Source organism: Myotis daubentonii, chromosome 6, assembly GCF_963259705.1.
Source record: "Myotis daubentonii chromosome 6, mMyoDau2.1, whole genome shotgun sequence".
Lineage (NCBI taxonomy): Eukaryota > Metazoa > Chordata > Mammalia > Chiroptera > Vespertilionidae > Myotis > Myotis daubentonii.
The window spans coordinates 99135060-99207148 of NC_081845.1; positions in this window are offsets into that span (position 1 = coordinate 99135060).

The window sequence follows — 72089 nt, forward strand, 5'->3', positions numbered from 1 at the left end:
TATACTTGTAAGAAAAGCTTGAAATAAACGTAAATGGATTCTTACTACATTTCCTGCCGGTTTTTAATCCCAGACTTTACCAGTGGAAAGCTGGTAAATGACCGGAAAACTGATAATATTTACAACTCCGGACACTTTAGGGAGCGTTTTCACTTGAATTTGCTTTCAAATGTTAGGAATTCATGTTTATACACCTCAAAATTTCTGTAGAAAGTCTGTAAGGAATCACTATACTGCCTATGTTTACAATTGAGGCCGAACTTCTCTGGCGTCTTTTGTGTGAATCAGTTAAAATCCTTACGGTTCCAGTACTTACTTGTTACAAAACTCTCTAATTGTGGTAAAACTCTTAAAATACGCAATTAGAGTTTCCTGAAATGATTATAATCTTGTAAGAAACCCTTGAAATAAAAGTAAATGGATTCGTACTACATTTCCTGCCGTTTTTTAATCCCAGATATTACCAGTGGAAAGCTGGTAAATGACCGGAAAACTGATAATATTTACAACTTCGGACACTTTAGGGAGCGTTTTCACTTGAATTTGCTTTCAAATGTTAGGAATTCATGTTTATACACCTCAAAATTTCTGTAGAAAGTCTGTAAGGAATCACTATACTGCCTATGTTTACAATTGAGGCCGAACTTCTCTGGCGTCTTTTGTGTGAATCAGTTAAAATCCTTACGGTTTCAGTACTTACTTGTTACAAAACTCTCTAATTGTGGTAAAACTCTTAAAATACGCAATTAGAGTTTCCAGAAATGATTATGTACTTGTAAGAAAAGCTTGAAATAAAAGTAAATGGATTCTTACTACATTTCCTGCCGTTTTTTAATCCCAGACATTACCAGTGGAAAGCTGGTAAATGACCTGAAAACTGATAATATTTACAACTCCGGACACTTTAGGAAGGGTTTTCACTTGAATTTGCTTTCAAATGTTAGGAATTCATGTTTATACAGCCCAAAATTTCTGTAGGAAGACTGTAAGTAAGGACTTCACTGCTAATGTTTACAATTGAGGCCGAACTTCTCAGGCGTCTTTTGTGTGAATCAGTTAAAATCCTTACGGTTCCAGTACTTACTTGTTACAAAACCCTCTAATTGTGGTAAAACTCTTAAAATACGCAATTAGAGTTTCCAGAAATGATTATCAACTTGTAAGAAAAGCTTGAAATAAACGTAAATGGATTCTTACTACATTTCCTGCCGGTTTTTAATCCCAGACATTACCAGTGGAAAGCTGGTAAATGACCGGAAAACTGATAATATTTACAACTCCGGACACTTTAGGGAGCGTTTTCACTTGAATTTGCTTTCAAATGTTAGGAATTCATGTTTATACACCTCAAAATTTCTGTAGAAAGTCTGTAAGGAATCACTATACTGCCCATGTTTACAATTGAGGCCGAACTTCTCTGGCGTCTTTTGTGTGAATCAGTTAAAATCCTTACGGTTCCAGTACTTACTTGTTACAAAACTCTCTAATTGTGGTAAAACTCTTAAAATAGGCAATTAGAGTTTCTAGAAATGATTATAAACTTGTAAGAAACCCTTGAAATAAAAGTAAATGGATTCGAACTACATTTCCTGCCGTTTTTTAATCCCAGACATTACCAGTGGAAAGCTGGTAAATGACCAGAAAACTGATAATATTTACAACTCCGGACACTTTAGGAAGCGTTTTCACTTGAATTTGCTTTCAAATGTTAGGAATTCATGTTTATACAGCCCAAAATTTCTGTAGGAAGACTGTAAGTAAGGACTTCACTGCTAATGTTTACAATTGAGGCTGAACTTCTCAGGCGACTTTTGTGTGAATCAGTTAAAATCCTTACGGTTCCAGTATTTACTTGTTACAAAACCCTCTAATTGTGGTAAAACTCTTAAAATACGCAATTAGAGTTTCCAGAAATGATTATATACTTGTAAGAAAAGCTTGAAATAAAAGTAAATGGATTCTTACTACATTTCCTGCCGGTTTTTAATCCCAGACTTTACCAGTGGAAAGCTGGTAAATGACCGGAAAACTGATAATATTTACAACTCCGGACACTTTAGGGAGCGTTTTCACTTGAATTTGCTTTCAAATGTTAGGAATTCATGTTTATACACCTCAAAATTTCTGTAGAAAGTCTGTAAGGAATCACTATACTGCCTATGTTTACAATTGAGGCCGAACTTCTCTGGCGTCTTTTGTGTGAATCAGTTAAAATCCTTACGGTTCCAGTACTTACTTGTTACAAAACGCTCTAATTGTGGTAAAACTCTTAAAATACGCAATTAGAGTTTCCAGAAATGATTATATACTTGTAAGAAAAGCTTGAAATAAAAGTAAATGGATTCTTACTACATTTCCTGCCGGTTTTTAATCCCAGACATTACCAGTGGAAAGCTGGTAAATGACCGGAAAACTGATAAAATTTAAAACTCCGGACACTTTAGGGAGCGTTTTCACTTGAATTTGCTTTCAAATGTTAGGAATTCATGTTTATACACCTCAAAATTTCTGTAGAAAGTCTGTAAGGAATCACTATACTGCCTATGTTTACAATTGAGGCCGAACTTCTCTGGCGTCTTTTGTGTGAATCAGTTAAAATCCTTACGGTTCCAGTACTTACTTGTTACAAAACTCTCTAATTGTGGTAAAACTCTTAAAATACGCAATTAGAGTTTCCAGAAATGATTATGTACTTGTAAGAAACGCTTGAAATAAAAGTAAATGGATTCTTACTACATTTCCTGCCGTTTTTTAATCCCAGACATTACCACTGGAAAGCTGGTAAATGACCAGAAAACTGATAATATTTACAACTCCGGACACTTTAGGAAGGGTTTTCACTTGAATTTGCTTTCAAATGTTAGGAATTCATGTTTATACAGCCCAAAATTTCTGTAGGAAGACTGTAAGTAAGGACTTCACTGCTAATGTTTACAATTGAGGCCGAACTTCTCAGGCGTCTTTTGTGTGAATCAGTTAAAATCCTTACGGTTGCAGTACTTACTTCTTACAAAACTCTCTAATTGTGGTAAAACTCTTAAAATACGCAATTAGAGTTTCCAGAAATGATTTTAAACTTATAAGAAACTCTTGAAATAAAAGTAAATGGATTCTTACTACATTTCCTGCGGGTTTTTAATCCCAGACATTACCAGTATAAAGTTGGTAAATGACTGGAAAACTGATAATATTTACAACTGCGGACACTTTAGGGAGCGTTTTCACTTGAATTTGCTTTCAAATGTTAGGAATTCATGTTTATACAGCTCAAAATTTCTGTCGAAAGTCTGTAAGTAAGGACTTCACTGCTAATGTTTACAATTGAGGCCGAACTTCTCTGGCGTCTTTTGTATGAATCAGTTAAAATCCTTACGGTTCCAGTACTTACTTGTTACAAAACTCTCTAATTGTGGTAAAACTCTTAAAATACGCAATTAGAGTTTCCAGAAATGATTATAAACTTGTAAGAAACCCTTGAAATAAAAGTAAATGGATTCGTACTACATTTCCTGCCGTTTTTTAATCCCAGATATTACCAGTGGAAGGCTGGTAAATGACCGGAAAACTGATAATATTTACAACTCCGGACACTTTAGGGAGCGTTTTCACTTGAATTTGCTTTCAAATGTTAGGAATTCATGTTTATACACCTCAAAATTTCTGTAGAAAGTCTGTAAGGAATCACTATACTGCCTATGTTTACAATTGAGGCCGAACTTCTCTGGCGTCTTTTGTGTGAATCAGTTAAAATCCTTACGGTTCCAGTACTTACTTGTTACAAAACTCTCTAATTGTGGTAAAACTCTTAAAATACGCAATTAGAGTTTCCAGAAATGATTATGTACTTGTAAGAAACGCTTGAAATAAAAGTAAATGGATTCTTACTACATTTCCTGCCGTTTTTTAATCCCAGACATTACCAGTGGAAAGCTGGCAAATGACCAGAAAACTGATAATATTTACAACTCCGGACATTTTAGGAAGGGTTTTCACTTGAATTTGCTTTCAAATGTTAGGAATTCATGTTTATACAGCCCAAAATTTCTGTAGGAAGACTGTAAGTAAGGACTTCACTGCTAATGTTTACAATTGAGGCCGAACTTCTCAGGCGTCTTTTGTGTGAATCAGTTAAAATCCTTACGGTTCCAGTACTTACTTGTTACAAAACTCTCTAATTGTGGTAAAACTCTTAAAATACGCAATTAGAGTTTCCAGAAATGATTATGTACTTGTAAGAAACGCTTGAAATAAAAGTAAATGGATTCTTACTACATTTCCTGCCGGTTTTTAATCCCAGACATTACCAGTGGAAAGCTGGTAAATGACCGGAAAACTGATAAAATTTAAAACTCCGGACACTTTAGGGAGCGTTTTCACTTGAATTTGCTTTCAAATGTTAGGAATTCATGTTTATACACCTCAAAATTTCTGTAGAAAGTCTGTAAGGAATCACTATACTGCCTATGTTTACAATTGAGGCCGAACTTCTCTGGCGTCTTTTGTGTGAATCAGTTAAAATCCTTACGGTTCCAGTACTTACTTGTTACAAAACTCTCTAATTGTGGTAAAACTCTTAAAATACGCAATTAGAGTTTCCAGAAATGATTATGTACTTGTAAGAAACGCTTGAAATAAAAGTAAATGGATTCTTACTACATTTCCTGCCGTTTTTTAATCCCAGACATTACCACTGGAAAGCTGGTAAATGACCAGAAAACTGATAATATTTACAACTCCGGACACTTTAGGAAGGGTTTTCACTTGAATTTGCTTTCAAATGTTAGGAATTCATGTTTATACAGCCCAAAATTTCTGTAGGAAGACTGTAAGTAAGGACTTCACTGCTAATGTTTACAATTGAGGCCGAACTTCTCAGGCGTCTTTTGTGTGAATCAGTTAAAATCCTTACGGTTGCAGTACTTACTTCTTACAAAACTCTCTAATTGTGGTAAAACTCTTAAAATACGCAATTAGAGTTTCCAGAAATGATTTTAAACTTATAAGAAACTCTTGAAATAAAAGTAAATGGATTCTTACTACATTTCCTGCGGGTTTTTAATCCCAGACATTACCAGTATAAAGTTGGTAAATGACTGGAAAACTGATAATATTTACAACTGCGGACACTTTAGGGAGCGTTTTCACTTGAATTTGCTTTCAAATGTTAGGAATTCATGTTTATACAGCTCAAAATTTCTGTCGAAAGTCTGTAAGTAAGGACTTCACTGCTAATGTTTACAATTGAGGCCGAACTTCTCTGGCGTCTTTTGTATGAATCAGTTAAAATCCTTACGGTTCCAGTACTTACTTGTTACAAAACTCTCTAATTGTGGTAAAACTCTTAAAATACGCAATTAGAGTTTCCAGAAATGATTATAAACTTGTAAGAAACCCTTGAAATAAAAGTAAATGGATTCGTACTACATTTCCTGCCGTTTTTTAATCCCAGATATTACCAGTGGAAGGCTGGTAAATGACCGGAAAACTGATAATATTTACAACTCCGGACACTTTAGGGAGCGTTTTCACTTGAATTTGCTTTCAAATGTTAGGAATTCATGTTTATACACCTCAAAATTTCTGTAGAAAGTCTGTAAGGAATCACTATACTGCCTATGTTTACAATTGAGGCCGAACTTCTCTGGCGTCTTTTGTGTGAATCAGTTAAAATCCTTACGGTTCCAGTACTTACTTGTTACAAAACTCTCTAATTGTGGTAAAACTCTTAAAATACGCAATTAGAGTTTCCAGAAATGATTATATACTTGTAAGAAACGCTTGAAATAAAAGTAAATGGATTCTTACTACATTTCCTGCCGGTTTTTAATCCCAGACATTACCAGTGGAAAGCTGGTAAATGACCGGAAAACTGATAATATTTACAACTCCGGACATTTTAGGAAGGGTTTTCACTTGAATTTGCTTTCAAATGTTAGGAATTCATGTTTATACACCTCAAAATTTCTGTAGAAAGTCTGTAAGGAATCACTATACTGCCTATGTTGACAATTGAGGCCGAACTTCTCTGGCGTCTTTTGTGTGAATCAGTTAAAATCCTTACGGTTCCAGGACTTACTTGTTACAAAACCCTCTAATTGTGGTAAAACTCTTAAAATACGCAATTAGAGTTTCCAGAAATGATTATATACTTGTAAGAAAAGCTTGAAATAAAAGTAAATGGATTCTTACTACATTTCCTGCCGGTTTTTAATCCCAGACATTACCAGTGGAAAGCTGGTAAATGACCAGAAAACTGATAATATTTACAACTCCGGACACTTTAGGAAGCGTTTTCACTTGAATTTGCTTTCAAATGTTAGGAATTCATGTTTATACAGCCCAAAATTTCTGTAGGAAGACTGTAAGTAAGGACTTCACTGCTAATGTTTACAATTGAGGCCGAACTTCTCAGGCGTCTTTTGTGTGAATCAGTTAAAATCCTTACGGTTCCAGTACTTACTTGTTACAAAACGCTCTAATTGTGGTAAAACTCTTAAAATACGCAATTAGAGTTTCCAGAAATGATTATATACTTGTAAGAAAAGCTTGAAATAAAAGTAAATGGATTCTTACTACATTTCCTGCCGGTTCTTAATCCCAGACATTACCAGTGGAAAGCTGGTAAATGACCGGAAAACTGATAAAATTTACAACTCCGGACACTTTAGGGAGCGTTTTCACTTGAATTTGCTTTCAAATGTTAGGAATTCATGTTTATACACCTCAAAATTTCTGTAGAAAGTCTGTAAGGAATCACTATACTGCCTATGTTTACAATTGAGGCCGAACTTCTCTGGCGTCTTTTGTGTGAATCAGTTAAAATCCTTACGGTTCCAGTACTTACTTGTTACAAAACTCTCTAATTGTGGTAAAACTCTTAAAATACGCAATTAGAGTTTCCAGAAATGATTATGTACTTGTAAGAAACGCTTGAAATAAAAGTAAATGGATTCTTACTACATTTCCTGCCGTTTTTTAATCCCAGACATTACCACTGGAAAGCTGGTAAATGACCAGAAAACTGATAATATTTACAACTCCGGACACTTTAGGAAGGGTTTTCACTTGAATTTGCTTTCAAATGTTAGGAATTCATGTTTATACAGCCCAAAATTTCTGTAGGAAGACTGTAAGTAAGGACTTCACTGCTAATGTTTACAATTGAGGCCGAACTTCTCAGGCGTCTTTTGTGTGAATCAGTTAAAATCCTTACGGTTGCAGTACTTACTTCTTACAAAACTCTCTAATTGTGGTAAAACTCTTAAAATACGCAATTAGAGTTTCCAGAAATGATTTTAAACTTATAAGAAACTCTTGAAATAAAAGTAAATGGATTCTTACTACATTTCCTTCGGGTTTTTAATCCCAGACATTACCAGTATAAAGTTGGTAAATGACTGGAAAACTGATAATATTTACAACTGCGGACACTTTAGGGAGCGTTTTCACTTGAATTTGCTTTCAAATGTTAGGAATTCATGTTTATACAGCTCAAAATTTCTGTCGAAAGTCTGTAAGTAAGGACTTCACTGCTAATGTTTACAATTGAGGCCGAACTTCTCTGGCGTCTTTTGTATGAATCAGTTAAAATCCTTACGGTTCCAGTACTTACTTGTTACAAAACTCTCTAATTGTGGTAAAACTCTTAAAATACGCAATTAGAGTTTCCAGAAATGATTTTAAACTTATAAGAAACCCTTGAAATAAAAGTAAATGGATTCTTACTACATTTCCTGCCGGTTTTTAATCCCAGACATTACCAGTATAAAGTTGGTAAATGACTAGAAAACTGATAATATTTACAACTGCGGACACTTTAGGGAGCGTTTTCATTGAATTTGCTTTCAAATGTTAGGAATTCATGTTTATACAGCTCAAAATTTCTGTAGAAAGTCTGTAAGTAAGGACTTCACTGCCTATGTTTACAATTGAGGCCGAACTTCTCTGGCGTCTTTTGTGTGAATCAGTTAAAATCCTTACGGTTCCAGTACTTACTTGTTACAAAACTCTCTAATTGTGGTAAAACTCTTACAATACGCAATTAGAGTTTCCAGAAATGATTATATACTTGTAAGAAAAGCTTGAAATAAAAGTAAATGGATTCTTACTACATTTCCTGCCGGTTTTTAATCCCAGACATTACCAGTGGAAAGCTGGTAAATGACCGGAAAACTGATAATATTTACAACTCCGGACATTTTAGGGAGCGTTTTCACTTGAATTTGCTTTCAAATGTTAGGAATTCATGTTTATACACCTCAAAATTTCTGTAGAAAGTCTGTAAGGAATCACTATACTGCCTATGTTGACAATTGAGGCCGAACTTCTCTGGCGTCTTTTGTGTGAATCAGTTAAAATCCTTACGGTTCCAGGACTTACTTGTTACAAAACCCTCTAATTGTGGTAAAACTCTTAAAATACGCAATTAGAGTTTCCAGAAATGATTATATACTTGTAAGAAAAGCTTGAAATAAAAGTAAATGGATTCTTACTACATTTCCTGCCGGTTTTTAATCCCAGACATTACCAGTGGAAAGCTGGTAAATGACCAGAAAACTGATAATATTTACAACTCCGGACACTTTAGGAAGCGTTTTCACTTGAATTTGCTTTCAAATGTTAGGAGTTCATGTTTATACAGCCCAAAATTTCTGTAGGAAGACTGTAAGTAAGGACTTCACTGCTAATGTTTACAATTGAGGCCGAACTTCTCAGGCGTCTTTTGTGTGAATCAGTTAAAATCCTTACGGTTCCAGTACTTACTTGTTACAAAACGCTCTAATTGTGGTAAAACTCTTAAAATACGCAATTAGAGTTTCCAGAAATGATTATATACTTGTAAGAAAAGCTTGAAATAAAAGTAAATGGATTCTTACTACATTTCCTGCCGGTTCTTAATCCCAGACATTACCAGTGGAAAGCTGGTAAATGACCGGAAAACTGATAAAATTTACAACTCCGGACACTTTAGGGAGCGTTTTCACTTGAATTTGCTTTCAAATGTTAGGAATTCATGTTTATACACCTCAAAATTTCTGTAGAAAGTCTGTAAGGAATCACTATACTGCCTATGTTTACAATTGAGGCCGAACTTCTCTGGCGTCTTTTGTGTGAATCAGTTAAAATCCTTACGGTTCCAGTACTTACTTGTTACAAAACTCTCTAATTGTGGTAAAACTCTTAAAATACGCAATTAGAGTTTCCAGAAATGATTTTAAACTTATAAGAAACCCTTGAAATAAAAGTAAATGGATTCTTACTACATTTCCTGCCGGTTTTTAATCCCAGACATTACCAGTATAAAGTTGGTAAATGACTAGAAAACTGATAATATTTACAACTGCGGACACTTTAGGGAGCGTTTTCATTGAATTTGCTTTCAAATGTTAGGAATTCATGTTTATACAGCTCAAAATTTCTGTAGAAAGTCTGTAAGTAAGGACTTCACTGCCTATGTTTACAATTGAGGCCGAACTTCTCTGGCGTCTTTTTTGTGAATCAGTTAAAATCCTTACGGTTCCAGTACTTACTTGTTACAAAACTCTCTAATTGTGGTAAAACTCTTACAATACGCAATTAGAGTTTCCAGAAATGATTATATACTTGTAAGAAAAGCTTGAAATAAAAGTAAATGGATTCTTACTACATTTCCTGCCGGTTTTTAATCCCAGACATTACCAGTGGAAAGCTGGTAAATGACCGGAAAACTGATAATATTTACAACTCCGGACATTTTAGGGAGCGTTTTCACTTGAATTTGCTTTCAAATGTTAGGAATTCATGTTTATACACCTCAAAATTTCTGTAGAAAGTCTGTAAGGAATCACTATACTGCCTATGTTGACAATTGAGGCCGAACTTCTCTGGCGTCTTTTGTGTGAATCAGTTAAAATCCTTACGGTTCCAGGACTTACTTGTTACAAAACCCTCTAATTGTGGTAAAACTCTTAAAATACGCAATTAGAGTTTCCAGAAATGATTATATACTTGTAAGAAAAGCTTGAAATAAAAGTAAATGGATTCTTACTACATTTCCTGCCGGTTTTTAATCCCAGACATTACCAGTGGAAAGCTGGTAAATGACCAGAAAACTGATAATATTTACAACTCCGGACACTTTAGGAAGCGTTTTCACTTGAATTTGCTTTCAAATGTTAGGAATTCATGTTTATACAGCCCAAAATTTCTGTAGGAAGACTGTAAGTAAGGACTTCACTGCTAATGTTTACAATTGAGGCCGAACTTCTCAGGCGTCTTTTGTGTGAATCAGTTAAAATCCTTACGGTTCCAGTACTTACTTGTTACAAAACGCTCTAATTGTGGTAAAACTCTTAAAATACGCAATTAGAGTTTCCAGAAATGATTATATACTTGTAAGAAAAGCTTGAAATAAAAGTAAATGGATTCTTACTACATTTCCTGCCGGTTCTTAATCCCAGACATTACCAGTGGAAAGCTGGTAAATGACCGGAAAACTGATAAAATTTACAACTCCGGACACTTTAGGGAGCGTTTTCACTTGAATTTGCTTTCAAATGTTAGGAATTCATGTTTATACACCTCAAAATTTCTGTAGAAAGTCTGTAAGGAATCACTATACTGCCTATGTTTACAATTGAGGCCGAACTTCTCTGGCGTCTTTTGTGTGAATCAGTTAAAATCCTTACGGTTCCAGTACTTACTTGTTACAAAACTCTCTAATTGTGGTAAAACTCTTAAAATACGCAATTAGAGTTTCCAGAAATGATTATGTACTTGTAAGAAACGCTTGAAATAAAAGTAAATGGATTCTTACTACATTTCCTGCCGTTTTTTAATCCCAGACATTACCACTGGAAAGCTGGTAAATGACCAGAAAACTGATAATATTTACAACTCCGGACACTTTAGGAAGGGTTTTCACTTGAATTTGCTTTCAAATGTTAGGAATTCATGTTTATACAGCCCAAAATTTCTGTAGGAAGACTGTAAGTAAGGACTTCACTGCTAATGTTTACAATTGAGGCCGAACTTCTCAGGCGTCTTTTGTGTGAATCAGTTAAAATCCTTACGGTTGCAGTACTTACTTCTTACAAAACTCTCTAATTGTGGTAAAACTCTTAAAATACGCAATTAGAGTTTCCAGAAATGATTTTAAACTTATAAGAAACTCTTGAAATAAAAGTAAATGGATTCTTACTACATTTCCTTCGGGTTTTTAATCCCAGACATTACCAGTATAAAGTTGGTAAATGACTGGAAAACTGATAATATTTACAACTGCGGACACTTTAGGGAGCGTTTTCACTTGAATTTGCTTTCAAATGTTAGGAATTCATGTTTATACAGCTCAAAATTTCTGTCGAAAGTCTGTAAGTAAGGACTTCACTGCTAATGTTTACAATTGAGGCCGAACTTCTCTGGCGTCTTTTGTATGAATCAGTTAAAATCCTTACGGTTCCAGTACTTACTTGTTACAAAACTCTCTAATTGTGGTAAAACTCTTAAAATACGCAATTAGAGTTTCCAGAAATGATTTTAAACTTATAAGAAACCCTTGAAATAAAAGTAAATGGATTCTTACTACATTTCCTGCCGGTTTTTAATCCCAGACATTACCAGTATAAAGTTGGTAAATGACTAGAAAACTGATAATATTTACAACTGCGGACACTTTAGGGAGCGTTTTCATTGAATTTGCTTTCAAATGTTAGGAATTCATGTTTATACAGCTCAAAATTTCTGTAGAAAGTCTGTAAGTAAGGACTTCACTGCCTATGTTTACAATTGAGGCCGAACTTCTCTGGCGTCTTTTGTGTGAATCAGTTAAAATCCTTACGGTTCCAGTACTTACTTGTTACAAAACTCTCTAATTGTGGTAAAACTCTTACAATACGCAATTAGAGTTTCCAGAAATGATTATATACTTGTAAGAAAAGCTTGAAATAAAAGTAAATGGATTCTTACTACATTTCCTGCCGGTTTTTAATCCCAGACATTACCAGTGGAAAGCTGGTAAATGACCGGAAAACTGATAATATTTACAACTCCGGACATTTTAGGGAGCGTTTTCACTTGAATTTGCTTTCAAATGTTAGGAATTCATGTTTATACACCTCAAAATTTCTGTAGAAAGTCTGTAAGGAATCACTATACTGCCTATGTTGACAATTGAGGCCGAACTTCTCTGGCGTCTTTTGTGTGAATCAGTTAAAATCCTTACGGTTCCAGGACTTACTTGTTACAAAACCCTCTAATTGTGGTAAAACTGTTAAAATACGCAATTAGAGTTTCCAGAAATGATTATATACTTGTAAGAAAAGCTTGAAATAAAAGTAAATGGATTCTTACTACATTTCCTGCCGGTTTTTAATCCCAGACATTACCAGTGGAAAGCTGGTAAATGACCAGAAAACTGATAATATTTACAACTCCGGACACTTTAGGAAGCGTTTTCACTTGAATTTGCTTTCAAATGTTAGGAATTCATGTTTATACAGCCCAAAATTTCTGTAGGAAGACTGTAAGTAAGGACTTCACTGCTAATGTTTACAATTGAGGCCGAACTTCTCAGGCGTCTTTTGTGTGAATCAGTTAAAATCCTTACGGTTCCAGTACTTACTTGTTACAAAACGCTCTAATTGTGGTAAAACTCTTAAAATACGCAATTAGAGTTTCCAGAAATGATTATATACTTGTAAGAAAAGCTTGAAATAAAAGTAAATGGATTCTTACTACATTTCCTGCCGGTTTTTAATCCCAGACATTACCAGTGGAAAGCTGGTAAATGACCGGAAAACTGATAAAATTTACAACTCCGGACACTTTAGGGAGCGTTTTCACTTGAATTTGCTTTCAAATGTTAGGATTTCATGTTTATACACCTCAAAATTTCTGTAGAAAGTCTGTAAGGAATCACTATACTGCCTATGTTTACAATTGAGGCCGAACTTCTCTGGCGTCTTTTGTGTGAATCAGTTAAAATCCTTACGGTTCCAGTACTTACTTGTTACAAAACTCTCTAATTGTGGTAAAACTCTTAAAATACGCAATTAGAGTTTCCAGAAATGATTATGTACTTGTAAGAAACGCTTGAAATAAAAGTAAATGGATTCTTACTACATTTCCTGCCGTTTTTTAATCCCAGACATTACCACTGGAAAGCTGGTAAATGACCAGAAAACTGATAATATTTACAACTCCGGACACTTTAGGAAGGGTTTTCACTTGAATTTGCTTTCAAATGTTAGGAATTCATGTTTATACAGCCCAAAATTTCTGTAGGAAGACTGTAAGTAAGGACTTCACTGCTAATGTTTACAATTGAGGCCGAACTTCTCAGGCGTCTTTTGTGTGAATCAGTTAAAATCCTTACGGTTGCAGTACTTACTTCTTACAAAACTCTCTAATTGTGGTAAAACTCTTAAAATACGCAATTAGAGTTTCCAGAAATGATTTTAAACTTATAAGAAACTCTTGAAATAAAAGTAAATGGATTCTTACTACATTTCCTGCGGGTTTTTAATCCCAGACATTACCAGTATAAAGTTGGTAAATGACTGGAAAACTGATAATATTTACAACTGCGGACACTTTAGGGAGCGTTTTCACTTGAATTTGCTTTCAAATGTTAGGAATTCATGTTTATACAGCTCAAAATTTCTGTCGAAAGTCTGTAAGTAAGGACTTCACTGCTAATGTTTACAATTGAGGCCGAACTTCTCTGGCGTCTTTTGTGTGAATCAGTTAAAATCCTTACGGTTCCAGTACTTACTTGTTACAAAACTCTCTAATTGTGGTAAAACTCTTAAAATACGCAATTAGAGTTTCCAGGAATGATTATAAACTTGTAAGAAACCCTTGAAATAAAAGTAAATGGATTCGTACTACATTTCCTGCCGTTTTTTAATCCCAGATATTACCAGTGGAAAGCTGGTAAATGACCGGAAAACTGATAATATTTACAACTCCGGACACTTTAGGGAGCGTTTTCACTTGAATTTGCTTTCAAATGTTAGGAATTCATGTTTATACACCTCAAAATTTCTGTAGAAAGTCTGTAAGGAATCACTATACTGCCTATGTTTACAATTGAGGCCGAACTTCTCTGGCGTCTTTTGTGTGAATCAGTTAAAATCCTTACGGTTCCAGTACTTACTTGTTACAAAACTCTCTAATTGTGGTAAAACTCTTAAAATACGCAATTAGAGTTTCCAGAAATGATTATGTACTTGTAAGAAACGCTTGAAATAAAAGTAAATGGATTCTTACTACATTTCCTGCCGTTTTTTAATCCCAGACATTACCACTGGAAAGCTGGTAAATGACCAGAAAACTGATAATATTTACAACTCCGGACACTTTAGGAAGGGTTTTCACTTGAATTTGCTTTCAAATGTTAGGAATTCATGTTTATACAGCCCAAAATTTCTGTAGGAAGACTGTAAGTAAGGACTTCACTGCTAATGTTTACAATTGAGGCCGAACTTCTCAGGCGTCTTTTGTGTGAATCAGTTAAAATCCTTACGGTTGCAGTACTTACTTCTTACAAAACTCTCTAATTGTGGTAAAACTCTTAAAATACGCAATTAGAGTTTCCAGAAATGATTTTAAACTTATAAGAAACTCTTGAAATAAAAGTAAATGGATTCTTACTACATTTCCTTCGGGTTTTTAATCCCAGACATTACCAGTATAAAGTTGGTAAATGACTGGAAAACTGATAATATTTAAAACTGCGGACACTTTAGGGAGCGTTTTCACTTGAATTTGCTTTCAAATGTTAGGAATTCATGTTTATACAGCTCAAAATTTCTGTCGAAAGTCTGTAAGTAAGGACTTCACTGCTAATGTTTACAATTGAGGCCGAACTTCTCTGGTGTCTTTTGTATGAATCAGTTAAAATCCTTACGGTTCCAGTACTTACTTGTTACAAAACTCTCTAATTGTGGTAAAACTCTTAAAATACGCAATTAGAGTTTCCAGAAATGATTTTAAACTTATAAGAAACCCTTGAAATAAAAGTAAATGGATTCTTACTACATTTCCTGCCGGTTTTTAATCCCAGACATTACCAGTATAAAGTTGGTAAATGACTAGAAAACTGATAATATTTACAACTGCGGACACTTTAGGGAGCGTTTTCATTGAATTTGCTTTCAAATGTTAGGAATTCATGTTTATACAGCTCAAAATTTCTGTAGAAAGTCTGTAAGTAAGGACTTCACTGCCTATGTTTACAATTGAGGCCGAACTTCTCTGGCGTCTTTTGTGTGAATCAGTTAAAATCCTTACGGTTCCAGTACTTACTTGTTACAAAACTCTCTAATTGTGGTAAAACTCTTACAATACGCAATTAGAGTTTCCAGAAATGATTATATACTTGTAAGAAAAGCTTGAAATAAAAGTAAATGGATTCTTACTACATTTCCTGCCGGTTTTTAATCCCAGACATTACCAGTGGAAAGCTGGTAAATGACCGGAAAACTGATAATATTTACAACTCCGGACATTTTAGGGAGCGTTTTCACTTGAATTTGCTTTCAAATGTTAGGAATTCATGTTTATACACCTCAAAATTTCTGTAGAAAGTCTGTAAGGAATCACTATACTGCCTATGTTGACAATTGAGGCCGAACTTCTCTGGCGTCTTTTGTGTGAATCAGTTAAAATCCTTACGGTTCCAGGACTTACTTGTTACAAAACCCTCTAATTGTGGTAAAACTGTTAAAATACGCAATTAGAGTTTCCAGAAATGATTATATACTTGTAAGAAAAGCTTGAAATAAAAGTAAATGGATTCTTACTACATTTCCTGCCGGTTTTTAATCCCAGACATTACCAGTGGAAAGCTGGTAAATGACCAGAAAACTGATAATATTTACAACTCCGGACACTTTAGGAAGCGTTTTCACTTGAATTTGCTTTCAAATGTTAGGAATTCATGTTTATACAGCCCAAAATTTCTGTAGGAAGACTGTAAGTAAGGACTTCACTGCTAATGTTTACAATTGAGGCCGAACTTCTCTGGCGTCTTTTGTGTGAATCAGTTAAAATCCTTACGGTTCCAGGACTTACTTGTTACAAAACTCTCTAATTGTGGTAAAACTCTTAAAATACACAATTAGAGTTTCCAGAAATGATTATAAACTTGTAAGAAACCCTTGAAATAAAAGTAAATGGATTCGAACTACATTTCCTGCCGTTTTTTAATCCCAGACATTACCAGTGGAAAGCTGGTAAATGACCAGAAAACTGATAATATTTACAACTCCGGACACTTTAGGAAGCGTTTTCACTTGAATTTGCTTTCAAATGTTAGGAATTCATGTTTATACAGCCCAAAATTTCTGTAGGAAGACTGTAAGTAAGGACTTCACTGCTAATGTTTACAATTGAGGCCGAACTTCTCAGGCGACTTTTGTGTGAATCAGTTAAAATCCTTACGGTTCCAGTACTTACTTGTTACAAAACCCTCTAATTGTGGTAAAACTCTTAAAATACGCAATTAGAGTTTCCAGAAATGATTATATACTTGTAAGGAAAGCTTGAAATAAAAGTAAATGGATTCTTACTACATTTCCTGCCGGTTTTTAATCCCAGAGATTACCAGTGGAAAGCTTGTAAATGACCGGAAAACTGATAATATTTAAAACTCCGGACACTTTAGGGAGCGTTTTCACTTGAATTTGCTTTCAAATGTTAGGAATTCATGTTTATACACCTCAAAATTTCTGTAGAAAGTCTGTAAGGAATCACTATACTGCCTATGTTTACAATTGAGGCCGAACTTCTCTGGCGTCTTTTGTGTGAATCAGTTAAAATCCTTACGGTTCCAGTACTTACTTGTTACAAAACTCTCTAATTGTGGTAAAACTCTTAAAATACGCAATTAGAGTTTCCAGAAATGATTATGTACTTGTAAGAAACGCTTGAAATAAAAGTAAATGGATTCTTACTACATTTCCTGCCGTTTTTTAATCCCAGACATTACCACTGGAAAGCTGGTAAATGACCAGAAAACTGATAATATTTACAACTCCGGACACTTTAGGAAGGGTTTTCACTTGAATTTGCTTTCAAATGTTAGGAATTCATGTTTATACAGCCCAAAATTTCTGTAGGAAGACTGTAAGTAAGGACTTCACTGCTAATGTTTACAATTGAGGCCGAACTTCTCAGGCGTCTTTTGTGTGAATCAGTTAAAATCCTTACGGTTGCAGTACTTACTTCTTACAAAACTCTCTAATTGTGGTAAAACTCTTAAAATACGCAATTAGAGTTTCCAGAAATGATTTTAAACTTATAAGAAACTCTTGAAATAAAAGTAAATGGATTCTTACTACATTTCCTGCGGGTTTTTAATCCCAGACATTACCAGTATAAAGTTGGTAAATGACTGGAAAACTGATAATATTTACAACTGCGGACACTTTAGGGAGCGTTTTCACTTGAATTTGCTTTCAAATGTTAGGAATTCATGTTTATACAGCTCAAAATTTCTGTCGAAAGTCTGTAAGTAAGGACTTCACTGCTAATGTTTACAATTGAGGCCGAACTTCTCTGGCGTCTTTTGTGTGAATCAGTTAAAATCCTTACGGTTCCAGTACTTACTTGTTACAAAACTCTCTAATTGTGGTAAAACTCTTAAAATACGCAATTAGAGTTTCCAGAAATGGTTATATACTTGTAAGAAACCCTTGAAATAAAAGTAAATGGATTCGTACTACATTTCCTGTCGTTTTTTATCCCAGATATTACCAGTGGAAAGCTCGTAAATGACCGGAAAACTGATAATATTTACAACTCCGGACACTTTAGGGAGCGTTTTCACTTGAATTTGCTTTCAAATGTTAGGAATTCATGTTTATACACCTCAAAATTTCTGTAGAAAGTCTGTAAGGAATCACTATACTGCCTATGTTTACAATTGAGGCCGAACTTCTCTGGCGTCTTTTGTGTGAATCAGTTAAAATCCTTACGGTTCCAGTACTTACTTGTTACAAAACTCTCTAATTGTGGTAAAACTCTTAAAATACGCAATTAGAGTTTCCAGAAATGATTATGTACTTGTAAGAAACGCTTGAAATAAAAGTAAATGGATTCTTACTACATTTCCTGCCGTTTTTTAATCCCAGACATTACCAGTGGAAAGCTGGCAAATGACCAGAAAACTGATAATATTTACAACTCCGGACATTTTAGGAAGGGTTTTCACTTGAATTTGCTTTCAAATGTTAGGAATTCATGTTTATACAGCCCAAAATTTCTGTAGGAAGACTGTAAGTAAGGACTTCACTGCTAATGTTTACAATTGAGGCCGAACTTCTCAGGCGTCTTTTGTGTGAATCAGTTAAAATCCTTACGGTTCCAGTACTTACTTGTTACAAAACTCTCTAATTGTGGTAAAACTCTTACAATACGCAATTAGAGTTTCCAGAAATGATTATATACTTGTAAGAAAAGCTTGAAATAAAAGTAAATGGATTCTTACTACATTTCCTGCCGGTTTTTAATCCCAGACATTACCAGTGGAAAGCTGGTAAATGACCGGAAAACTGATAATATTTACAACTCCGGACACTTTAGGGAGCGTTTTCACTTGAATTTGCTTTCAAATGTTAGGAATTCATGTTTATACACCTCAAAATTTCTGTAGAAAGTCTATAAGGAATCACTATACTGCCTATGTTGACAATTGAGGCCGAACTTCTCTGGCGTCTTTTGTGTGAATCAGTTAAAATCCTTACGGTTCCAGGACTTACTTGTTACAAAACCCTCTAATTGTGGTAAAACTCTTAAAATACGCAATTAGAGTTTCCAGAAATGATTATGTACTTGTAAGAAAAGCTTGAAATAAAAGTAAATGGATTCTTACTACATTTCCTGCCGGTTTTTAATCCCAGACATTACCAGTGGAAAGCTGGTAAATGACCAGAAAACTGATAATATTTACAACTCCGGACACTTTAGGAAGCGTTTTCACTTGAATTTGCTTTCAAATGTTAGGAATTCATGTTTATACAGCCCAAAATTTCTGTAGGAAGACTGTAAGTAAGGACTTCACTGCTAATGTTTACAATTGAGGCCGAACTTCTCAGGCGTCTTTTGTGTGAATCAGTTAAAATCCTTACGGTTCCAGTACTTACTTGTTACAAAACGCTCTAATTGTGGTAAAACTCTTAAAATACGCAATTAGAGTTTCCAGAAATGATTATGTACTTGTAAGAAACGCTTGAAATAAAAGTAAATGGATTCTTACTACATTTCCTGCCGGTTTTTAATCCCAGACATTACCAGTGGAAAGCTGGTAAATGACCGGAAAACTGATAATATTTACAACTCCGGACACTTTAGGGAGCGTTTTCACTTGAATTTGCTTTCAAATGTTAGGAATTCATGTTTATACACCTCAAAATTTCTGTAGAAAGTCTGTAAGGAATCACTATACTGCCTATGTTTACAATTGAGGCCGAACTTCTCTGGCGTCTTTTGTGTGAATCAGTTAAAATCCTTACGGTTCCAGTACTTACTTGTTACAAAACTCTCTAATTGTGGTAAAACTCTTAAAATACGCAATTAGAGTTTCCAGAAATGATTATGTACTTGTAAGAAACGCTTGAAATAAAAGTAAATGGATTCTTACTACATTTCCTGCCGTTTTTTAATCCCAGACATTAACACTGGAAGGCTGGTAAATGACCAGAAAACTGATAATATTTACAACTCCGGACACTTTAGGAAGGGTTTTCACTTGAATTTGCTTTCAAATGTTAGGAATTCATGTTTATACAGCCCAAAATTTCTGTAGGAAGACTGTAAGTAAGGACTTCACTGCTAATGTTTACAATTGAGGCCGAACTTCTCTGGCGTCTTTTGTGTGAATCAGTTAAAATCCTTACGGTTCCAGGACTTACTTGTTACAAATCTCTCTAATTGTGGTAAAACTCTTAAAATACACAATTAGAGTTTCCAGAAATGATTATAAACTTGTAAGAAACCCTTGAAATAAAAGTAAATGGATTCGAACTACATTTCCTGCCGTTTTTTAATCCCAGACATTACCAGTGGAAAGCTGGTAAATGACCAGAAAACTGATAATATTTACAACTCCGGACACTTTAGGAAGCGTTTTCACTTGAATTTGCTTTCAAATGTTAGGAATTCATGTTTATACAGCCCAAAATTTCTGTAGGAAGACTGTAAGTAAGGACTTCACTGCTAATGTTTACAATTGAGGCCGAACTTCTCAGGCGACTTTTGTGTGAATCAGTTAAAATCCTTACGGTTCCAGTACTTACTTGTTACAAAACCCTCTAATTGTGGTAAAACTCTTAAAATACGCAATTAGAGTTTCCAGAAATGATTATATACTTGTAAGGAAAGCTTGAAATAAAAGTAAATGGATTCTTACTACATTTCCTGCCGGTTTTTAATCCCAGACATTACCAGTGGAAAGCTTGTAAATGACCGGAAAACTGATAATATTTAAAACTCCGGACACTTTAGGGAGCGTTTTCACTTGAATTTGCTTTCAAATGTTAGGAATTCATGTTTATACACCTCAAAATTTCTGTAGAAAGTCTGTAAGGAATCACTATACTGCCTATGTTTACAATTGAGGCCGAACTTCTCTGGCGTCTTTTGTGTGAATCAGTTAAAATCCTTACGGTTCCAGTACTTACTTGTTACAAAACTCTCTAATTGTGGTAAAACTCTTAAAATACGCAATTAGAGTTTCCAGAAATGATTATGTACTTGTAAGAAACGCTTGAAATAAAAGTAAATGGATTCTTACTACATTTCCTGCCGTTTTTTAATCCCAGACATTACCACTGGAAAGCTGGTAAATGACCAGAAAACTGATAATATTTACAACTCCGGACACTTTAGGAAGGGTTTTCACTTGAATTTGCTTTCAAATGTTAGGAATTCATGTTTATACAGCCCAAAATTTCTGTAGGAAGACTGTAAGTAAGGACTTCACTGCTAATGTTTACAATTGAGGCCGAACTTCTCAGGCGTCTTTTGTGTGAATCAGTTAAAATCCTTCCGGTTGCAGTACTTACTTCTTACAAAACTCTCTAATTGTGGTAAAACTCTTAAAATACGCAATTAGAGTTTCCAGAAATGATTTTAAACTTATAAGAAACTCTTGAAATAAAAGTAAATGGATTCTTACTACATTTCCTGCGGGTTTTTAATCCCAGACATTACCAGTATAAAGTTGGTAAATGACTGGAAAACTGATAATATTTACAACTGCGGACACTTTAGGGAGCGTTTTCACTTGAATTTGCTTTCAAATGTTAGGAATTCATGTTTATACAGCTCAAAATTTCTGTCGAAAGTCTGTAAGTAAGGACTTCACTGCTAATGTTTACAATTGAGGCCGAACTTCTCTGGCGTCTTTTGTGTGAATCAGTTAAAATCCTTACGGTTCCAGTACTTACTTGTTACAAAACTCTCTAATTGTGGTAAAACTCTTAAAATACGCAATTAGAGTTTCCAGAAATGGTTATATACTTGTAAGAAACCCTTGAAATAAAAGTAAATGGATTCGTACTACATTTCCTGTCGTTTTTTATCCCAGATATTACCAGTGGAAAGCTCGTAAATGACCGGAAAACTGATAATATTTACAACTCCGGACACTTTAGGGAGCGTTTTCACTTGAATTTGCTTTCAAATGTTAGGAATTCATGTTTATACACCTCAAAATTTCTGTAGAAAGTCTGTAAGGAATCACTATACTGCCTATGTTTACAATTGAGGCCGAACTTCTCTGGCGTCTTTTGAGTGAATCAGTTAAAATCCTTACGGTTCCAGTACTTACTTGTTACAAAACTCTCTAATTGTGGTAAAACTCTTAAAATACGCAATTAGAGTTTCCAGAAATGATTATGTACTTGTAAGAAACGCTTGAAATAAAAGTAAATGGATTCAAACTACATTTCCTGCCGTTTTTTAATCCCAGACATTACCAGTGGAAAGCTGGCAAATGACCAGAAAACTGATAATATTTACAACTCCGGACATTTTAGGAAGGGTTTTCACTTGAATTTGCTTTCAAATGTTAGGAATTCATGTTTATACAGCCCAAAATTTCTGTAGGAAGACTGTAAGTAAGGACTTCACTGCTAATGTTTACAATTGAGGCCGAACTTCTCAGGCGTCTTTTGTGTGAATCAGTTAAAATCCTTACGGTTCCAGTACTTACTTGTTACAAAACTCTCTAATTGTGGTAAAACTCTTACAATACGCAATTAGAGTTTCCAGAAATGATTATATACTTGTAAGAAAAGCTTGAAATAAAAGTAAATGGATTCTTACTACATTTCCTGCCGGTTTTTAATTCCAGACATTACCAGTGGAAAGCTGGTAAATGACCGGAAAACTGATAATATTTACAACTCCGGACACTTTAGGGAGCGTTTTCACTTGAATTTGCTTTCAAATGTTAGGAATTCATGTTTATACACCTCAAAATTTCTGTAGAAAGTCTATAAGGAATCACTATACTGCCTATGTTGACAATTGAGGCCGAACTTCTCTGGCGTCTTTTGTGTGAATCAGTTAAAATCCTTACGGTTCCAGGACTTACTTGTTACAAAACCCTCTAATTGTGGTAAAACTCTTAAAATACGCAATTAGAGTTTCCAGAAATGATTATGTACTTGTAAGAAAAGCTTGAAATAAAAGTAAATGGATTCTTACTACATTTCCTGCCGGTTTTTAATCCCAGACATTACCAGTGGAAAGCTGGTAAATGACCAGAAAACTGATAATATTTACAACTCCGGACACTTTAGGAAGCGTTTTCACTTGAATTTGCTTTCAAATGTTAGGAATTCATGTTTATACAGCCCTAAATTTCTGTAGGAAGACTGTAAGTAAGGACTTCACTGCTAATGTTTACAATTGAGGCCGAACTTCTCAGGCGTCTTTTGTGTGAATCAGTTAAAATCCTTACGGTTCCAGTACTTACTTGTTACAAAACGCTCTAATTGTGGTAAAACTCTTAAAATACGCAATTAGAGTTTCCAGAAATGATTATATACTTGTAAGAAAAGCTTGAAATAAAAGTAAATGGATTCTTACTACATTTCCTGCCGGTTTTTAATCCCAGACATTACCAGTGGAAAGCTGGTAAATGACCGGAAAACTGATAATATTTACAACTCCGGACACTTTAGGGAGCGTTTTCACTTGAATTTGCTTTCAAATGTTAGGAATTCATGTTTATACACCTCAAAATTTCTGTAGAAAGTCTGTAAGGAATCACTATACTGCCTATGTTGACAATTGAGGCCGAACTTCTCTGGCGTCTTTTGTGTGAATCAGTTAAAATCCTTACGGTTCCAGGACTTACTTGTTACAAAACCCTCTAATTGTGGTAAAACTCTTAAAATACGCAATTAGAGTTTCCAGAAATGATTATGTACTTGTAAGAAAAGCTTGAAATAAAAGTAAATGGATTCTTACTACATTTCCTGCCGGTTTTTAATCCCAGACATTACCAGTGGAAAGCTGGTAAATGACCAGAAAACTGATAATATTTACAACTCCGGACACTTTAGGAAGCGTTTTCACTTGAATTTGCTTTCAAATGTTAGGAATTCATGTTTATACAGCCCAAAATTTCTGTAGGAAGACTGTAAGTAAGGACTTCACTGCTAATGTTTACAATTGAGGCCGAACTTCTCAGGCGTCTTTTGTGTGAATCAGTTAAAATCCTTACGGTTCCAGTACTTACTTGTTACAAAACTCTCTAATTGTGGTAAAACTCTTACAATACGCAATTAGAGTTTCCAGAAATGATTATATACTTGTAAGAAAAGCTTGAAATAAAAGTAAATGGATTCTTACTACATTTCCTGCCGGTTTTTAATCCCAGACATTACCAGTGGAAAGCTGGTAAATGACCGGAAAACTGATAATATTTACAACTCCGGACACTTTAGGGAGCGTTTTCACTTGAATTTGCTTTCAAATGTTAGGAATTCATGTTTATACACCTCAAAATTTCTGTAGAAAGTCTATAAGGAATCACTATACTGCCTATGTTGACAATTGAGGCCGAACTTCTCTGGCGTCTTTTGTGTGAATCAGTTAAAATCCTTACGGTTCCAGGACTTACTTGTTACAAAACCCTCTAATTGTGGTAAAACTCTTAAAATACGCAATTAGAGTTTCCAGAAATGATTATGTACTTGTAAGAAAAGCTTGAAATAAAAGTAAATGGATTCTTACTACATTTCCTGCCGGTTTTTAATCCCAGACATTACCAGTGGAAAGCTGGTAAATGACCAGAAAACTGATAATATTTACAACTCCGGACACTTTAGGAAGCGTTTTCACTTGAATTTGCTTTCAAATGTTAGGAATTCATGTTTATACAGCCCAAAATTTCTGTAGGAAGACTGTAAGTAAGGACTTCACTGCTAATGTTTACAATTGAGGCCGAACTTCTCAGGCGTCTTTTGTGTGAATCAGTTAAAATCCTTACGGTTCCAGTACTTACTTGTTACAAAACGCTCTAATTGTGGTAAAACTCTTAAAATACGCAATTAGAGTTTCCAGAAATGATTATATACTTGTAAGAAAAGCTTGAAATAAAAGTAAATGGATTCTTACTACATTTCCTGCCGGTTTTTAATCCCAGACATTACCAGTGGAAAGCTGGTAAATGACCGGAAAACTGATAATATTTACAACTCCGGACACTTTAGGGAGCGTTTTCACTTGAATTTGCTTTCAAATGTTAGGAATTCATGTTTATACACCTCAAAATTTCTGTAGAAAGTCTGTAAGGAATCACTATACTGCCTATGTTTACAATTGAGGCCGAACTTCTCTGGCGTCTTTTGTGTGAATCAGTTAAAATCCTTACGGTTCCAGTACTTACTTGTTACAAAACTCTCTAATTGTGGTAAAACTCTTAAAATACGCAATTAGAGTTTCCAGAAATGATTATGTACTTGTAAGAAACGCTTGAAATAAAAGTAAATGGATTCTTACTACATTTCCTGCCGTTTTTTAATCCCAGACATTAACACTGGAAGGCTGGTAAATGACCAGAAAACTGATAATATTTACAACTCCGGACACTTTAGGAAGGGTTTTCACTTGAATTTGCTTTCAAATGTTAGGAATTCATGTTTATACAGCCCAAAATTTCTGTAGGAAGACTGTAAGTAAGGACTTCACTGCTAATGTTTACAATTGAGGCCGAACTTCTCAGGCGTCTTTTGTGTGAATAAGTTAAAATCCTTACGGTTCCAGTACTTACTTGTTACAAAACTCTCTAATTGTGGTAAAACTCTTAAAATACGCAATTAGAGTTTCCAGAAATGATTTTAAACTTATAAGAAACTCTTGAAATAAAAGTAAATGGATTCTTACTACATTTCCTGCGGGTTTTTAATCCCAGACATTACCAGTATAAAGTTGGTAAATGACTGGAAAACTGATAATATTTACAACTGCGGACACTTTAGGGAGCGTTTTCACTTGAATTTGCTTTCAAACGTTAGGAATTCATGTTTATACAGCTCAAAATTTCTGTCGAAAGTCTGTAAGTAAGGACTTCACTGCTAATGTTTACAATTGAGGCCGAACTTCTCTGGCGTCTTTTGTGTGAATCAGTTAAAATCCTTACGGTTCCAGTACTTACTTGTTACAAAACTCTCTAATTGTGGTAAAACTCTTAAAATACGCAATTAGAGTTTCCAGAAATGATTATGTACTTGTAAGAAACGCTTGAAATAAAAGTAAATGGATTCTTACTACATTTCCTGCCGTTTTTTAATCCCAGACATTACCAGTGGAAAGCTGGCAAATGACCAGAAAACTGATAATATTTACAACTCCGGACATTTTAGGAAGGGTTTTCACTTGAATTTGCTTACAAATGTTAGGAATTCATGTTTATACAGCCCAAAATTTCTGTAGGAAGACTGTAAGTAAGGACTTCACTGCTAATGTTTACAATTGAGGCCGAACTTCTCAGGCGTCTTTTGTGTGAATCAGTTAAAATCCTTACGGTTCCAGTACTTACTTGTTACAAAACTCTCTAATTGTGGTAAAAATCTTAAAATATGCAATTAGAGTTTCCAGAAATGATTTTAAACTTATAAGAAACCCTTGAAATAAAAGTAAATGGATTCTTACAACATTTCCTGCCGGTTTTTAATCCCAGACATTACCAGTATAAAGTTGGTAAATGACTAGAAAACTGGTAATATTTACAACGCGGACACTTTAGGGAGCGTTTTCACTTGAATTTGCTTTCAAATGTTAGGAATTCATGTTTATACAGCTCAAAATTTCTGTAGAAAGTCTGTAAGTAAGGACTTCACTGCTAATGTTTACAATTGAGGCCGAACTTCTCTGGCGTCTTTTGTGTGAATCAGTTAAAATCCTTACGGTTCCAGTACATACTTGTTACAAAACTCTCTAATTGTGGTAAAACTCTTAAAATACGCAATTAGAGTTTCCAGAAATGATTATATACTTGTAAGAAAAGCTTGAAATAAAAGTAAATGGATTCTTACTACATTTCCTGCCGGTTTTTAATCCCAGACATTACCAGTGGAAAGCTGGTAAATGACCGGAAAACTGATAATATTTACAACTCCGGACACTTTAGGGAGCGTTTTCACTTGAATTTGCTTTCAAATGTTAGGAATTCATGTTTATACACCTCAAAATTTCTGTAGAAAGTCTGTAAGGAATCACTATACTGCCTATGTTGACAATTGAGGCCGAACTTCTCTGGCGTCTTTTGTGTGAATCAGTTAAAATCCTTACGGTTCCAGGACTTACTTGTTACAAAACCCTCTAATTGTGGTAAAACTCTTAAAATACGCAATTAGAGTTTGCAGAAATGATTATATACTTGTAAGAAAAGCTTGAAATAAAAGTAAATGGATTCTTACTACATTTCCTGCCGGTTTTTAATCCCAGACATTACCAGTGGAAAGCTGGTAAATGACCGGAAAACTGATAATATTTACAACTCCGGACACTTTAGGGAGCGTTTTCACTTGAATTTGCTTTCAAATGTTAGGAATTCATGTTTATACACCTCAAAATTTCTGTAGAAAGTCTGTAAGGAATCACTATACTGCCTATGTTTACAATTGAGGCCGAACTTCTCTGGCGTCTTTTGTGTGAATCAGTTAAAATCCTTACGGTTCCAGTACTTACTTGTTACAAAACTCTCTAATTGTGGTAAAACTCTTAAAATACGCAATTAGAGTTTCGAGAAATGATTATGTACTTGTAAGAAACGCTTGAAATAAAAGTAAATGGATTCTTACTACATTTCCTGCCGTTTTTTAATCCCAGACATTACCACTGGAAAGCTGGTAAATGACCAGAAAACTGATAATATTTACAACTCCGGACACTTTAGGAAGGGTTTTCACTTGAATTTGCTTTCAAATGTTAGGAATTCATGTTTATACAGCCCAAAATTTCTGTAGGAAGACTGTAATTAAGGACTTCACTGCTAATGTTTACAATTGAGGCCGAACTTCTCAGGCGTCTTTTGTGTGAATAAGTTAAAATCCTTACGGTTCCAGTACTTACTTGTTACAAAACTCTCTAATTGTGGTAAAACTCTTAAAATACGCAATTAGAGTTTCCAGAAATGATTTTAAACTTATAAGAAACTCTTGAAATAAAAGTAAATGGATTCTTACTACATTTCCTGCGGGTTTTTAATCCCAGACATTACCAGTATAAAGTTGGTAAATGACTGGAAAACTGATAATATTTACAACTGCGGACACTTTAGGGAGCGTTTTCACTTGAATTTGCTTTCAAACGTTAGGAATTCATGTTTATACAGCTCAAAATTTCTGTCGAAAGTCTGTAAGTAAGGACTTCACTGCTAATGTTTACAATTGAGGCCGAACTTCTCTGGCGTCTTTTGTGTGAATCAGTTAAAATCCTTACGGTTCCAGTACTTACTTGTTACAAAACTCTCTAATTGTGGTAAAACTCTTAAAATACGCAATTAGAGTTTCCAGAAATGATTATGTACTTGTAAGAAACGCTTGAAATAAAAGTAAATGGATTCTTACTACATTTCCTGCCGTTTTTTAATCCCAGACATTACCAGTGGAAAGCTGGCAAATGACCAGAAAACTGATAATATTTACAACTCCGGACATTTTAGGAAGGGTTTTCACTTGAATTTGCTTACAAATGTTAGGAATTCATGTTTATACAGCCCAAAATTTCTGTAGGAAGACTGTAAGTAAGGACTTCACTGCTAATGTTTACAATTGAGGCCGAACTTCTCAGGCGTCTTTTGTGTGAATCAGTTAAAATCCTTACGGTTCCAGTACTTACTTGTTACAAAACTCTCTAATTGTGGTAAAAATCTTAAAATATGCAATTAGAGTTTCCAGAAATGATTTTTAACTTATAAGAAACCCTTGAAATAAAAGTAAATGGATTCTTACAACATTTCCTGCCGGTTTTTAATCCCAGACATTACCAGTATAAAGTTGGTAAATGACTAGAAAACTGGTAATATTTACAACGCGGACACTTTAGGGAGCGTTTTCACTTGAATTTGCTTTCAAATGTTAGGAATTCATGTTTATACAGCTCAAAATTTCTGTAGAAAGTCTGTAAGTAAGGACTTCACTGCTAATGTTTACAATTGAGGCCGAACTTCTCTGGCGTCTTTTGTGTGAATCAGTTAAAATCCTTACGGTTCCAGTACTTACTTGTTACAAAACTCTCTAATTGTGGTAAAACTCTTAAAATACGCAATTAGAGTTTCCAGAAATGATTATATACTTGTAAGAAAAGCTTGAAATAAAAGTAAATGGATTCTTACTACATTTCCTGCCGGTTTTTAATCCCAGACATTACCAGTGGAAAGCTGGTAAATGACCGGAAAACTGATAATATTTACAACTCCGGACACTTTAGGGAGCGTTTTCACATGAATTTGCTTTCAAATGTTAGGAATTCATGTTTATACACCTCAAAATTTCTGAAGAAAGTCTGTAAGGAATCACTATACTGCCTATGTTGACAATTGAGGCCGAACTTCTCTGGCGTCTTTTGTGTGAATCAGTTAAAATCCTTACGGTTCCAGGACTTACTTGTTACAAAACCCTCTAATTGTGGTAAAACTCTTAAAATACGCAATTAGAGTTTCCAGAAATGATTATATACTTGTAAGAAAAGCTTGAAATAAAAGTAAATGGATTCTTACTACATTTCCTGCCGGTTTTTAATCCCAGACATTACCAGTGGAAAGCTGGTAAATGAGCAGAAAACTGATAATATTTACAACTCCGGACACTTTAGGAAGCGTTTTCACTTGAATTTGCTTTCAAATGTTAGGAATTCATGTTTATACAGCCCAAAATTTCTGTAGGAAGACTGTAGGTAAGGACTTCACTGCTAATGTTTACAATTGAGGTCGAACTTCTCAGGCGTCTTTTGTGTGAATCAGTTAAAATCCTTACGGTTCCAGTACTTACTTGTTACAAAACGCTCTAATTGTGGTAAAACTCTTAAAATACGCAATTAGAGTTTGCAGAAATGATTATATACTTGTAAGAAAAGCTTGAAATAAAAGTAAATGGATTCTTACTACATTTCCTGCCGGTTTTTAATCCCAGACATTACCAGTGGAAAGCTGGTAAATGACCGGAAAACTGATAATATTTACAACTCCGGACACTTTAGGGAGCGTTTTCACTTGAATTTGCTTTCAAATGTTAGGAATTCATGTTTATACACCTCAAAATTTCTGTAGAAAGTCTGTAAGGAATCACTATACTGCCTATGTTTACAATTGAGGCCGAACTTCTCTGGCGTCTTTTGTGTGAATCAGTTAAAATCCTTACGGTTCCAGTACTTACTTGTTACAAAACTCTCTAATTGTGGTAAAACTCTTAAAATACGCAATTAGAGTTTCGAGAAATGATTATGTACTTGTAAGAAACGCTTGAAATAAAAGTAAATGGATTCTTACTACATTTCCTGCCGTTTTTTAATCCCAGACATTACCACTGGAAAGCTGGTAAATGACCAGAAAACTGATAATATTTACAACTCCGGACACTTTAGGAAGGGTTTTCACTTGAATTTGCTTTCAAATGTTAGGAATTCATGTTTATACAGCCCAAAATTTCTGTAGGAAGACTGTAAGTAAGGACTTCACTGCTAATGTTTACAATTGAGGCCGAACTTCTCAGGCGTCTTTTGTGTGAATCAGTTAAAATCCTTACGGTTGCAGTACTTACTTCTTACAAAACTCTCTAATTGTGGTAAAACTCTTAAAATACGCAATTAGAGTTTCCAGAAATGATTTTAAACTTATAAGAAACTCTTGAAATAAAAGTAAATGGATTCTTACTACATTTCCTGCGGGTTTTTAATCCCAGACATTACCAGTATAAAGTTGGTAAATGACTGGAAAACTGATAATATTTACAACTGCGGACACTTTAGGGAGCGTTTATACTTGAATTTGCTTTCAAATGTTAGGAATTCATGTTTATACAGCTCAAAATTTCTGTCGAAAGTCTGTAAGTAAGGACTTCACTGCTAATGTTTACAATTGAGGCCGAACTTCTCTGGCGTCTTTTGTGTGAATCAGTTAAAATCCTTACGGTTCCAGTACTTACTTGTTACAAAACTCTCTAATTGTGGTAAAACTCTTAAAATACGCAATTAGAGTTTCCAGAAATGATTATAAACTTGTAAGAAACCCTTGAAATAAAAGTAAATGGATTCGTACTACATTTCCTGCCGTTTTTTAATCCCAGATATTACCAGTGGAAAGCTGGTAAATGACCGGAAAACTGATAATATTTACAACTCCGGACACTTTAGGGAGCGTTTTCACTTGAATTTGCTTTCAAATGTTAGGAATTCATGTTTATACAGCCCAAAATTTCTGTAGGAAGACTGTAAGTAAGGACTTCACTGCTAATGTTTACAATTGAGGCCGAACTTCTCAGGCGTCTTTTGTGTGAATCAGTTAAAATCCTTACGGTTGCAGTACTTACTTCTTACAAAACTCTCTAATTGTGGTAAAACTCTTAAAATACGCAATTAGAGTTTCCAGAAATGATTATGTACTTGTAAGAAACGCTTGAAATAAAAGTAAATGGATTCTTACTACATTTCCTGCCGGTTTTTAATCCCAGACATTACCAGTGGAAAGCTGGTAAATGACCGGAAAACTGATAATATTTACAACTCCGGACACTTTAGGGAGCGTTTTCACTTGAATTTGCTTTCAAATGTTAGGAATTCATGTTTATACACCTCAAAATTTCTGTAGAAAGTCTGTAAGGAATCACTATACTGCCTATGTTTACAATTGAGGCCGAACTTCTCTGGCGTCTTTTGTGTGAATCAGTTAAAATCCTTACGGTTCCAGTACTTACTTGTTACAAAACTCTCTAATTGTGGTAAAACTCTTAAAATACGCAATTAGAGTTTCCAGAAATGATTATGTACTTGTAAGAAACGCTTGAAATAAAAGTAAATGGATTCTTACTACATTTCCTGCCGTTTTTTAATCCCAGACATTAACACTGGAAGGCTGGTAAATGACCAGAAAACTGATAATATTTACAACTCCGGACACTTTAGGAAGGGTTTTCACTTGAATTTGCTTTCAAATGTTAGGAATTCATGTTTATACAGCCCAAAATTTCTGTAGGAAGACTGTAAGTAAGGACTTCACTGCTAATGTTTACAATTGAGGCCGAACTTCTCAGGCGTCTTTTGTGTGAATAAGTTAAAATCCTTACAGTTCCAGTACTTACTTGTTACAAAACTCTCTAATTGTGGTAAAACTCTTAAAATACGCAATTAGAGTTTCCAGAAATGATTTTAAACTTATAAGAAACTCTTGAAATAAAAGTAAATGGATTCTTACTACATTTCCTGCGGGTTTTTAATCCCAGACATTACCAGTATAAAGTTGGTAAATGACTGGAAAACTGATAATATTTACAACTGCGGACACTTTAGGGAGCGTTTATACTTGAATTTGCTTTCAAATGTTAGGAATTCATGTTTATACAGCTCAAAATTTCTGTCGAAAGTCTGTAAGTAAGGACTTCACTGCTAATGTTTACAATTGAGGCCGAACTTCTCTGGCGTCTTTTGTGTGAATCAGTTAAAATCCTTACGGTTCCAGTACTTACTTGTTACAAAACTCTCTAATTGTGGTAAAACTCTTAAAATACGCAATTAGAGTTTCCAGAAATGATTATGTACTTGTAAGAAACGCTTGAAATAAAAGTAAATGGATTCTTACTACATTTCCTGCCGTTTTTTAATCCCAGACATTACCAGTGGAAAGCTGGCAAATGACCAGAAAACTGATAATATTTACAACTCCGGACACTTTAGGAAGGGTTTTCACTTGAATTTGCTTACAAATGTTAGGAATTCATGTTTATACAGCCCAAAATTTCTGTAGGAAGACTGTAAGTAAGGACTTCACTGCTAATGTTTACAATTGAGGCCGAACTTCTCAGGCGTCTTTTGTGTGAATCAGTTAAAATCCTTACGGTTCCAGTACTTACTTGTTACAAAACTCTCTAATTGTGGTAAAAATCTTAAAATATGCAATTAGAGTTTCCAGAAATGATTTTAAACTTATAAGAAACCCTTGAAATAAAAGTAAATGGATTCTTACAACATTTCCTGCCGGTTTTTAATCCCAGACATTACCAGTATAAAGTTGGTAAATGACTAGAAAACTGGTAATATTTACAACGCGGACACTTTAGGGAGCGTTTTCACTTGAATTTGCTTTCAAATGTTAGGAATTCATGTTTATACAGCTCAAAATTTCTGTAGAAAGTCTGTAAGTAAGGACTTCACTGCTAATGTTTACAATTGAGGCCGAACTTCTCTGGCGTCTTTTGTGTGAATCAGTTAAAATCCTTACGGTTCCAGTACTTACTTGTTACAAAACTCTCTAATTGTGGTAAAACTCTTAAAATACGCAATTAGAGTTTCCAGAAATGATTATATACTTGTAAGAAAAGCTTGAAATAAAAGTAAATGCATTCTTACTACATTTCCTGCCGGTTTTTAATCCCAGACATTACCAGTGGAAAGCTGGTAAATGACCGGAAAACTGATAATATTTACAACTCCGGACACTTTAGGGAGCGTTTTCACTTGAATTTGCTTTCAAATGTTAGGAATTCATGTTTATACACCTCAAAATTTCTGTAGAAAGTCTGTAAGGAATCACTATACTGCCTATGTTGACAATTGAGGCCGAACTTCTCTGGCGTCTTTTGTGTGAATCAGTTAAAATCCTTACGGTTCCAGGACTTACTTGTTACAAAACCCTCTAATTGTGGTAAAACTCTTAAAATACGCAATTAGAGTTTCCAGAAATGATTATATACTTGTAAGAAAAGCTTGAAATAAAAGTAAATGGATTCTTACTACATTTCCTGCCGGTTTTTAATCCCAGACATTACCAGTGGAAAGCTGGTAAATGAGCAGAAAACTGATAATATTTACAACTCCGGACACTTTAGGAAGCGTTTTCACTTGAATTTGCTTTCAAATGTTAGGAATTCATGTTTATACAGCCCAAAATTTCTGTAGGAAGACTGTAGGTAAGGACTTCACTGCTAATGTTTACAATTGAGGTCGAACTTCTCAGGCGTCTTTTGTGTGAATCAGTTAAAATCCTTACGGTTCCAGTACTTACTTGTTACAAAACGCTCTAATTGTGGTAAAACTCTTAAAATACGCAATTAGAGTTTGCAGAAATGATTATATACTTGTAAGAAAAGCTTGAAATAAAAGTAAATGGATTCTTACTACATTTCCTGCCGGTTTTTAATCCCAGACATTACCAGTGGAAAGCTGGTAAATGACCGGAAAACTGATAATATTTACAACTCCGGACACTTTAGGGAGCGTTTTCACTTGAATTTGCTTTCAAATGTTAGGAATTCATGTTTATACACCTCAAAATTTCTGTAGAAAGTCTGTAAGGAATCACTATACTGCCTATGTTTACAATTGAGGCCGAACTTCTCTGGCGTCTTTTGTGTGAATCAGTTAAAATCCTTACGGTTCCAGTACTTACTTGTTACAAAACTCTCTAATTGTGGTAAAACTCTTAAAATACGCAATTAGAGTTTCGAGAAATGATTATGTACTTGTAAGAAACGCTTGAAATAAAAGTAAATGGATTCTTACTACATTTCCTGCCGTTTTTTAATCCCAGACATTACCACTGGAAAGCTGGTAAATGACCAGAAAACTGATAATATTTACAACTCCGGACACTTTAGGAAGGGTTTTCACTTGAATTTGCTTTCAAATGTTAGGAATTCATGTTTATACAGCCCAAAATTTCTGTAGGAAGACTGTAAGTAAGGACTTCACTGCTAATGTTTACAATTGAGGCCGAACTTCTCAGGCGTCTTTTGTGTGAATCAGTTAAAATCCTTACGGTTGCAGTACTTACTTCTTACAAAACTCTCTAATTGTGGTAAAACTCTTAAAATACGCAATTAGAGTTTCCAGAAATGATTTTAAACTTATAAGAAACTCTTGAAATAAAAGTAAATGGATTCTTACTACATTTCCTGCGGGTTTTTAATCCCAGACATTACCAGTATAAAGTTGGTAAATGACTGGAAAACTGATAATATTTACAACTGCGGACACTTTAGGGAGCGTTTTCACTTGAATTTGCTTTCAAATGTTAGGAATTCATGTTTATACAGCTCAAAATTTCTGTCGAAAGTCTGTAAGTAAGGACTTCACTGCTAATGTTTACAATTGAGGCCGAACTTCTCTGGCGTCTTTTGTGTGAATCAGTTAAAATCCTTACGGTTCCAGTACTTACTTGTTACAAAACTCTCTAATTGTGGTAAAACTCTTAAAATACGCAATTAGAGTTTCCAGAAATGATTATAAACTTGTAAGAAACCCTTGAAATAAAAGTAAATGGATTCGTACTACATTTCCTGCCGTTTTTTAATCCCAGATATTACCAGTGGAAAGCTGGTAAATGACCGGAAAACTGATAATATTTACAACTCCGGACACTTTAGGGAGCGTTTTCACTTGAATTTGCTTTCAAATGTTAGGAATTCATGTTTATACAGCCCAAAATTTCTGTAGGAAGACTGTAAGTAAGGACTTCACTGCTAATGTTTACAATTGAGGCCGAACTTCTCAGGCGTCTTTTGTGTGAATCAGTTAAAATCCTTACGGTTGCAGTACTTACTTCTTACAAAACTCTCTAATTGTGGTAAAACTCTTAAAATACGCAATTAGAGTTTCCAGAAATGATTATGTACTTGTAAGAAACGCTTGAAATAAAAGTAAATGGATTCTTACTACATTTCCTGCCGGTTTTTAATCCCAGACATTACCAGTGGAAAGCTGGTAAATGACCGGAAAACTGATAATATTTACAACTCCGGACACTTTAGGGAGCGTTTTCACTTGAATTTGCTTTCAAATGTTAGGAATTCATGTTTATACACCTCAAAATTTCTGTAGAAAGTCTGTAAGGAATCACTATACTGCCTATGTTTACAATTGAGGCCGAACTTCTCTGGCGTCTTTTGTGTGAATCAGTTAAAATCCTTACGGTTCCAGTACTTACTTATTACAAAACTCTCTAATTGTGGTAAAACTCTTAAAATACGCAATTAGAGTTTCCAGAAATGATTATGTACTTGTAAGAAACGCTTGAAATAAAAGTAAATGGATTCTTACTACATTTCCTGCCGTTTTTTAATCCCAGACATTAACACTGGAAGGCTGGTAAATGACCAGAAAACTGATAATATTTACAACTCCGGACACTTTAGGAAGGGTTTTCACTTGAATTTGCTTTCAAATGTTAGGAATTCATGTTTATACAGCCCAAAATTTCTGTAGGAAGACTGTAAGTAAGGACTTCACTGCTAATGTTTACAATTGAGGCCGAACTTCTCAGGCGTCTTTTGTGTGAATAAGTTAAAATCCTTACAGTTCCAGTACTTACTTGTTACAAAACTCTCTAATTGTGGTAAAACTCTTAAAATACGCAATTAGAGTTTCCAGAAATGATTTTAAACTTATAAGAAACTCTTGAAATAAAAGTAAATGGATTCTTACTACATTTCCTGCGGGTTTTTAATCCCAGACATTACCAGTATAAAGTTGGTAAATGACTGGAAAACTGATAATATTTACAACTGCGGACACTTTAGGGAGCGTTTATACTTGAATTTGCTTTCAAATGTTAGGAATTCATGTTTATACAGCTCAAAATTTCTGTCGAAAGTCTGTAAGTAAGGACTTCACTGCTAATGTTTACAATTGAGGCCGAACTTCTCTGGCGTCTTTTGTGTGAATCAGTTAAAATCCTTACGGTTCCAGTACTTACTTGTTACAAAACTCTCTAATTGTGGTAAAACTCTTAAAATACGCAATTAGAGTTTCCAGAAATGATTATGTACTTGTAAGAAACGCTTGAAATAAAAGTAAATGGATTCTTACTACATTTCCTGCCGTTTTTTAATCCCAGACATTACCAGTGGAAAGCTGGCAAATGACCAGAAAACTGATAATATTTACAACTCCGGACATTTTAGGAAGGGTTTTCACTTGAATTTGCTTTCAAATGTTAGGAATTCATGTTTATACAGCCCAAAATTTCTGTAGGAAGACTGTAAGTAAGGACTTCACTGCTAATGTTTACAATTGAGGCCGAACTTCTCAGGCGTCTTTTGTGTGAATCAGTTAAAATCCTTACGGTTCCAGTACTTACTTGTTACAAAACTCTCTAATTGTGGTAAAACTCTTAAAATACGCAATTAGAGTTTCCAGAAATGATTATATACTTGTAAGAAAAGCTTGAAATAAAAGTAAATGGATTCTTACTACATTTCCTGCGGGTTTTTAATCCCAGACATTACCAGTGGAAAGCTGGTAAATGACCGGAAAACTGATAATATTTACAACTCCGGACACTTTAGGGAGCGTTTTCACTTGAATTTGCTTTCAAATGTTAGAAATTCATGTTTATACACCTCAAAATTTCTGTAGAAAGTCTGTAAGGAATCACTATACTGCCTATGTTTACAATTGAGGCCGAACCTCTCTGGCGTCTTTTGTGTGAATCAGTTAAAATCCATAAGGTTCCAGTACTTACTTGTTACAAAACTCTCTAATTGTGGTAAAACTCTTAAAATACGCAATTAGAGTTTCCAGAAATGATTTTAAACTTATAACAAAACCCTTGAAATAAAAGTAAATGGATTCTTACTACATTTCCTGCGGGTTTTTAATCCCAGACATTACCAGTATAAAGTTGGTAAATGACTGGAAAACTGATCATATTTACAACTGCGGACACTTTAGGGAGCGTTTTCACTTGAATTTGCTTTCAAATGTTAGGAATTCATGTTTATACAGCTCAAAATTTCTGTCGAAAGTCTGTAAGTAAGGACTTCACTGCTAATGTTTACAATTGAGGCCGAACTTCTCTGGCGTCTTTTGTGTGAATCAGTTAAAATCCTTACGGTTCCAGTACTTACTTGTTACAAAACTCTCTAATTGTGGTAAAACTCTTAAAATACGCAATTAGAGTTTCCAGAAATGATTATATACTTGTAAGAAAAGCTTGAAATAAAAGTAAATGGATTCTTACTACATTTCCTGCCGGTTTTTAATCCCAGACATTACCAGTGGAAAGCTGGTAAATGACCGGAAAACTGATAATATTTACAACTCCGGACACTTTAGGGAGCGTTTTCACTTGAATTTGCTTTCAAATGTTAGGAATTCATGTTTATACACCTCAAAATTTCTGTAGAAAGTCTGTAAGGAATCACTATACTGCCTATGTTGACAATTGAGGCCGAACTTCTCTGGCGTCTTTTGTGTGAATCAGTTAAAATCCTTACGGTTCCAGGACTTACTTGTTACAAAACTCTCTAATTGTGGTAAAACTCTTAAAATACACAATTAGAGTTTCCAGAAATGATTATAAACTTGTAAGAAACCCTGGAAATAAAAGTAAATGGATTCGAACTACATTTCCTGCCCTTTTTTAATCCCAGACATTACCAGTGGAAAGCTGGTAAATGACCAGAAAACTGATAATATTTACAACTCCGGACACTTTAGGAAGCGTTTTCACTTGAATTTGCTTTCAAATGTTAGGAATTCATGTTTATACAGCCCAAAATTTCTGTAGGAAGACTGTAATTAAGGACTTCACTGCTAATGTTTACAATTGAGGCCGAACTTCTCTGGCGTCTTTTGTGTGAATCAGTTAAAATCCTTACGGTTCCAGTACTTACTTGTTACAAAATCCTCTAATTGTGGCAAAACTCTTAAAATACGCAATTAGAGTTTCCAGAAATGATTGTATACTTGTAAGAAAAGCTTGAAATAAAAGTAAATGGATTCTTACTACATTTCCTGCCGGTTTTTAATCCCAGACATTACCAGTGGAAAGCTGGTAAATGACCGGAAAACTGATAATATTTACAACTCCGGACACTTTAGGGAGCGTTTTCACTTGAATTTGCTTTCAAATGTTAGGAATTCATGTTTATACACCTCAAAATTTCTGTAGAAAGTCTGTAAGGAATCACTATACTGCCTATGTTTACAATTGAGGCCGAACTTCTCTGGCGTCTTTTGTGTGAATCAGTTAAAATCCTTACGGTTCCAGTACTTACTTGTTAGAAAACTCTCTAATTGTGGTAAAACTCTTAAAATACGCAATTAGAGTTTCCAGAAATGATTATGTACTTGTAAGAAACGCTTGAAATAAAAGTAAATGGATTCAAACTACATTTCCTGCCGTTTTTTAATCCCAGACATTACCACTGGAAAGCTGGTAAATGACCAGAAAACTGATAATATTTACAACTCCGGACACTTTAGGAAGGGTTTTCACTTGAATTTGCTTTCAAATGTTAGGAATTCATGTTTATACAGCCCAAAATTTCTGTAGGAAGACTGTAAGTAAGGACTTCACTGCTAATATTTACAATTGAGGCCGAACTTCTCAGGCGTCTTTTGTGTGAATCAGTTAAAATCCTTACGGTTGCAGTACTTACTTGTTACAAAACTCTCTAATTGTGGTAAAACTCTTAAAATACGCAATTAGAGTTTCCAGAAATGATTATGTACTTGTAAGAAACGCTTGAAATAAAAGTAAATGGATTCTTACTACATTTCCTGCCGGTTTTTAATCCCAGACATTACCAGTGGAAAGCTGGTAAATGACCAGAAAACTGATAATATTTACAACTCCGGACACTTTAGGAAGCGTTTTCACTTGAATTTGCTTTCAAATGTTAGGAATTCATGTTTATACAGCCCAAAATTTCTGTAGGAAGACTGTAAGTAAGGACTTCACTGCTAATGTTTACAATTGAGGCCGAACTTCTCAGGCGTCTTTTGTGTGAATCAGTTAAAATCCTTACGGTTTCAGTACTTACTTGTTACAAAACTCTCTAATTGTGGTAAAACTCTTAAAATACGCAATTAGAGTTTCCAGAAATGATTATAAACTTGTAAGAAACCCTTGAAATAAAAGTAAATGGATTCGTACTACATTTCCTGCCGTTTTTTAATCCCAGATATTACCAGTTGAAAGCTGGTAAATGACTAGAAAACTGATAATATTTACAACTCCGGGCACTTTAGGGAGCGTTTTCACTTAAATTTGTTATCAAGTGTTAGGAATTCATGTTTATACAGCCCAAAATTTCTGTAGGAAGACTGTAAGTAAGGACTTCACTGCTAATGTTTACAATTGAGGCCGAACTTCTAAGGCGTCTTTTGTGTGAATCAGTTAAAATCCTTACGGTTCCAGTACTTACTTGTTACAAAACCCTCTAATTGTGGTAAAACTCTTAAAATACGCAATTAGAGTTTCCAGAAATGATTATATACTTGTAAGAAAAGCTTGAAATAAAAGTAAATGGATTCTTACTACATTTCCTGCCGGTTTTTAATCCCAGACATTACCAGTGGAAAGCTGGTAAATGACCAGAAAACTGATAATATTTACAACTCCGGACACTTTAGGAAGCGTTTTCACTTGAATTTGCTTTCAAATGTTAGGAATTCATGTTTATACAGCCCAAAATTTCTGTAGGAAGACTGTAGGTAAGGACTTCACTGCTAATGTTTACAATTGAGGCCGAACTTCTCAGGCGTCTTTTGTGTGAATCAGTTAAAATCCTTACGGTTGCAGTACTTAGTTCTTACAAAACTCTCTAATTGTGGTAAAAATCTTAAAATACGCAATTAGAGTTTCCAGAAATGATTTTAAACTTATAAGAAACTCTTGAAATAAAAGTAAATGGATTCTTACTACATTTCCTGCGGGTTTTTAATCCCAGACATTACCAGTATAAAGTTGGTAAATGACTGGAAAACTGATAATATTTACAACTGCGGACACTTTAGGGAGCGTTTTCACTTGAATTTGCTTTCAAATGTTAGGAATTCATGTTTATACAGCTCAAAATTTCTGTCGAAAGTCTGTAAGTAAGGACTTCACTGCTAATGTTTACAATTGAGGCCGAACTTCTCTGGCGTCTTTTGTGTGAATCAGTTAAAATCCTTACGGTTCCAGTACTTACTTGTTACAAAACTCTCTAATTGTGGTAAAACTCTTAAAATACGCAATTAGAGTTTCCAGAAATGATTATAAACTTGTAAGAAACCCTTGAAATAAAAGTAAATGGATTCGTACTACATTTCCTGCCGTTTTTTAATCCCAGATATTACCAGTGGAAAGCTGGTAAATGACCGGAAAACTGATAATATTTACAATCCGGACACTTTAGGGAGCGTTTTCACTTGAATTTGCTTTCAAATGTTAGGAATTCATGTTTATACACCTCAAAATTTCTGTAGAAAGTCTGTAAGTAAGGACTTCACTGCTAATGTTTACAATTGAGGCCGAACTTCTCTGGCGTCTTTTGTGTGACTCAGTTAAAATCTTTACGGTTCCAGTACTTGCTTGTTACAAAACTCTCTAATTGTGGTAAAACTCTTAAAATACGCAATTAGAGTTTCCAGAAATGATTATATACTTGTAAGAAAAGCTTGAAATAAAAGTAAATGGATTCTTACTACATTTCCTGCCGGTTTTTAATCCCAGACATTACCAGTGGAAAGCTGGTAAATGACAGGAAAACTGATAATATTTACAACTCCGGACACTTTAGGGAGCGTTTTCACTTGAATTTGGTTTCAAATGTTAGGAATTCATGATTATACACCTCAAAATTTCTGTACAAAGTCTGTAAGGAATCACTATACTGCCTATGTTGACAATTGAGGCCGAACTTCTCTGGCGTCTTTTGTGTGAATCAGTTAAAATCCTTACGGTTCCAGGACTTACTTGTTACAAAACCCTCTAATTGTGGTAAAACTCTTAAAATACGCAATTAGAGTTTCCAGAAATGATTATATACTTGTAAGAAAAGCTTGAAATAAAAGTAAATGGATTCTTACTACATTTCCTGCCGGTTTTTAATCCCAGACATTACCAGTGGAAAGCTGGTAAATGACCAGATAACTGATAATATTTACAACTCCGGACACTTTAGGAAGCGTTTTCACTTGAATTTGCTTTCAAATGTTAGGAATTCATGTTTATACAGCCCAAAATTTCTGTAGGAAGACTGTAAGTAAGGACTTCACTGCTAATGTTTACAATTGAGGCCGAACTTCTCAGGCGTCTTTTGTGTGAATCAGTTAAAATCCTTACGGTTCCAGTACTTACTTGTTACAAAACGCTCTAATTGTGGTAAAACTCTTAAAATACGCAATTAGAGTTTCCAGAAATGATTATATACTTGTAAGAAAAGCTTGAAATAAAAGTAAATGGATTCTTACTACATTTCCTGCCGGTTTTTAATCCCAGACATTACCAGTGGATAGCTGGTAAATGACCGGAAAACTGATAATATTTACAACTCCGGACACTTTAGGGAGCGTTTTCACTTGAATTTGCTTTCAAATGTTAGGAATTCATGTTTATACACCTCAAAATTTCTGTAGAAAGTCTGTAAGGAATGACTATACTGCCTATGTTTACAATTGAGGCCGAACTTCTCTGGCGTCTTTTGTGTGAATCAGTTAAAATCCTTACGGTTCCAGTACTTACTTGTTACAAAACTCTCTAATTGTGGTAAAACTCTTAAAATACGCAATTAGAGTTTCCAGAAATGATTTTAAACTTATAAGAAACCCTTGAAATAAAAGTAAATGGATTCTTACTACATTTCCTGCGGGTTTTTAATCCCAGACATTACCAGTATAAAGTTGGTAAATGACTGGAAAACTGATAATATTTACAACTCCGGACACTTTAGGGAGCGTTTTCACTTGAATTTGCTTTCAAATGTTAGGAATTCATGTTTATACACCTCAAAATTTCTGTAGAAAGTCTGTAAGGAATCACTATACTGCCTATGTTGACAATTGAGGCCGAACTTCTCTGGCGTCTTTTGTGTGAATCAGTTAAAATCCTTACGGTTCCAGGACTTACTTGTTACAAAACTCTCTAGTTGTGGTAAAACTCTTAAAATACACAATTAGAGTTTCCAGAAATGATTATAAACTTGTAAGAAACCCTGGAAATAAAAGTAAATGGATTCGAACTACATTTCCTGCCCTTTTTTAATCCCAGACATTACCAGTGGAAAGCTGGTAAATGTCCAGAAAACTGATAATATTTACAACTCCGGACACTTTAGGAAGCGTTTTCACTTGAATTTGCTTTCAAATGTTAGGAATTCATGTTTATACAGCCCAAAATTTCTGTAGGAAGACTGTAATTAAGGACTTCACTGCTAATGTTTACAATTGAGGCCGAACTTCTCTGGCGTCTTTTGTGTGAATCAGTTAAAATCCTTACGGTTCCAGTACTTACTTGTTACAAAATCCTCTATTTGTGGCAAAACTCTTAAAATACGCAATTTGAGTTTCCAGAAATGATTGTATACTTGTAAGAAAAGCTTGAAATAAAAGTAAATGGATTCTTACTACATTTCCTGCCGGTTTTTAATCCCAGACATTACCAGTGGAAAGCTGGTAAATGACCGGAAAACTGATAATATTTACAACTCCGGACACTTTAGGGAGCGTTTTCACTTGAATTTGCTTTCAAATGTTAGGAATTCATGTTTATACACCTCAAAATTTCTGTAGAAAGTCTGTAAGGAATCACTATACTGCCTATGTTTACAATTGAGGCCGAACTTCTCTGGCGTCTTTTGTGTGAATCAGTTAAAATCCTTACGGTTCCAGTACTTACTTGTTACAAAACTCTCTAATTGTGGTAAAACTCTTAAAATACGCAATTAGAGTTTCCAGAAATGATTATGTACTTGTAAGAAACGCTTGAAATAAAAGTAAATGGATTCAAACTACATTTCCTGCCGTTTTTTAATCCCAGACATTACCACTGGAAAGCTGGTAAATGACCAGAAAACTGATAATATTTACAACTCCGGACACTTTAGGAAGGGTTTTCACTTGAATTTGCTTTCAAATGTTAGGAATTCATGTTTATACAGCCCAAAATTTCTGTAGGAAGACTGTAAGTAAGGACTTCATTGCTAATGTTTACAATTGAGGCTGAACTTCTCAGGCGTCTTTTGTGTGAATCAGTTAAAATCCTTACGGTTGCAGTACTTACTTGTTACAAAACTCTCTAATTGTGGTAAAACTCTTAAAATACGCAATTAGAGTTTCCAGAAATGATTATGTACTTGTAAGAAACGCTTGAAATAAAAGTAAATGGATTCTTACTACATTTCCTGCCGGTTTTTAATCCCAGACATTACCAGTGGAAAGCTGGTAAATGACCAGAAAACTGATAATATTTACAACTCCGGACACTTTAGGAAGGGTTTTCACTTGAATTTGCTTTCAAATGTTAGGAATTCATGTTTATACAGCCCAAAATTTCTGTAGGAAGACTGTAAGTAAGGACTTCACTGCTAATGTTTACAATTGAGGCCGAACTTCTCAGGCGTCTTTTGTGTGAATCAGTTAAAATCCTTACGGTTCCAGTACTTACTTGTTACAAAACTCTCTAATTGTGGTAAAACTCTTAAAATACGCAATTAGAGTTTCCAGAAATGATTATAAACTTGTAAGAAACCCTTGAAATAAAAGTAAATGGATTCGTACTACATTTCCTGCCGTTTTTTAATCCCAGATATTACCAGTGGAAAGCTGGTAAATGACTAGAAAACTGATAATATTTACAACTCCGGGCACTTTAGGGAGCGTTTTCACTTAAATTTGTTATCAAGTGTTAGGAATTCATGTTTATACAGCCCAAAATTTCTGTAGGAAGACTGTAAGTAAGGACTTCACTGCTAATGTTTACAATTGAGGCCGAACTTCTAAGGCGTCTTTTGTGTGAATCAGTTAAAATCCTTACGGTTCCAGTACTTACTTGTTACAAAACCCTCTAATTGTGGTAAAACTCTTAAAATACGCAATTAGAGTTTCCAGAAATGATTATATACTTGTAAGAAAAGCTTGAAATAAAAGTAAATGGATTCTTACTACATTTCCTGCCGGTTTTTAATCCCAGACATTACCAGTGGAAAGCTGGTAAATGACCAGAAAACTGATAATATTTACAACTCCGGACACTTTAGGAAGCGTTTTCACTTGAATTTGCTTTCAAATGTTAGGAATTCATGTTTATACAGCCCAAAATTTCTGTAGGAAGACTGTAAGTAAGGACTTCACTGCTAATGTTTACAATTGAGGCCGAACTTCTCAGGCGTCTTTTGTGTGAATCAGTTAAAATCCTTACGGTTCCAGTACTTACTTGTTACAAAACGCTCTAATTGTGGTAAAACTCTTAAAATACGCAATTAGAGTTTCCAGAAATGATTATATACTTGTAAGAAAAGCTTGAAATAAAAGTAAATGGATTCTTACTACATTTCCTGCCGGTTTTTAATCCCAGACATTACCAGTGGATAGCTGGTAAATGACCGGAAAACTGATAATATTTACAACTCCGGACACTTTAGGGAGCGTTTTCACTTGAATTTGCTTTCAAATGTTAGGAATTCATGTTTATACACCTCAAAATTTCTGTAGAAAGTCTGTAAGGAATGAGTATACTGCCTATGTTTACAATTGAGGCCGAACTTCTCTGGCGTCTTTTGTGTGAATCAGTTAAAATCCTTACGGTTCCAGGACTTACTTGTTACAAAACTCTCTAATTGTGGTAAAACTCTTAAAATACGCAATTAGAGTTTCCAGAAATGATTATATACTTGTAAGAAAAGCTTGAAATAAAAGTAAATGGATTCGTACTACATTTCCTGCCGGTTTTTAATCCCAGACATTACCAGTGGAAATCTGGTAAATGACCGGAAAACTGATAATATTTACAACTCCGGACACTTTAGGGAGCGTTTTCACTTGAATTTGCTTTCAAATGTTAGGAATTCATGTTTATACACCTCAAAATTTCTGTAGAAAGTCTGTAAGGAATCACTATCCTGCCTATGTTGACAATTGAGGCCGAACTTCTCTAGCGTCTTTTGTGTGAATCAGTTAAAATCCTTACGGTTCCAGGACTTACTTGTTACAAAACTCTCTAATTGTGGTAAAACTCTTAAAATACACAATTAGAGTTTCCAGAAATGATTATAAACTTGTAAGAAACCCTGGAAATAAAAGTAAATGGATTCGAACTACATTTCCTGCCCTTTTTTAATCCCAGACATTACCAGTGGAAAGCTGGTAAATGTCCAGAAAACTGATAATATTTACAACTCCGGACACTTTAGGAAGCGTTTTCACTTGAATTTGCTTTCAAATGTTAGGAATTCATGTTTATACAGCCCAAAATTTCTGTAGGAAGACTGTAAATAAGGACTTCACTGCTAATGTTTACAATTGAGGCCGAACTTCTCTGGCGTCTTTTGTGTGAATCAGTTAAAATCCTTACGGTTCCAGTACTTACTTGTTACAAAATCCTCTATTTGTGGCAAAACTCTTAAAATACGCAATTAGAGTTTCCAGAAATGATTGTATACTTGTAAGAAAAGCTTGAAATAAAAGTAAATGGATTCTTACTACATTTCCTGCCGGTTTTTAATCCCAGACATTACCAGTGGAAAGCAGGTAAATGACCGGAAAACTGATAATATTTACAACTCCGGAAACTTTAGGGAGCGTTTTCACTTGAATTTGCTTTCAAATGTTAGGAATTCATGTTTATACACCTCAAAATTTCTGTAGAAAGTCTGTAAGGAATCACTATACTGCCTATGTTGACAATTGAGGCCGAACTTCTCTGGCGTCTTTTGTGTGAATCAGTTAAAATCCTTACGGTTCCAGGACTTACTTGTTACAAAACTCTCTAATTGTGGTAAAACTCTTAAAATACACAATTAGAGTTTCCAGAAATGATTATAAACTTGTAAGAAACCCTGGAAATAAAAGTAAATGGATTCGAACTACATTTCCTGCCCTTTTTTAATCCCAGACATTACCAGTGGAAAGCTGGTAAATGTCCAGAAAACTGATAATATTTACAACTCCGGACACTTTAGGAAGCGTTTTCACTTGAATTTGCTTTCAAATGTTAGGAATTCATGTTTATACAGCCCAAAATTTCTGTAGGAAGACTGTAATTAAGGACTTCACTGCTAATGTTTACAATTGAGGCCGAACTTCTCTGGCGTCTTTTGTGTGAATCAGTTAAAATCCTTACGGTTCCAGTACTTACTTGTTACAAAATCCTCTATTTGTGGCAAAACTCTTAAAATACGCAATTAGAGTTTCCAGAAATGATTATGTACTTGTAAGAAACGCTTGAAATAAAAGTAAATGGATTCTTACTACATTTCCTGCCGGTTTTTAATCCCAGACATTACCAGTGGAAAGCTGGTAAATGACCAGAAAACTGATAATATTTACAACTCCGGACACTTTAGGAAGCGTTTTCACTTGAATTTGCTTTCAAATGTTAGGAATTCATGTTTATACAGCCCAAAATTTCTGTAGGAAGACTGTAAGTAAGGACTTCACTGCCTATGTTTACAATTGAGGCCGAACTTCTCTGGCGTCTTTTGTGTGAATCAGTTAAAATCCTTACGGTTCCAGTACTTACTTGTTACAAAACTCTCTAATTGTGGTAAAACTCTTAAAATACGCAATTAGAGTTTCCAGAAATGATTATAAACTTGTAAGAAACCCTTGAAATAAAAGTAAATGGATTCGTACTACATTTCCTGCCGTTTTTTAATCCCAGATATTACCAGTGGAAAGCTGGTAAATGACTAGAAAACTGATAATATTTACAACTCCGGGCACTTTAGGGAGCGTTTTCACTTAAATTTGTTATCAAGTGTTAGGAATTCATGTTTATACAGCCCAAAATTTCTGTAGGAAGACTGTAAGTAAGGACTTCACTGCTAATGTTTACAATTGAGGCCGAACTTCTAAGGCGTCTTTTGTGTGAATCAGTTTAAATCCTTACGGTTCCAGTACTTACTTGTTACAAAACGCTCTAATTGTGGTAAAACTCTTAAAATACGCAATTAAAGTTTCCAGAAATGATTATATACTTGTAAGAAAAGCTTGAAATAAAAGTAAATGGATTCGTACTACATTTCCTGCTGGTTTTTAATCCCAGACATTACCAGTGGAAAGCTGGTAAATGACCGGAAAACTGATAATATTTACAACTCCGGACACTTTAGGGAGCGTTTTCACTTGAATTTGCTTTCAAATGTTAGGAATTCATGTTTATACACCTCAAAATTTCTGTAGAAAGTCTGTAAGGAATCACTATACTGCCTATGTTGACAATTGAGGCCGAACTTCTCTGGCGTCTTTTGTGTGAATCAGTTAAAATCCTTACGGTTCCAGGACTTACTTGTTACAAAACTCTCTAATTGTGGTAAAACTCTTAAAATACACAATTAGAGTTTCCAGAAATGATTATAAACTTGTAAGAAACCCTGGAAATAAAAGTAAATGGATTCGAACTACATTTCCTGCCCTTTTTTAATCCCAGACATTACCAGTGGAAAGCTGGTAAATGACCAGAAAACTGATAATATTTACAACTCCGGACACTTTAGGAAGCGTTTTCACTTGAATTTGCTTTCAAATGTTAGGAATTCATGTTTATACAGCCCAAAATTTCTGTAGGAAGACTGTAATTAAGGACTTCACTGCTAATGTTTACAATTGAGGCCGAACTTCTCTGGCGTCTTTTGTGTGAATCAGTTAAAATCCTTACGGTTCCAGTACTTACTTGTTACAAAATCCTCTAATTGTGGCAAAACTCTTAAAATACGCAATTAGAGTTTCCAGAAATGATTGTATACTTGTAAGAAAAGCTTGAAATAAAAGTAAATGGATTCTTACTACATTTCCTGCCGGTTTTTAATCCCAGACATTACCAGTGGAAAGCTGGTAAATGACCGGAAAACTGATAATATTTACAACTCCGGACACTTTAGGGAGCGTTTTCACTTGAATTTGCTTTCAAATGTTAGGAATTCATGTTTATACACCTCAAAATTTCTGTAGAAAGTCTGTAAGGAATCACTATACTGCCTATGTTTACAATTGAGGCCGAACTTCTCTGGCGTCTTTTGTGTGAATCAGTTAAAATCCTTACGGTTCCAGTACTTACTTGTTACAAAACTCTCTAATTGTGGTAAAACTCTTAAAATAGGCAACTAGAGTTTCCAGAAATGATTATAAACTTGTAAGAAACCCTTGAAATAAAAGTAAATGGATTCGAACTACATTTCCTGTCGTTTTTTAATCCCAGACATTACCAGTGGAAAGCTGGTAAATGACCAGAAAACTGATAATATTTACAACTCCGGACACTTTAGGAAGCGTTTTCACTTGAATTTGCTTTCAAATGTTAGGAATTCATGTTTATAAAGCCCAAAATTTCTGTAGGAAGACTGTAAGTAAGGACTTCACTGCTAATGTTTACAATTGAGGGCGAACTTCTCAGGCGACTTTTGTGTGAATCAGTTAAAATCCTTACGGTTCCAGTACTTACTTGTTACAAAACCCTCTAATTGTGGTAAAACTCTTAAAATACGCAATTAGAGTTTCCAGAAATGATTATATACTTGTAAGAAAAGCTTGAAATAAAAGTAAATGGATTCTTACTACATTTCCTGCCATTTTTTAATCCCAGACATTACCAGTGGAAAGCTGGTAAATGACCGGAAAACTGATAATATTTACAACTCCGGACACTTTAGGGAGCGTTTTCACTTGAATTTGCTTTCAAATGTTAGGAATTCATGTTTATACACCTCAAAATTTCTGTAGAAAGTCTGTAAGGAATCACTATACTGCCTATGTTTACAATTGAGGCCGAACTTCTCTGGCGTCTTTTGTGTGAATCAGTTAAAATCCTTACGGTTCCAGTACTTACTTGTTACAAAACTCTCTAATTGTGGTAAAACTCTTAAAATACGCAATTGGAGTTTCCAGAAATGATTATGTACTTGTAAGAAACGCTTGAAATAAAAGTAAATGGATTCTTACTACATTTCCTGCCGTTTTTTAATCCAGACATTACCACTGGAAAGCTGGTAAATGACCAGAAAACTGATAATATTTACAACTCCGGACACTTTAGGAAGGGTTTTCACTTGAATTTGCTTTCAAATGTTAGGAATTCATGTTTATACAGCCCAAAATTTCTGTAGGAAGACTGTAAGTAAGGACTTCACTGCTAATGTTTACAATTGAGGCCGAACTTCTCAGGCGTCTTTTGTGTGAATCAGTTAAAATCCTTACGGTTCCAGTACTTACTTGTTACAAAACCCTCTAATTGTGGTAAAACTCTTAAAATACGCAATTAGAGTTTCCAGAAATGATTATATACTTGTAAGAAAAGCTTGAAATAAAAGTAAATGGATTCTTACTACATTTCCTGCCGGTTTTTAATCCCAGACATTACCAGTGGAAAGCTGGTAAATGACCGGAAAACTGATAATATTTACAACTCCGGACACTTTAGGGAGCGTTTTCACTTGAATTTGCTTTCAAATGTTAGGAATTCATGTTTATACACCTCAAAATTTCTGTAGAAAGTCTGTAAGGAATCACTATACTGCCTATGTTTACAATTGAGGCCGAACTTCTCTGGCGTCTTTTGTCTGAATCAGTTAAAATCCTTACGGTTCCAGTACTTACTTGTTACAAAACTCTCTAATTGTGGTAAAACTCTTAAAATACGCAATTAGAGTTTCCAGAAATGATTATAAACTTGTAAGAAACCCTTGAAATAAAAGTAAATGGATTCGAACTACATTTCCTGTCGTTTTTTAATCCCAGACATTACCAGTGGAAAGCTAGTAAATGACCAGAAAACTGATAATATTTACAACTCCGGACACTTTAGGAAGCGTTTTCACTTGAATTTGCTTTCAAATGTTAGGAGTTCATGTTTATACAGCCCAAAATTTCTGTAGGAAGACTGTAAGTAAGGACTTCACTGCTAATGTTTACAATTGAGGCCGAACTTCTCAGGCGTCTTTTGTGTGAATCAGTTAAAATCCTTACGGTTCCAGTACTTACTTGTTACAAAACTCTCTAATTGTGGTAAAACTCTTAAAATACGCAATTAGAGTTTCCAGAAATGATTATATACTTGTAAGAAAAGCTTGAAATAAAAGTAAATGGATTCTTACTACATTTCCTGCCGGTTTTTAATCCCAGACATTACCAGTGGAAAGCTGGTAAATGACCTGAAAACTGACAATATTTACAACTCCGGACACTTTAGGGAGCGTTTTCACTTGAATTTGCTTTCAAATGTTAGGAATTCATGTTTATACACCTCAAAATTTCTGTAGAAAGTCTGTAAGGAATCACTATACTGCCTATGTTTACAATTGAGGCCGAACTTCTCTGGCGTCTTTTGTGTGAATCAGTTAAAATCCTTACGGTTCCAGGACTTACTTGTTACAAAACTCTCTAATTGTGGTAAAACTCTTAAAATAGGCAATTAGAGTTTCCAGAAATGATTATAAACTTGTAGGAAACCCTTGAAATAAAAGTAAATGGATTCGAACTACATTTCCTGTCGTTTTTTAATCCCAGACATTACCAGTGGAAAGCTGGTAAATGACCGGAAAACTGATAATATTTACAACTCCGGACACTTTAGGGAGCGTTTTCACTTGAATTTGCTTTCAAATGTTAGGAATTCATGTTTATACACCTCAAAATTTCTGTAGAAAGTCTGTAAGGAATCACTATACTGCCTATGTTTACAATTGAGGCCGAAATTCTCTGGCGTCTTTTGTGTGAATCAGTTAAAATCCTTACGGTTCCAGTACTTACTTGTTACAAAACTCTCTAATTGTGGTAAAACTCTTAAAATACGCAATTGGAGTTTCCAGAAATGATTATGTACTTGTAAGAAACGCTTGAAATAAAAGTAAATGGATTCTTACTACATTTCCTGCCGTTTTTTAATCCAGACATTACCAGTGGAAAGCTGGTAAATGACCAGAAAACTGATAATATTTACAACTCCGGACACTTTAGGAAGGGTTTTCACTTGAATTTGCTTTCAAATGTTAGGAATTCATGTTTATACAGCCCAAAATTTCTGTAGGAAGACTGTAAGTAAGGACTTCACTGCTAATGTTTACAATTGAGGCCGAACTTCTCAGGCGTCTTTTGTGTGAATCAGTTAAAATCCTTACGGTTGCAGTACTTACTTGTTACAAAACTCTCTAATTGTGGTAAAACTCTTAAAATACGCAATTAGAGTTTCCAGAAATGATTATGTACTTGTAAGAAACGCTTGAAATAAAAGTAAATGGATTCTTACTACATTTCCTGCCGTTTTTTAATCCCAGACATTACCAGTGGAAAGCTGGTAAATGACCAGAAAACTGATAATATTTACAACTCCGGACACTTTAGGAAGGGTTTTCACTTGAATTTGCTTTCAAATGTTAGGAATTCATGTTTATACAGCCCAAAATTTCTGTAGGAAGACTGTAAGTAAGGACTTCACTGCTAATGTTTACAATTGAGGCCGAACTTCTCAGGCGTCTTTTGTGTGAATCAGTTAAAATCCTTACGGTTCCAGTACTTACTTGTTACAAAACTCTCTAATTGTGGTAAAACTCTTAAAATAGGCAATTAGAGTTTCCAGAAATGATTATAAACTTGTAAGAAACCCTTGAAATAAAAGTAAATGGATTCGAACTACATTTCTTGTCGTTTTTTAATCCCAGACATTACCAGTGGAAAGCTAGTAAATGACCAGAAAACTGATAATATTTACAACTCCGGACACTTTAGGAAGCGTTTTCACTTGAATTTGCTTTCAAATGTTAGGAATTCATGTTTATACAGCCCAAAATTTCTGTAGGAAGACTGTAAGTAAGGACTTCACTGCTAATGTTTACAATTGAGGCCGAACTTCTCAGGCGTCTTTTGTGTGAATCAGTTAAAATCCTTACGGTTGCAGTACTTACTTCTTACAAAACTCTCTAATTGTGGTAAAACTCTTAAAATACGCAATTAGAGTTTCCAGAAATGATTTTAAACTTATAAGAAACTCGTGAAATAAAAGTAAATGGATTCGAACTACATTTCCTGCCCTTTTTTAATCCCAGACATTACCAGTGGAAATCTGGTAAATGTCCAGAAAACTGATAATATTTACAACTCCGGACACTTTAGGGAGCGTTTTCACTTGAATTTGCTTTCAAATGTTAGGAATTCATGTTTATACACCTCAAAATTTCTGTAGAAAGTCTGTAAGGAATCACTATACTGCCTATGTTGACAATTGAGGCCGAACTTCTCTAGCGTCTTTTGTGTGAATCAGTTAAAATCCTTACGGTTCCAGGACTTACTTGTTACAAAACTCTCTAATTGTGGTAAAACTCTTAAAATACACAATTAGAGTTTCCAGAAATGATTATAAACTTGTAAGAAACCCTGGAAATAAAAGTAAATGGATTCGAACTACATTTCCTGCCCTTTTTTAATCCCAGACATTACCAGTGGAAAGCTGGTAAATGTCCAGAAAACTGATAATATTTACAACTCCGGACACTTTAGGAAGCGTTTTCACTTGAATTTGCTTTCAAATGTTAGGAATTCATGTTTATACAGCCCAAAATTTCTGTAGGAAGACTGTAATTAAGGACTTCACTGCTAATGTTTACAATTGAGGCCGAACTTCTCTGGCGTCTTTTGTGTGAATCAGTTAAAATCCTTACGGTTCCAGTACTTACTTGTTACAAAATCCTCTATTTGTGGCAAAACTCTTAAAATACGCAATTAGAGTTTCCAGAAATGATTGTATACTTGTAAGAAAAGCTTGAAATAAAAGTAAATGGATTCTTACTACATTTCCTGCCGGTTTTTAATCCCAGACATTACCAGTGGAAAGCAGGTAAATGACCGGAAAACTGATAATATTTACAACTCCGGACACTTTAGGGAGCGTTTTCACTTGAATTTGCTTTCAAATGTTAGGAATTCATGTTTATACACCTCAAAATTTCTGTAGAAAGTCTGTAAGGAATCACTATACTGCCTATGTTGACAATTGAGGCCGAACTTCTCTGGCGTCTTTTGTGTGAATCAGTTAAAATCCTTACGGTTCCAGGACTTACTTGTTACAAAACTCTCTAATTGTGGTAAAACTCTTAAAATACACAATTAGAGTTTCCAGAAATGATTATAAACTTGCAAGAAACCCTGGAAATAAAAGTAAATGGATTCGAACTACATTTCCTGCCCTTTTTTAATCCCAGACATTACCAGTGGAAAGCTGGTAAATGTCCAGAAAACTGATAATATTTACAACTCCGGACACTTTAGGAAGCGTTTTCACTTGAATTTGCTTTCAAATGTTAGGAATTCATGTTTATACAGCCCAAAATTTCTGTAGGAAGACTGTAATTAAGGACTTCACTGCTAATGTTTACAATTGAGGCCGAACTTCTCTGGCGTCTTTTGTGTGAATCAGTTAAAATCCTTACGGTTCCAGTACTTACTTGTTACAAAATCCTCTATTTGTGGCAAAACTCTTAAAATACGCAATTAGAGTTTCCAGAAATGATTATGTACTTGTAAGAAACGCTTGAAATAAAAGTAAATGGATTCTTACTACATTTCCTGCCGTTTTTTAATCCAGACATTACCAGTGGAAAGCTGGTAAATGACCAGAAAACTGATAATATTTACAACTCCGGACACTTTAGGGAGCGTTTTCACTTGAATTTGCTTTCAAATGTTAGGAATTCATGTTTATACAGCCCAAAATTTCTGTAGGAAGACTGTAAGTAAGGACTTCACTGCTAATGTTTACAATTGAGGCCGAACTTCTCAGGCGTCTTTTGTGTGAATCAGTTAAAATCCTTACGGTTGCAGTACTTACTTGTTACAAAACTCTCTAATTGTGGTAAAACTCTTAAAATACGCAATTAGAGTTTCCAGAAATGATTATGTACTTGTAAGAAACGCTTGAAATAAAAGTAAATGGATTCTTACTACATTTCCTGCCGTTTTTTAATCCCAGACATTACCAGTGGAAAGCTGGTAAATGACCAGAAAACTGATAATATTTACAACTCCGGACACTTTAGGAAGGGTTTTCACTTGAATTTGCTTTCAAATGTTAGGAATTCATGTTTATACAGCCCAAAATTTCTGTAGGAAGACTGTAAGTAAGGACTTCACTGCTAATGTTTACAATTGAGGCCGAACTTCTCAGGCGTCTTTTGTGTGAATCAGTTAAAATCCTTACGGTTCCAGTACTTACTTGTTACAAAACTCTCTAATTGTGGTAAAACTCTTAAAATAGGCAATTAGAGTTTCCAGAAATGATTATAAACTTGTAAGAAACCCTTGAAATAAAAGTAAATGGATTCGAACTACATTTCCTGTCGTTTTTTAATCCCAGACATTACCAGTGGAAAGCTAGTAAATGACCAGAAAACTGATAATATTTACAACTCCGGACACTTTAGGAAGCGTTTTCACTTGAATTTGCTTTCAAATGTTAGGAATTCATGTTTATACAGCCCAAAATTTCTGTAGGAAGACTGTAAGTAAGGACTTCACTGCTAATGTTTACAATTGAGGCCGAACTTCTCAGGCGTCTTTTGTGTGAATCAGTTAAAATCCTTACGGTTGCAGTACTTACTTCTTACAAAACTCTCTAATTGTGGTAAAACTCTTAAAATACGCAATTAGAGTTTCCAGAAATGATTTTAAACTTATAAGAAACTCGTGAAATAAAAGTAAATGGATTCGAACTACATTTCCTGCCCTTTTTTAATCCCAGACATTACCAGTGGAAATCTGGTAAATGTCCAGAAAACTGATAATATTTACAACTCCGGACACTTTAGGGAGCGTTTTCACTTGAATTTGCTTTCAAATGTTAGGAATTCATGTTTATACACCTCAAAATTTCTGTAGAAAGTCTGTAAGGAATCACTATACTGCCTATGTTGACAATTGAGGCCGAACTTCTCTAGCGTCTTTTGTGTGAATCAGTTAAAATCCTTACGGTTCCAGGACTTACTTGTTACAAAACTCTCTAATTGTGGTAAAACTCTTAAAATACACAATTAGAGTTTCCAGAAATGATTATAAACTTGTAAGAAACCCTGGAAATAAAAGTAAATGGATTCGAACTACATTTCCTGCCCTTTTTTAATCCCAGACATTACCAGTGGAAAGCTGGTAAATGTCCAGAAAACTGATAATATTTACAACTCCGGACACTTTAGGAAGCGTTTTCACTTGAATTTGCTTTCAAATGTTAGGAATTCATGTTTATACAGCCCAAAATTTCTGTAGGAAGACTGTAATTAAGGACTTCACTGCTAATGTTTACAATTGAGGCCGAACTTCTCTGGCGTCTTTTGTGTGAATCAGTTAAAATCCTTACGGTTCCAGTACTTACTTGTTACAAAATCCTCTATTTGTGGCAAAACTCTTAAAATACGCAATTAGAATTTCCAGAAATGATTGCATACTTGTAAGAAAAGCTTGAAATAAAAGTAAATGGATTCTTACTACATTTCCTGCCGGTTTTTAATCCCAGACATTACCAGTGGAAAGCAGGTAAATGACCGGAAAACTGATAATATTTACAACTCCGGACACTTTAGGGAGCGTTTTCACTTGAATTTGCTTTCAAATGTTAGGAATTCATGTTTATACACCTCAAAATTTCTGTAGAAAGTCTGTAAGGAATCACTATACTGCCTATGTTGACAATTGAGGCCGAACTTCTCTGGCGTCTTTTGTGTGAATCAGTTAAAATCCTTACGGTTCCAGGACTTACTTGTTACAAAACTCTCTAATTGTGGTAAAACTCTTAAAATACACAATTAGAGTTTCCAGAAATGATTATAAACTTGTAAGAAACCCTGGAAATAAAAGTAAATGGATTCGAACTACATTTCCTGCCCTTTTTTAATCCCAGACATTACCAGTGGAAAGCTGGTAAATGTCCAGAAAACTGATAATATTTACAACTCCGGACACTTTAGGAAGCGTTTTCACTTGAATTTGCTTTCAAATGTTAGGAATTCATGTTTATACAGCCCAAAATTTCTGTAGGAAGACTGTAAGTAAGGACTTCACTGCTAATGTTTACAATTGAGGCCGAACTTCTCAGGCGTCTTTTGTGTGAATCAGTTAAAATCCTTACGGTTCCAGTACTTACTTGTTACAAAACTCTCTAATTGTGGTAAAACTCTTAAAATAGGCAATTAGAGTTTCCAGAAATGATTATAAACTTGTAAGAAACCCTTGAAATAAAAGTAAATGGATTCGAACTACATTTCTTGTCGTTTTTTAATCCCAGACATTACCAGTGGAAAGCTAGTAAATGACCAGAAAACTGATAATATTTACAACTCCGGACACTTTAGGAAGCGTTTTCACTTGAATTTGCTTTCAAATGTTAGGAATTCATGTTTATACAGCCCAAAATTTCTGTAGGAAGACTGTAAGTAAGGACTTCACTGCTAATGTTTACAATTGAGGCCGAACTTCTCAGGCGTCTTTTGTGTGAATCAGTTAAAATCCTTACGGTTGCAGTACTTACTTCTTACAAAACTCTCTAATTGTGGTAAAACTCTTAAAATACGCAATTAGAGTTTCCAGAAATGATTTTAAACTTATAAGAAACTCGTGAAATAAAAGTAAATGGATTCGAACTACATTTCCTGCCCTTTTTTAATCCCAGACATTACCAGTGGAAATCTGGTAAATGTCCAGAAAACTGATAATATTTACAACTCCGGACACTTTAGGGAGCGTTTTCACTTGAATTTGCTTTCAAATGTTAGGAATTCATGTTTATACACCTCAAAATTTCTGTAGAAAGTCTGTAAGGAATCACTATACTGCCTATGTTGACAATTGAGGCCGAACTTCTCTAGCGTCTTTTGTGTGAATCAGTTAAAATCCTTACGGTTCCAGGACTTACTTGTTACAAAACTCTCTAATTGTGGTAAAACTCTTAAAATACACAATTAGAGTTTCCAGAAATGATTATAAACTTGTAAGAAACCCTGGAAATAAAAGTAAATGGATTCGAACTACATTTCCTGCCCTTTTTTAATCCCAGACATTACCAGTGGAAAGCTGGTAAATGTCCAGAAAACTGATAATATTTACAACTCCGGACACTTTAGGAAGCGTTTTCACTTGAATTTGCTTTCAAATGTTAGGAATTCATGTTTATACAGCCCAAAATTTCTGTAGGAAGACTGTAATTAAGGACTTCACTGCTAATGTTTACAATTGAGGCCGAACTTCTCTGGCGTCTTTTGTGTGAATCAGTTAAAATCCTTACGGTTCCAGTACTTACTTGTTACAAAATCCTCTATTTGTGGCAAAACTCTTAAAATACGCAATTAGAGTTTCCAGAAATGATTGTATACTTGTAAGAAAAGCTTGAAATAAAAGTAAATGGATTCTTACTACATTTCCTGCCGGTTTTTAATCCCAGACATTACCAGTGGAAAGCAGGTAAATGACCGGAAAACTGATAATATTTACAACTCCGGACACTTTAGGGAGCGTTTTCACTTGAATTTGCTTTCAAATGTTAGGAATTCATGTTTATACACCTCAAAATTTCTGTAGAAAGTCTGTAAGGAATCACTATACTGCCTATGTTGACAATTGAGGCCGAACTTCTCTGGCGTCTTTTGTGTGAATCAGTTAAAATCCTTACGGTTCCAGGACTTACTTGTTACAAAACTCTCTAATTGTGGTAAAACTCTTAAAATACACAATTAGAGTTTCCAGAAATGATTATAAACTTGCAAGAAACCCTGGAAATAAAAGTAAATGGATTCGAACTACATTTCCTGCCCTTTTTTAATCCCAGACATTACCAGTGGAAAGCTGGTAAATGTCCAGAAAACTGATAATATTTACAACTCCGGACACTTTAGGAAGCGTTTTCACTTGAATTTGCTTTCAAATGTTAGGAATTCATGTTTATACAGCCCAAAATTTCTGTAGGAAGACTGTAATTAAGGACTTCACTGCTAATGTTTACAATTGAGGCCGAACTTCTCTGGCGTCTTTTGTGTGAATCAGTTAAAATCCTTACGGTTCCAGTACTTACTTGTTACAAAATCCTCTATTTGTGGCAAAACTCTTAAAATACGCAATTAGAGTTTCCAGAAATGATTATGTACTTGTAAGAAACGCTTGAAATAAAAGTAAATGGATTCTTACTACATTTCCTGCCGTTTTTTAATCCAGACATTACCAGTGGAAAGCTGGTAAATGACCAGAAAACTGATAATATTTACAACTCCGGACACTTTAGGGAGCGTTTTCACTTGAATTTGCTTTCAAATGTTAGGAATTCATGTTTATACAGCCCAAAATTTCTGTAGGAAGACTGTAAGTAAGGACTTCACTGCTAATGTTTACAATTGAGGCCGAACTTCTCAGGCGTCTTTTGTGTGAATCAGTTAAAATCCTTACGGTTGCAGTACTTACTTGTTACAAAACTCTCTAATTGTGGTAAAACTCTTAAAATACGCAATTAGAGTTTCCAGAAATGATTATGTACTTGTAAGAAACGCTTGAAATAAAAGTAAATGGATTCTTACTACATTTCCTGCCGTTTTTTAATCCCAGACATTACCAGTGGAAAGCTGGTAAATGACCAGAAAACTGATAATATTTACAACTCCGGACACTTTAGGAAGGGTTTTCACTTGAATTTGCTTTCAAATGTTAGGAATTCATGTTTATACAGCCCAAAATTTCTGTAGGAAGACTGTAAGTAAGGACTTCACTGCTAATGTTTACAATTGAGGCCGAACTTCTCAGGCGTCTTTTGTGTGAATCAGTTAAAATCCTTACGGTTCCAGTACTTACTTGTTACAAAACTCTCTAATTGTGGTAAAACTCTTAAAATAGGCAATTAGAGTTTCCAGAAATGATTATAAACTTGTAAGAAACCCTTGAAATAAAAGTAAATGGATTCGAACTACATTTCCTGTCGTTTTTTAATCCCAGACATTACCAGTGGAAAGCTAGTAAATGACCAGAAAACTGATAATATTTACAACTCCGGACACTTTAGGAAGCGTTTTCACTTGAATTTGCTTTCAAATGTTAGGAATTCATGTTTATACAGCCCAAAATTTCTGTAGGAAGACTGTAAGTAAGGACTTCACTGCTAATGTTTACAATTGAGGCCGAACTTCTCAGGCGTCTTTTGTGTGAATCAGTTAAAATCCTTACGGTTGCAGTACTTACTTCTTACAAAACTCTCTAATTGTGGTAAAACTCTTAAAATACGCAATTAGAGTTTCCAGAAATGATTTTAAACTTATAAGAAACTCGTGAAATAAAAGTAAATGGATTCGAACTACATTTCCTGCCCTTTTTTAATCCCAGACATTACCAGTGGAAATCTGGTAAATGTCCAGAAAACTGATAATATTTACAACTCCGGACACTTTAGGGAGCGTTTTCACTTGAATTTGCTTTCAAATGTTAGGAATTCATGTTTATACACCTCAAAATTTCTGTAGAAAGTCTGTAAGGAATCACTATACTGCCTATGTTGACAATTGAGGCCGAACTTCTCTAGCGTCTTTTGTGTGAATCAGTTAAAATCCTTACGGTTCCAGGACTTACTTGTTACAAAACTCTCTAATTGTGGTAAAACTCTTAAAATACACAATTAGAGTTTCCAGAAATGATTATAAACTTGTAAGAAACCCTGGAAATAAAAGTAAATGGATTCGAACTACATTTCCTGCCCTTTTTTAATCCCAGACATTACCAGTGGAAAGCTGGTAAATGTCCAGAAAACTGATAATATTTACAACTCCGGACACTTTAGGAAGCGTTTTCACTTGAATTTGCTTTCAAATGTTAGGAATTCATGTTTATACAGCCCAAAATTTCTGTAGGAAGACTGTAATTAAGGACTTCACTGCTAATGTTTACAATTGAGGCCGAACTTCTCTGGCGTCTTTTGTGTGAATCAGTTAAAATCCTTACGGTTCCAGTACTTACTTGTTACAAAATCCTCTATTTGTGGCAAAACTCTTAAAATACGCAATTAGAATTTCCAGAAATGATTGCATACTTGTAAGAAAAGCTTGAAATAAAAGTAAATGGATTCTTACTACATTTCCTGCCGGTTTTTAATCCCAGACATTACCAGTGGAAAGCAGGTAAATGACCGGAAAACTGATAATATTTACAACTCCGGACACTTTAGGGAGCGTTTTCACTTGAATTTGCTTTCAAATGTTAGGAATTCATGTTTATACACCTCAAAATTTCTGTAGAAAGTCTGTAAGGAATCACTATACTGCCTATGTTGACAATTGAGGCCGAACTTCTCTGGCGTCTTTTGTGTGAATCAGTTAAAATCCTTACGGTTCCAGGACTTACTTGTTACAAAACTCTCTAATTGTGGTAAAACTCTTAAAATACACAATTAGAGTTTCCAGAAATGATTATAAACTTGTAAGAAACCCTGGAAATAAAAGTAAATGGATTCGAACTACATTTCCTGCCCTTTTTTAATCCCAGACATTACCAGTGGAAAGCTGGTAAATGTCCAGAAAACTGATAATATTTACAACTCCGGACACTTTAGGAAGCGTTTTCACTTGAATTTGCTTTCAAATGTTAGGAATTCATGTTTATACAGCCCAAAATTTCTGTAGGAAGACTGTAATTAAGGACTTCACTGCTAATGTTTACAATTGAGGCCGAACTTCTCTGGCGTCTTTTGTGTGAATCAGTTAAAATCCTTACGGTTCCAGTACTTACTTGTTACAAAATCCTCTATTTGTGGCAAAACTCTTAAAATACGCAATTAGAGTTTCCAGAAATGATTATGTACTTGTAAGAAACGCTTGAAATAAAAGTAAATGGATTCTTACTACATTTCCTGCCGGCTTTTAATCCCAGACATTACCAGTGGAAAGCTGGTAAATGACCAGAAAACTGATAATATTTACAACTCCGGACACTTTAGGGAGCGTTTTCACTTGAATTTGCTTTCAAATGTTAGGAATTCATGTTTATACAGCCCAAAATTTCTGTAGGAAGACTGTAAGTAAGGACTTCACTGCTAATGTTTACAATTGAGGCCGAACTTCTCAGGCGTCTTTTGTGTGAATCAGTTAAAATCCTTACGGTTGCAGTACTTACTTGTTACAAAACTCTCTAATTGTGGTAAAACTCTTAAAATACGCAATTAGAGTTTCCAGAAATGATTATGTACTTGTAAGAAACGCTTGAAATAAAAGTAAATGGATTCTTACTACATTTCCTGCCGTTTTTTAATCCCAGACATTACCAGTGGAAAGCTGGTAAATGACCAGAAAACTGATAATATTTACAACTCCGGACACTTTAGGAAGGGTTTTCACTTGAATTTGCTTTCAAATGTTAGGAATTCATGTTTATACAGCCCAAAATTTCTGTAGGAAGACTGTAAGTAAGGACTTCACTGCTAATGTTTACAATTGAGGCCGAACTTCTCAGGCGTCTTTTGTGTGAATCAGTTAAAATCCTTACGGTTCCAGTACTTACTTGTTACAAAACTCTCTAATTGTGGTAAAACTCTTAAAATAGGCAATTAGAGTTTCCAGAAATGATTATAAACTTGTAAGAAACCCTTGAAATAAAAGTAAATGGATTCGAACTACATTTCCTGTCGTTTTTTAATCCCAGACATTACCAGTGGAAAGCTAGTAAATGACCAGAAAACTGATAATATTTACAACTCCGGACACTTTAGGAAGCGTTTTCACTTGAATTTGCTTTCAAATGTTAGGAATTCATGTTTATACAGCCCAAAATTTCTGTAGGAAGACTGTAAGTAAGGACTTCACTGCTAATGTTTACAATTGAGGCCGAACTTCTCAGGCGTCTTTTGTGTGAATCAGTTAAAATCCTTACGGTTGCAGTACTTACTTCTTACAAAACTCTCTAATTGTGGTAAAACTCTTAAAATACGCAATTAGAGTTTCCAGAAATGATTTTAAACTTATAAGAAACTCGTGAAATAAAAGTAAATGGATTCGAACTACATTTCCTGCCCTTTTTTAATCCCAGACATTACCAGTGGAAATCTGGTAAATGTCCAGAAAACTGATAATATTTACAACTCCAGACACTTTAGGGAGCGTTTTCACTTGAATTTGCTTTCAAATGTTAGGAATTCATGTTTATACACCTCAAAATTTCTGTAGAAAGTCTGTAAGGAATCACTATACTGCCTATGTTGACAATTGAGGCCGAACTTCTCTAGCGTCTTTTGTGTGAATCAGTTAAAATCCTTACGGTTCCAGGACTTACTTGTTACAAAACTCTCTAATTGTGGTAAAACTCTTAAAATACACAATTAGAGTTTCCAGAAATGATTATAAACTTGTAAGAAACCCTGGAAATAAAAGTAAATGGATTCGAACTACATTTCCTGCCCTTTTTTAATCCCAGACATTACCAGTGGAAAGCTGGTAAATGTCCAGAAAACTGATAATATTTACAACTCCGGACACTTTAGGAAGCGTTTTCACTTGAATTTGCTTTCAAATGTTAGGAATTCATGTTTATACAGCCCAAAATTTCTGTAGGAAGACTGTAATTAAGGACTTCACTGCTAATGTTTACAATTGAGGCCGAACTTCTCTGGCGTCTTTTGTGTGAATCAGTTAAAATCCTTACGGTTCCAGTACTTACTTGTTACAAAATCCTCTATTTGTGGCAAAACTCTTAAAATACGCAATTAGAATTTCCAGAAATGATTGCATACTTGTAAGAAAAGCTTGAAATAAAAGTAAATGGATTCTTACTACATTTCCTGCCGGTTTTTAATCCCAGACATTACCAGTGGAAAGCAGGTAAATGACCGGAAAACTGATAATATTTACAACTCCGGACACTTTAGGGAGCGTTTTCACTTGAATTTGCTTTCAAATGTTAGGAATTCATGTTTATACACCTCAAAATTTCTGTAGAAAGTCTGTAAGGAATCACTATATTGCCTATGTTGACAATTGAGGCCGAACTTCTCTGGCGTCTTTTGTGTGAATCAGTTAAAATCCTTACGGTTCCAGGACTTACTTGTTACAAAACTCTCTAATTGTGGTAAAACTCTTAAAATACACAATTAGAGTTTCCAGAAATGATTATAAACTTGTAAGAAACCCTGGAAATAAAAGTAAATGGATTCGAACTACATTTCCTGCCCTTTTTTAATCCCAGACATTACCAGTGGAAAGCTGGTAAATGTCCAGAAAACTGATAATATTTACAACTCCGGACACTTTAGGAAGCGTTTTCACTTGAATTTGCTTTCAAATGTTAGGAATTCATGTTTATACAGCCCAAAATTTCTGTAGGAAGACTGTAATTAAGGACTTCACTGCTAATGTTTACAATTGAGGCCGAACTTCTCTGGCGTCTTTTGTGTGAATCAGTTAAAATCCTTACGGTTCCAGTACTTACTTGTTACAAAATCCTCTATTTGTGGCAAAACTCTTAAAATACGCAATTAGAGTTTCCAGAAATGATTATGTACTTGTAAGAAACGCTTGAAATAAAAGTAAATGGATTCTTACTACATTTCCTGCCGGTTTTTAATCCCAGACATTACCAGTGGAAAGCTGGTAAATGACCAGAAAACTGATAATATTTACAACTCCGGACACTTTAGGAAGGGTTTTCACTTGAATTTGCTTTCAAATGTTAGGAATTCATGTTTATACAGCCCAAAATTTCTGTAGGAAGACTGTAAGTAAGGACTTCACTGCCTATGTTTACAATTGAGGCCGAACTTCTCTGGCGTCTTTTGTGTGAATCAGTTAAAATCCTTACGGTTCCAGGACTTACTTGTTACAAAACTCTCTAATTGTGGTAAAACTCTTAAAATACACAATTAGAGTTTCCAGAAATGATTATAAACTTGTAAGAAACCCTGGAAATAAAAGTAAATGGATTCGAACTACATTTCCTGCCCTTTTTTAATCCCAGACATTACCAGTGGAAAGCTGGTAAATGACCAGAAAACTGATAATATTTACAACTCCGGACACTTTAGGAAGGGTTTTCACTTGAATTTGCTTTCAAATGTTAGGAATTCATGTTTATACAGCCCAAAATTTCTGTAGGAAGACTGTAAGTAAGGACTTCACTGCTAATGTTTACAATTGAGGCCGAACTTCTCAGGCGTCTTTTGTGTGAATCAGTTAAAATCCTTACGGTTCCAGTACTTACTTGTTACAAAACCCTCTAATTGTGGTAAAACTCTTAAAATACGCAATTAGAGTTTCCAGAAATGATTATATACTTGTAAGAAAAGCTTGAAATAAAAGTAAATGGATTCTTACTACATTTCCTGCCGGTTTTTAATCCCAGACATTACCAGTGGAAAGCTGGTAAATGACCGGAAAACTGATAATATTTACAACTCCGGACACTTTAGGGAGCGTTTTCACTTGAATTTGCTTTCAAATGTTAGGAATTCATGTTTATACACCTCAAAATTTCTGTAGAAAGTCTGTAAGGAATCACTATACTGCCTATGTTTACAATTGAGGCCGAACTTCTCTGGCGTCTTTTGTCTGAATCAGTTAAAATCCTTACGGTTCCAGTACTTACTTGTTACAAAACTCTCTAATTGTGGTAAAACTCTTAAAATACGCAATTAGAGTTTCCAGAAATGATTATAAACTTGTAAGAAACCCTTGAAATAAAAGTAAATGGATTCGAACTACATTTCCTGTCGTTTTTTAATCCCAGACATTACCAGTGGAAAGCTAGTAAATGACCAGAAAACTGATAATATTTACAACTCCGGACACTTTAGGAAGCGTTTTCACTTGAATTTGCTTTCAAATGTTAGGAGTTCATGTTTATACAGCCCAAAATTTCTGTAGGAAGACTGTAAGTAAGGACTTCACTGCTAATGTTTACAATTGAGGCCGAACTTCTCAGGCGTCTTTTGTGTGAATCAGTTAAAATCCTTACGGTTCCAGTACTTACTTGTTACAAAACTCTCTAATTGTGGTAAAACTCTTAAAATACGCAATTAGAGTTTCCAGAAATGATTATATACTTGTAAGAAAAGCTTGAAATAAAAGTAAATGGATTCTTACTACATTTCCTGCCGGTTTTTAATCCCAGACATTACCAGTGGAAAGCTGGTAAATGACCTGAAAACTGATAATATTTACAACTCCGGACACTTTAGGGAGCGTTTTCACTTGAATTTGCTTTCAAATGTTAGGAATTCATGTTTATACACCTCAAAATTTCTGTAGAAAGTCTGTAAGGAATCACTATACTGCCTATGTTTACAATTGAGGCCGAACTTCTCTGGCGTCTTTTGTGTGAATCAGTTAAAATCCTTACGGTTCCAGTACTTACTTGTTACAAAACTCTCTAATTGTGGTAAAACTCTTAAAATAGGCAATTAGAGTTTCCAGAAATGATTATAAACTTGTAGGAAACCCTTGAAATAAAAGTAAATGGATTCGAACTACATTTCCTGTCGTTTTTTAATCCCAGACATTACCAGTGGAAAGCTGGTAAATGACCGGAAAACTGATAATATTTACAACTCCGGACACTTTAGGGAGCGTTTTCACTTGAATTTGCTTTCAAATGTTAGGAATTCATGTTTATACACCTCAAAATTTCTGTAGAAAGTCTGTAAGGAATCACTATACTGCCTATGTTTACAATTGAGGCCGAACTTCTCTGGCGTCTTTTGTGTGAATCAGTTAAAATCCTTACGGTTCCAGTACTTACTTGTTACAAAACTCTCTAATTGTGGTAAAACTCTTAAAATACGCAATTGGAGTTTCCAGAAATGATTATGTACTTGTAAGAAACGCTTGAAATAAAAGTAAATGGATTCTTACTACATTTCCTGCCGTTTTTTAATCCAGACATTACCACTGGAAAGCTGGTAAATGACCAGAAAACTGATAATATTTACAACTCCGGACACTTTAGGAAGGGTTTTCACTTGAATTTGCTTTCAAATGTTAGGAATTCATGTTTATACAGCCCAAAATTTCTGTAGGAAGACTGTAAGTAAGGACTTCACTGCTAATGTTTACAATTGAGGCCGAACTTCTCAGGCGTCTTTTGTGTGAATCAGTTAAAATCCTTACGGTTGCAGTACTTACTTGTTACAAAACTCTCTAATTGTGGTAAAACTCTTAAAATACGCAATTAGAGTTTCCAGAAATGATTATGTACTTGTAAGAAACGCTTGAAATAAAAGTAAATGGATTCTTACTACATTTCCTGCCGTTTTTTAATCCCAGACATTACCAGTGGAAAGCTGGTAAATGACCAGAAAACTGATAATATTTACAACTCCGGACACTTTAGGAAGGGTTTTCACTTGAATTTGCTTTCAAATGTTAGGAATTCATGTTTATACAGCACAAAATTTCTGTAGGAAGACTGTAAGTAAGGACTTCACTGCTAATGTTTACAATTGAGGCCGAACTTCTCAGGCGTCTTTTGTGTGAATCAGTTAAAATCCTTACGGTTCCAGTACTTACTTGTTACAAAACTCTCTAATTGTGGTAAAACTCTTAAAATAGGCAATTAGAGTTTCCAGAAATGATTATAAACTTGTAAGAAACCCTTGAAATAAAAGTAAATGGATTCGAACTACATTTCCTGTCGTTTTTTAATCTCAGACATTACCAGTGGAAAGCTAGTAAATGACCAGAAAACTGATAATATTTTCAACTCCGGACACTTTAGGAAGCGTTTACACTTGAATTTGCTTTCAAATGTTAGGAATTCATGTTTATACAGCCCAAAATTTCTGTAGGAAGACTGTAAGTAAGGACTTCACTGCTAATGTTTACAATTGAGGCCGAACTTCTCAGGCGTCTTTTGTGTGAATCAGTTAAAATCCTTACGGTTGCAGTACTTACTTCTTACAAAACTCTCTAATTGTGGTAAAACTCTTAAAATACGCAATTAGAGTTTCCAGAAATGATTATATACTTGTAAGAAAAGCTTGAAATAAAAGTAAATGGATTCTTACTACATTTCCTGCGGGTTTTTAATCCCAGACATTACCAGTATAAAGTTGGTAAATGACTGGAAAACTGATAATATTTACAACTGCGGGCACTTTAGGGAGCGTTTTCACTTGAATTTGCTTTCAAATGTTAGGAATTCATGTTTATACACCTCAAAATTTCTGTAGAAAGTCTGTAAGGAATCACTATACTGCCTATGTTTACAATTGAGGCCGAACTTCTCTGGCGTCTTTTGTGTGAATCAGTTAAAATCCTTACGGTTCCAGTACTTACTTGTTACAAAACTCTCTAATTGTGGTAAAACTCTTAAAATACGCAATTGGAGTTTCCAGAAATGATTATGTACTTGTAAGAAACGCTTGAAATAAAAGTAAATGGATTCTTACTACATTTCCTGCCGTTTTTTAATCCAGACATTACCACTGGAAAGCTGGTAAATGACTGGAAAACTGATAATATTTACAACTGCGGACATTTTAGGGAGCGTTTTCACTTGAATTTGCTTTCAAATGTTAGGAATTCATGGTTATACACCTCAAAATTTCTGTAGAAAGTCTGTAAGGAATCACTATACTGCCTATGTTTACAATTGAGGCCGAACTTCTCTGGCGTCTTTTGTGTGAATCAGTTAAAATCCTTACGGTTCCAGGACTTACTTGTTACAAAACTCTCTAATTGTGGTAAAACTCTTAAAATACACAATTAGAGTTTCCAGAAATGATTATAAACTTGTAAGAAACCCTGGAAATAAAAGTAAATGGATTCGAACTACATTTCCTGCCCTTTTTTAATCCCAGACATTACCAGTGGAAAGCTGGTAAATGACCAGAAAACTGATAATATTTAGAACTCCGGACACTTTAGGAAGGGTTTTCACTTGAATTTGCTTTCAAATGTTAGGAATTCATGTTTATACACCTCAAAATTTCTGTAGAAAGTCTGTAAGGAATCACTATACTGCCTATGTTTACAATTGAGGCCGAACTTCTCTGGCGTCTTTTGTGTGAATCAGTTAAAATCCTTACGGTTCCAGTACTTACTTGTTACAAAACTCTCTAATTGTGGTAAAACTCTTAAAATAGGCAATTAGAGTTTCCAGAAATGATTATAAACTTGTAAGAAACCCTTGAAATAAAAGTAAATGGATTCGAACTACATTTCCAGTCGTTTTTTAATCCCAGACATTACCAGTGGAAAGCTGGTAAATGACCAGAAAACTGATAATATTTACAACTCCGGACACTTTAGGAAGGGTTTTCACTTGAATTTGCTTTCAAATGTTAGGAATTCATGTTTATACAGCCCAAAATTTCTGTAGGAAGACTGTAAGTAAGGACTTCATTGCTAATGTTTACAATTGAGGCCGAACTTCTCAGGCGTCTTTTGTGTGAATCAGTTAAAATCCTTACGGTTGCAGTACTTACTTGTTACAAAACTCTCTAATTGTGGTAAAACTCTTAAAATACGCAATTAGAGTTTCCAGAAATGATTATGTACTTGTAAGAAACGCTTGAAATAAAAGTAAATGGATTCTTACTACATTTCCTGCCGTTTTTTAATCCCAGATATTACCAGTGGAAAGCTGGTAAATGACTAGAAAACTGATAATATTTACAACTCCGGGCACTTTAGGGAGCGTTTTCACTTAAATTTGTTATCAAGTGTTAGGAATTCATGTTTATACAGCCCAAAATTTCTGTAGGAAGACTGTAAGTTAGGACTTCACTGCTAATGTTTACAATTGAGGCCGAACTTCTAAAGCGTCTTTTGTGTGAATCAGTTAAAATCCTTACGGTTCCAGTACTTACTTGTTACAAAACCCTCTAATTGTGGTAAAACTCTTAAAATACGCAATTAGAGTTTCCAGAAATGATTATATACTTGTAAGAAAAGCTTGAAATAAAAGTAAATGGATTCTTACTACATTTCCTGCCGGTTTTTAATCCCAGACATTACCAGTGGAAAGCTGGTAAATGACCAGAAAACTGATAATATTTACAACTCCGGACACTTTAGGAAGGGTTTTCACTTGAATTTGCTTTCAAATGTTAGGAATTCAGGTTTATACAGCCCAAAATTTCTGTAGGAAGACTGTAAGTAAGGACTTCACTGCTAATGTTTACAATTGAGGCCGAACTTCTCAGGCGTCTTTTGTGTGAATCAGTTTAAATCCTTACGGTTCCAGTACTTACTTGTTACAAAAGGCTCTAATTGTGGTAAAACTCTTAAAATACGCAATTAAAGTTTCCAGAAATGATTATATACTTGTAAGAAAAGCTTGAAATAAAAGTAAATGGATTCGTACTACATTTCCTGCCGGTTTTTAATCCCAGACATTACCAGTGGAAAGCTGGTAAATGACCGGAAAACTGATAATATTTACAACTCCGGACACTTTAGGGAGCGTTTTCACTTGAATTTGCTTTCAAATGTTAGGAATTCATCTTTATACACCTCAAAATTTCTGTAGAAAGTCTGTAAGGAATCACTATACTGCCTATGTTTACAATTGAGGCCGAACTTCTCTGGCGTCTTTTGTGTGAATCAGTTAAAATCCTTACGGTTCCAGGACTTACTTGTTACAAAACTCTCTAATTGTGGTAAAACTCTTAAAATACACAATTAGAGTTTCCAGAAATGATTATAAACTTGTAAGAAACCCTGGAAATAAAAGTAAATGGATTCGAACTACATTTCCTGCCCTTTTTTAATCCCAGACATTACCAGTGGAAAGCTGGTAAATGACCAGAAAACTGATAATATTTACAACTCCGGACACTTTAGGAAGCGTTTTCACTTGAATTTGCTTTCAAATGTTAGGAATTCATGTTTATACAGCCCAAAATTTCTGTAGGAAGACTGTAATTAAGGACTTCACTGCTAATGTTTACAATTGAGGCCGAACTTCTCTGGCGTCTTTTGTGTGAATCAGTTAAAATCCTTACGGTTCCAGTACTTACTTGTTACAAAATCCTCTAATTGTGGCAAAACTCTTAAAATACGCAATTAGAGTTTCCAGAAATGATTGTATACTTGTAAGAAAAGCTTGAAATAAAAGTAAATGGATTCTTACTACATTTCCTGCCGGTTTTTAATCCCAGACATTACCAGTGGAAAGCTGGTAAATGACCGGAAAACTGATAATATTTACAACTCCGGACACTTTAGGGAGCGTTTTCACTTGAATTTGCTTTCAAATGTTAGGAATTCATGTTTATACACCTCAAAATTTCTGTAGAAAGTCTGTAAGGAATCACTATACTGCCTATGTTTACAATTGAGGCCGAACTTCTCTGGCGTCTTTTGTGTGAATCAGTTAAAATCCTTACGGTTCCAATACTTACTTGTTACAAAACTCTCTAATTGTGGTAAAACTCTTAAAATACGCAATTAGAGTTTCCAGAAATGATTATGTACTTGTAAGAAACGCTTGAAATAAAAGTAAATGGATTCAAACTACATTTCCTGCCGTTTTTTAATCCCAGACATTACCACTGGAAAGCTGGTAAATGACCAGAAAACTGATAATATTTACAACTCCGGACACTTTAGGAAGGGTTTTCACTTGAATTTGCTTTCAAATGTTAGGAATTCATGTTTATACAGCCCAAAATTTCTGTAGGAAGACTGTAAGTAAGGACTTCATTGCTAATGTTTACAATTGAGGCCGAACTTCTCAGGCGTCTTTTGTGTGAATCAGTTAAAATCCTTACGGTTGCAGTACTTACTTGTTACAAAACTCTCTAATTGTGGTAAAACTCTTAAAATACGCAATTAGAGTTTCCAGAAATGATTATGTACTTGTAAGAAACGCTTGAAATAAAAGTAAATGGATTCTTACTACATTTCCTGCCGGTTTTTAATCCCAGACATTACCAGTGGAAAGCTGGTAAATGACCAGAAAACTGATAATATTTACAACTCCGGACACTTTAGGAAGGGTTTTCACTTAAATTTGCTTTCAAATGTTAGGAATTCATGTTTATACAGCCCAAAATTTCTGTAGGAAGACTGTAAGTAAGGACTTCACTGCTAATGTTTACAATTGAGGCCGAACTTCTCTGGCGTCTTTTGTGTGAATCAGTTAAAATCCTTACGGTTCCAGTACTTACTTGTTACAAAACTCTCTAATTGTGGTAAAACTCTTAAAATACGCAATTAGAGTTTCCAGAAATGATTATAAACTTGTAAGAAACCCTTGAAATAAAAGTAAATGGATTCGTACTACATTTCCTGCCGTTTTTTAATCCCAGATATTACCAGTGGAAAGCTGGTAAATGACTAGAAAACTGATAATATTTACAACTCCGGGCACTTTAGGGAGCGTTTTCACTTAAATTTGTTATCAAGTGTTAGGAATTCATGTTTATACAGCCCAAAATTTCTGTAGGAAGACTGTAAGTAAGGACTTCACTGCTAATGTTTACAATTGAGGCCGAACTTCTAAGGCGTCTTTTGTGTGAATCAGTTAAAATC